This window comes from Cibotium barometz, chromosome 11 (assembly GCF_041138505.1).
Source record: "Cibotium barometz isolate CiBa-2024 chromosome 11, ASM4113850v1, whole genome shotgun sequence".
Lineage (NCBI taxonomy): Eukaryota > Viridiplantae > Streptophyta > Polypodiopsida > Cyatheales > Cibotiaceae > Cibotium > Cibotium barometz.
Window position 1 is genome coordinate 32,219,146 of NC_141056.1, and position 72,089 is coordinate 32,291,234.

General features: G+C 40.6%; 1 protein-coding gene and 1 pseudogene across 1 annotated transcript; one reads left to right on the forward strand and one right to left on the reverse strand.

Annotated features, from left to right (window-relative positions):
* Positions 1-11,253: 11,253 nt before the first annotated feature.
* LOC147634067 (U-box domain-containing protein 1-like) lies at positions 11,254-46,169 on the reverse strand (annotated as a pseudogene).
* Positions 15,460-31,242, forward strand: LOC147634068 (U-box domain-containing protein 1-like). Its single transcript, XM_086804594.1, has 2 exons — positions 15,460-15,763; positions 30,005-31,242. The coding sequence occupies exons 1-2, from the start codon at positions 15,460-15,462 to the stop codon at positions 31,240-31,242; spliced, it is 1,542 nt and encodes a 513-aa protein (XP_086660720.1).
* Positions 46,170-72,089: the final 25,920 nt, after the last annotated feature.

Consider the following 72,089-nt stretch of genomic DNA (forward strand, 5'->3'; position numbering starts at 1 on the left):
CGGATTGTGACCAAACTTTGCAAGCATGTGGGGGTGGGTCCCCCCCATATGCTTGCAAAGTTTGGTCCCCATCGGGGCATGTTTGGGTCTAATGGTTTGGGGAAGGCCCGGATTTTCCATGGCCTCTTAAGCACCAAGAGACTTGAAAAATCTGCACTGTGCGCTATTTACCAATCCAAACATGCCCCGATTGTGACCAAACTTTGCAAGCATGTGGGGGAGGATCCCCTCCACATGCTTGCAAAGTTTGGTCCACATCGCGGCATGTTTGGGTACGATGGTATGGGGAAGGCCCAGATTTTCCATGGCCTCTTAAGCACCTAGAGACTTGAAAAATTTGCCCTGGGCGCTAATTACCAATCCAAACATGCCCCGATTGTGACCAAACCTTGCAAGCATGTGGGGGTGGGTCCCCCCCACATGCTTGCAAAGTTTGGTCCCCATCGGAGCATGTTTGGGTATGATGGTATGGGGAAGGCCCGGATTTTCCATGGCCTCTTAAGCACCAAGAGACTTGAGAAATCCGCACTAGGCGATAATTACCAATCCAAACATGCCTTGATTGTGACCAAACCTTGCAAGGATGTGGGGATGGGTCCCCCCCACATGCTTGCAAAGTTTGGTTCCCATCAGAGCATGTTTGGGTACGATGGTATGGGGAAGGCCCGGATTTTCCATGGCCTCTTAAGCACCAACAGACTTGAAAAATCCGCACTGGGCGCTAATTACCAATCGAAACATGCCTTGATTGTGACCAGACTTTGCAAGGATGTGGGGATGGGTCCCCCCCACATGCTTGCAAAGTTTGGTTCCCATCAGAGCATGTTTGGGTACGATGGTATGGGGAAGGCCCGGATTTTCCATGGCCTCTTAAGCACCAACAGACTTGAAAAATCCGACTGGGCGCTAATTACCAATCGAAACATGCCCCGATTGTGACCAAAATTTGCAAGCATGTGGGGGTGGGTCCCCCCTACATGCTTGCAAAGTTTGGTTCCCATCGAAGCATGTTTGGGTATGATGGTATGGGGAAGGCCCGAATTTTCCATGGCCTGTTAAGCACCAAGAGACTTGAAAAATCCACACTGGGCGCTATTTACCAATCCAAACATGCTCCGATTGCTCGGGGGGGTCACTCGTATGAATATGTAAGTATCACGTGGGTTCAACAGAAGGACATTTTAAATATTTAAAACTTACAGAAATATATTTATAGAGGGGATTTATTTATTGTATTTTTAAAAAAAATTACAGATTTGAATAGGAAAGGATACATTATATTCACTAAAAAATTCACAGATAAGGGACTTTTTAAATAGTCCTTGAACGCACGTGATATAGAGGATTTACATATAGTGACCCCCCCGAGTCCGATTGTGACCAAACTTTGCAAGCATGTGGGGGTGGGTCCCGCCCACATGCTTGCAAAGTTTGGTCCCCATCGGGGCATGTTTGGGTACGATTGTATGGGGAAGGCCCGGATTTTCCATGGCCTCTTAAGCACCAAGAGACTTGAAAAATCTTCACTGGGTGCTAATTACCAATCCAAACATGCCCCGATTGTGACCAAATTTTGCAAGCATATGGGGGTGGGTCCCCCCCACATGCTTGCAAAGTTTAGTTCCCATCGGGGAGCATGTTTGGGTACGATGATATGGGGAAGGCCCGGATTTTCCATGGCCTCTTTTGCACCAAGAGACTTGAAAAATCCACACTGGGCGCTAATTACCAATCCAAACATGCCCCGATTGTGACCAAACTTTGCAAGCATGTGGGGGTGGGTCTCCCCCACATGTTTGCAAAGTTTGGTCCCCATCGGAGCATGTTTGGGTATGATGGTATGGGAAAGAAAAAAAATTTCCATGGCCTCTTAAGCACCAAGAGACTTAATTACCAATCCAAACATGCTCTGATTGTTGTGACCAAACTTTGCAAGCATGTGGGGGTGGGTCCCTCCCACATGCTTGCAAAGTTTGGTTCCCATCGGAGCATGTTTGGGTACGATTAAATGGGGAAGGCCCGGATTTTCCATGGCCTCTTAAGCACCAAGAGACTTGAAAAATCCGTACTGGGCACTAATTACCAATCCAAACATGCTCTGATTGTGACCAAACTTTTCAAGCATGTGGGGGTGGGTCCCCCCCACATGTTTGCAAAGTTTGGTCCCCATCGGTTGGTCCCCATCGGGGCATGTTTGGGTACAATGGTATGGGGAAGGCCCGGATTTTCCATGGCCTCTTAAGCACCAAGAGACTTGAAAAATCCGCATTGGGCACTTGCATGCATGTGGGGGTGGGGTCCCCCCACATGCTTGCAAAGTTTGTTTCCATCGGGACATGGTTAGGTACGACGGCATGGAGATTTTCAACAAACAATATGATAGCCAACGTGTTAAAAAAATTAATAAAATCAAGAACATCAACTAAAATGTAATGATACTCAATAATGAAAAAACTCATAATAATGATATAAACATCAAATAAGTATATCAGAATGAAAATGAGCTACCCTAGCTAGTCTGAGGTTAGTCACTGCCCATAAATCTAAGTACAATGTAAGTGAGCTAACCCAGCTAGTCTGAGTTTAGTTACTATCAACGGCAACCCAATCAAAATTGTCATCTCTAACTGCCGGTCAACGTGCGCTCGAGGCTGCTCTGCACGTCGAGGAGGCTGTGCCGGCTGGCGGGGGTCGTCGAATGTCTACGGAGAGGTCTGCCTCAAAGGCAAGATCGTGAGCTGGTGCCGGTGTACTCGGGAGCTCACGAGTCCCAAAAGCTGCTATAGCCCTCTCTCTCTCTCTCTACGTCATGCTAATTCAAGACGTCTCTCTCTACTGTAAACCCAAAATCTATAATCTGCAATGGTACGTGTCCGCCACTCTGCTCGTGTAAGATCCTCTGCTGTAAGGACACGCTGCTCATGAGAAGCAGCACTGCTACTAGCACCATCACCCGAGGTGCCACTAGGACCAGCACCACCCACACGCTCATATGCTGTGATCTGGCCCTCGTGTAGGACTCTCTGGTATGCATCAAACTCATGTGAGCTCCACTCAATCTCTGGAGGCACCTCAAGCTCCTGATCTCTATCATCAAAGGCATCGAGTCCCAAGTCAATAGCTGATGTAAAATCAATAGGCCTGCCCAGTTCTAGCATCTACTCGAACGAGGCCTGGGTGAAGATCATCAATGCCCAAAACTCTGTATGTCGCTAGGTCGACGCGTGCACGGCAAGAGGGACATGCTGAGAACCGTACTAGCTCCTGGGTGATGCAAGACAAATGGAAAAAATGTCCACATCCCAGGGCATATCCACCAGTAGTGTCAATGTCCTCGATACATAGAGCGCAGCACGCATCATGTAGGAAGGGTGGTGCATCCTGAGGGAGAGGTCGTCGAAAAACCTCTGTAAAAATAGGTCGTGGATATAAAGGTAGGTAAGGCACTGTCACGTCCGAGGATCAGCGAAACTCTCGAACATGCAGCATCAACTACTTTGCCCTATGCTGGGCAATCCGCTCCATAATCTGGTGATGCTCTGCCTCAGCTCTAGAGCTCTCTACCTCGGTCCGAGCCTACGCAAAAAAGTAAAGCATAAAAATAATTGATTAGTCTCTCTCATTAGGTATTACTTAAAGAAATTTATAACTTAGGACCTTAATTATACCTCTTTTACGTGCAAGAGAAACCTACCGCTGGATGTCGGACTCTCTCAGATGTCGTGCCTCTGCAGTTAGCTACCTCTGTTGTCTGTAATGCAGCTCTAAGGCGGTCAATCTCCGCTCTCGCCTCTACTAACTCCTGAGTGAGTCTCTCAGTGGTAGGTGTGGGACCCTACGTGACACAATCAACCATGCCGCTCATGTAAAAATATAGAAAAGTACATATAAACATGTAAATAAATGACTAAAAAAACTTATGAAGTAATAAATATGTAAATACCTCGACATTTGTCATCGGTATCGATCTTTAGAACAAGCGCACCACGTGCTGCATGCTCTCCGTGGTACTCCGTACGTCGATGCCAACCTAGGTGCCAAGAGGCTCTACTGTCGACATAGGCACAAATGAAGGATCTGTAGGAGCTACACGAAGGGCTGGCGGAGGCCGCCTACCCTGGTCCTGGAGACGGCCTCGGCCAGCACCACCACCCGGCCGATGGCTAGTGTAATCCACCTCCTCCCCTAAGACAAACTCCACATATAATTGCTTTGCGAAGTATATGGGAATCTGGCGGTTGTTCGGCATCCTCCCATATGCGGCAACATATCGACTATAGATATGTGCCGCCATACGAGGATGCGAACACTGCGAAATAGTAAGGGGCTTGCCCGCCCCCAGGCCTCATCCCACGACTATCGAGGAAAAGATCTAAGTAGGCTCCATCCCTAATCGGACCAAGATCACAGACCTGACGATATGTCAGGCCATGTGACACAGGAGCAGTGCAATGGTGGGCTATCCACTCATCTACATAAACAATATCGTGAAGGCTACGAAGGGACGAAAGCATCGCCTCCAAGTTTTCCACGATATGTAATGTAGACGGTGTGTCTCTAGCACTCCTACGGATAGCTGCTAACTCGCGGTCTATCTCCGCGATGAGGTCCACAATAGACGAGCGGCCCTCCTCGTGTGACTCCATGCTAAAACCTAAGCCTAACACAAAGGTCCAATGTGAAGGGTCCAATGCTCAGTGCTAAGTAGCACTAATGAAGCTATAAAACAATGCTAATGGGCCCACTAATGCTAATCCAAATCAAGAGAGCAAGGAGAGTGAAAATGACTTCTGACAATAAGGCAAAAAAAAAGTTTTTCGGTTTTATAACCTCGATCGAGGTTCGGTGGCATCATGCAATTTAGGGTTTGCAAGATGTACGCTCTGGATTTTAGGGTTAGTAAAACATACGGCCAAGATACACACTTAATTTAGGATTGGTGAAGGATCGACGACTGAGATTTGATATTAGTATCTCGTTCGAGGTACATGGACGGCTTTGATTTTAAGTCATTACCACACGACCAAGGTATGTCGATGGTCGAGATTCATTATATACCTCGATCGAGATATTTAAACGGCTGAGATCGCATCTTCCAACGTGCCTAAATGGATGGTTAAGATTGCGTCTCTGTAACTCGAACGAGATATTTGGACGGTGGAGATTGCATCTATGTATCTCGAACGAGATATTTGGACGGTGGAGATTGTATCTCTGTATCTCGAATGAGCTATTTGGACGGTGGAGATTTGATCTCAATATCTCGTTCGAGATATATGGACGGTGGTGATTGTATCCCTTTTCCTCGAACAATGAATGGTCAAGATTTGATTTTGATATCTCGTTCGAGATACGTGGACGGTGGAGATGGGCTAGTCAAATATGCCTAAGGGGATACAGCGTGGTCCTTATGTGGATCCGAGTGGCATAGATATCTCGATCGAGATAATGTCATCTTGCAACCTCCCATGATAAGGTGGAAGTCTGTCTACGTGGTCTCGGGCCACAATACAAGGCGTTCAAGACGTCTATACAGACTCGAGAAAATATTCCCAATTTCACAGATTTGGTGTCTATATTGATTATAGAAGAGAAGAGCTTGGGTGAAGAACAACAGTCTTCACACAAAACAAAAATAGTTTAGAGCAATAGGCCTTCTACACAAGTTCAGGAAGAGGACGAGGTAGAGGAGGCCGTGGACGCGGCCAAGGAGGTGGCCGAGCAGGTAATCAGAATTATGGCCAGCACAGCAACAACAACAACAGTCCCAGAATTCACAACAACAACAACACGCAGGTGGAAGAGGCTAATTCAGAGGCAGGGGGAGTCAAAGAGGTCGTGGAAATTGGTAAAGGCAGTATAATGATACATGTGGATGCTTTTATTGTGGTAAGCCTGGGCATGTGCAGGTAGATTGTTATAAGAAGCAAGCTGACATGAAAAATGGAAAATTGCAGTAAAACAACTATGCATCCTCGAGCAGAAACAATGAGGATAATGAAAGGTTGTTTGTTATGTAGCATGTTGTTAATGCCATGTCTGAAAATGTTGAAGCAGCACATAAAAATGATGTATGGTACGTTGATTCAGGTGCTTTGAACCACATGACAAGTCATGGGGAGTGGTTCAAGGAGATGAAAAACCTTGAAAGTCTAGGTTTTGTGAAAACAGGGGATGACACTGCTCATCCAATTGTCCATGTTGGAGATGTGCCATTGTCTATGCAGGATGGCAAAGTGAAGTACTACCTTGCAGATGTACTTCATGTTCCGAACATAACAAAGAATTTGGTTTCAGTTGGCAAGATGATTGAGCAGGGTTTGTAGGTTCGGTTTAACCCTGATGGTTGTTATGTTGAAGATTTTAAACATAAGTTCAGGTTGGTTGCAAAAGGCAACAGAGTGGGCAGAATATTTACATTGAATGTAAACATGCCTGAAGTGAGTGTTGTGATGTTTGCAAATAGTTCAAGAATTGTTGCAGACACAGACATTTGGCATAAAAGAATGGGACATGTGAATGTGCAGAGATGACAAGGCTGCCAAAGTTTAAAGTTGAAGGTATGCAGAAAATATGTGAAGCATGCCAATTTGGAAAGCAAACAAATCATGTATTTCCATGTGACAGGAATGTGAGTAGAAATGCACTAGATGTTGTGCATTCAGATGTATGGGGTCCTACGAAGACCATGTCTATGGGAGGCTGCAAGTATTATGTGACATTTATTGATGACCACACAAGGAAAGTGTCGGTATACTTCATGAAGGAGAAGAATGAGGTGTTCACTCATTTTTCAGAATCTCAGAGTTATGGTTGAAAAGCAAACAAGGAAACATGTAAAGTGCCTAAGATCAGATGGAGGGGGAGAGTACTTCTCCAATGAGTTCTCTGAATTTTTGAAGAAGAATGGTAGTCAGAGACAGTTTACATGCAGATACACTCCACAGCAAAATGGAGTTGTTGAGCGAAAAATAGCAGATTATATCATGAACATGACTCCAACTGCAACCATACATGATGTAACTCGAGAGGAGAGGTTTACTGTGCAGAAAACCTGATTTGTCTCATCTTTGGATGCATTGCATATGTGCATGTGCCAGATGAGCTGAGAACTAAGCTGGATCCAAAAGCTAAAAAATGTGTATTTATTGGGTATTCCCTTGAGCAAAAGGGATACAGGTGTTATAACCCTACTACACGTGAGTTGAGGATAAGCAGGGATGTTTTTGATGAGATGATCAGCTGGTATGCTGCTGAAAAAGAAGCTATTGGGGCTGATGTGAGTGGAAATGTGGTTGCACAGAATGCAAGTCAGCAACAATCACAGTCTTTGAGTGGACCAAGAGAGTCCTCATCTAGTGGTTCAATTGATAAACCATGGAGTGGCAGGCTGCGTCATAATACCAATGCTGCAAATGTGATTATTACATCACATAAAGGCAAAGAGAAAGTGGTTGAGCCCCTTAGTATGCTTGACATTTTTGCAAGGCATTCTCATGTTGATGGAGAGTCTAGTGGCTCAGAGATAAGCCTTGATGAGGATCTTGGGATACCAGCTATGAGAACACCTGGTGTAAAGAAGGCTATGGAAGCCATGAATGCAAAGCTACGAAGATTTGGGAGAGTGAAGAATCCTATGCAGAGGTTTACCTATGATGGTTATGTGGTGCATCACTATGCATACAAGGCAAAAGTTGTACAGGTTGTAGAGCCTAGAGCCCACATGCATTGATGAGGTTGTTGAAAATGTGTGTTGGGAGAAAGCTATGGATGAGGAGATGGATGCACTATATGGAAATGAGACTTGGGATTTAGTGCAATTGCCTGAAGGCAAGAAAGCCATTGGATGCAAGTGGGTGTACAAAGTAAAACATAACAGTGTGATGGAAGCATAAGCAGGTACAAGGCTAGACTGGTAGCCAAAGGATATGCACAGACATATGGCATTGATTATGAGGAAACTTTTAGCCCAGTTGCCAAGATGGCAACAGTGAGAGTTGTGATAGCAGTGGCTGCGTCAAAGCAATGGTCTTTACATCAGATGGATGCAAAGAATAAATTCTTACATGGGGATTTGTAGGAAGAGGTGTATATGTTGCAACCACCTGGTTATGAGGATGTGAGTCACCCCGAGCATGTTTGCAAGTTGAAGAAAGCCTTGTATGGCTTAAAACAAGCACCAAGAGAATGGTCTGACAAGATTTCTGAATATCTTATCACTATTGGCTTTCATGTAGCCAATGCAGATCTCTCGCTGTATGTGAGACACAGTGATAGAGGGGTTGTGCTTGTTGTCATCTATGTAGATAACCTGATCATTACGGGGGACCATGATGCAAAGATCTTTGATGTAAAGATCTTGCTTAGACAGAAGTTTGAGATGAAGGATCTGGGGGAGCTCAGATATTTCTTGGGCATTGAGGTGATTAGGTCACCACATGGTATTGGATTACTACAGAGCAGGGATTTCACTGACGTAAACGAGAACATGTGAACATGTTAATAACATATATTAATAACACAAAAAATCTTGTGATCACATGTTATATTCACAAAGCTTTCACAAGGATCTAAAAAAATTATCTTTGTCGGGCATAAAAAATCTTCTTAGGTGGCCACTGACCTGCTATTATGTGAAGATGGTAACATGAGAACATGTGAATAGCTTATTCCCATGTGTAGCCAAGCATTTAAGGGGTTCCCAAATGGCAAGTGACCTGTTATTTTGTGAACGGTAACATGAGAACATGTGAATAACTTGTTCACATGTGTTATTATCACAAAAATCTTGTGATCACGTGAATATTAAATCCCTGCTATACAGAGACAATATGGCAAGTGACCTGTTATTTTGTGAACGGTAACATGAGAACATGTGAATAACTTGTTCACATGTGTTATTATCACAAAAATCTTGTGATCACGTGAATATTAAATCCCTACTATACAGAGACAATATGGCTTGGACATGTTGTCCAAGTATGGTATGACAGGCTGTAAGCCTATCTCAGTGCTATTGGATCAGAATGGCAAGTTGAGTGCAGATTCAAGAGAGATTTTAGAGGATCCTACTATGTATAGGCGCATAGTCACCAGGCCAGATTTGAGCTATGCTGTTGGGCTGGTGAGTCAGTTTATGCAGGTTCCTCGGAAGCCACATTTGGATGCATTGAGATGCATTATACTGAGGTATGTGAGGTCTACTTTGCATTGTGGACTATTTTATGAAACTGGGACAGAGATATGTGTACATGGATACACAGATTCTGATTGGGCTGGTAGTATCTCAGATAGAAGATCTGCTAGTGGCTTCATGTTTTCTTTGGGGAGTGCTACTGTGACTTGGAGCAGCAAGAAGCAGCCTACGGTCCAGTACACAGAGACCGAGTACAGAGGTGCTGCTATGGCAGCATGTAAGGTATCTTGGTTGAGAAAGCTACTTGCAGATTTGGGTCTATTAGTGGATAGACAAGTTGTCATTTTCTGTGAAAACATTAGCAGTATACAGTTGGCCCGGAACCCAGTTTTTCATGCTCGCATGAAGCATATAGAAGTTCACTACCATTTTGTCAGAGAGAAGGTTTTGGTAGGTGACGTTGACCTTGTTTATGTTAGCAAACAGGATCAGGTCGTTGACATCTTCACCAAAGCATTGGGTACAGAGAAGCTCCGCAGATTCAGGGCTTCGCTTGGTGTACATGAGATGGAGTTGAGCTCGAGGGGGAGTGTTAAGATATCGAGCTCATCTAGTGAGACGGTGGACACTGATGACCCGCTTGGGGGATAGGCCCCACACTTACACCATTGGCATGGTTGGTAAGATCATGGATGATATGCGGCCAGTGGGATGATAAGCTGTGTGACAGCCATTCTTGAGACTGGCATAGTTATATCGCCAGCTCATTTAGTAGGGTTCACACTATAGAGTACTCTAGTATGTATTTGGTTAAGTACCTTTTCATATTGTGTGTACTCTTATCTTTGTATATGGTGTGTTAAGTGTTGTGTGAAGAAGAAGAAGATTTTCAGTCTCTCACCTTGTGGGTTCTCTTTTAGGGTTTTGTGAGTGTGTGTGTGCTTGCAAGAGCTCAAGCTCTCTTCTCCCCTGCATCTTTTCAGGACCCTTATTGACAAGCCTCCTGACTGGCTGATTCAAGCTGGCTGTAAAGTCCTGGAAGAGGGAGTAATTTTCAGATTATTGGGCATTCCCATGGGATTCAAGGTCATCCTTAAGTAGAGATGGATGTGGGTGCTAAACAAGGTGGAAGAGAAACTTACCAGATGGCAGAAAATTTCTCCCTATTCCCCCCAAACAGAGGACTGATCCTATCCATTGCACTCTAAACAAGAGATGGGGAATCCTTCTGGACCGATCACAATGGTATTTTCTGTTTGATAAGCTATGGAATAATTATGTGGAACCAAAAAAAGTGTGCCTTGCTTGGTTGGTCATGTTCAGAGCTATTTGGACCCAGTTTAAAGTCTTCAGACTTAACATAGGGGATGGGAAGTGCTACAGATGCAAGGAGGTGAAGGATGACCTGCATATTTTCATGCACTGCCCTATTGCAAAGAAATGTTTCGAGCCATTGGCCAAGTGCATTCAACTATGGAATGGTTACACCCTTGGCTGGAAAAACTTGTTACTTGGAGAAGGCATCGGTTGCACCTTGGAACTATGGGCTGTCTTGAGAACTGAACTGTTATGGTGCTCGTGATAGACTTGATTCCATTTTTAATACTATCCCTACTAATAGTTTCAGGCCGAAAGAGAACTTGATACATGCAGGTGAAAGATACATACACAGACGGTTGAAAGACCTAGACACCAAGCTTCATCGACTGCAGGAAAAAGCTAAAGGAAAGCAAGTGGACCAGATAACACATCAAATTCAGGAACTGTGGAAGATGAGAGAGGCCGTCATCTCCAAGGATGTGTTGCTCATCAAAGTACTCTATGCTTTTTGAAAGTCACACTCACACAAAGAGGGGAAAGCTGGTTACACAACTAAAGAAACTTCTCAATAAAGTCAAAGGCAAGCTCAGGCCTGCGAAACTGTATGTCATGTGCATGGACATTGGTCTCATTAAAGTTCTCAACATGTTGTAACCTGTCTCTTTCTAACTCTTAATATAAGCAGCCATTTTTTTAAAAATATTTCAGCATTTTGCATGAGAACTTTGCTGTAATCTAGTGTGCACACCCGTCGCACGTGTGAGAGCGGATGCCATGGCCGAGGACGACTTTGTGTTTCCCGGCAATACTTACTCAGAGCGCTGCAGCAATCTGAGGAGGGAGGCGGCTTTGCGCTGAGCGCGGGGCGTTCCACCCGCAAGAAGGCGCCGGAGAGAAGGGAATAGGGCGGACGAACGGCGAAGCTCATAGCGCAGGGCCGCGGCCCTTCCGCTGGCTTCGGAAAGATTGGAGGCTGCTAGCAATAGAGCCACCGCATGCTCCCTGGCTCGGTTCCCACCTTCAGAGAGTAATTGTACAAGCTCTGCTACCACTCGGCCAACAAGCCCGGCGCTGACAGCCGCCAGCCCCTCCGGCCTCCTGGCCAAAACCGCCAGCAAGGCCACCATCTCAGGCGCCACGCTGTCGCTCCCCTCGCTCGCTAGCACGTCAATCGCCGTCAGCAAGGCCCCTTTCATTACCAGCAACTCGGCGTGCTCGGCATGCAAAGGCACGTTGAACAGCGTCGACGCCGCGTCCTTCTTGCCACGTACGCTTCCTTCCCGCAGCACCTGCAGCAGCCCCTCTACAGCCGCCGTCCTGGACCCTACCTCCTCCCTGTACTCCTTCGCCACACTCAGGCTAAACAGTGTCGCCGCCGCATTCTCCCGCGCGGCCAATGACGTACCGTTGCCGCCGCCACCTGCCAGAACCGCCACGATCATGTCCAGCGCCCCCTCTGTCTTCATTATTACATCCTTGTTCTTTTCATTGATAGACAGATTTAGAAGCGCCGTTATAGCGTTTTCCTTGGCCATTTCATCATCGGAATCCAGTAGCGCCGCCAAGAATGGCACAGCACCGGCCGCGGCCACGCAAGCTCTATTGTCCATCCCATCTTTAGCCATCAGCCTGAGCTCGTAGGCAGCTTGTCTTTGAACTTCCAGCGTCCCCTTAGACAGCTTCTCAACGAGAAACTCAGCCGTGAGCTTTGTAGCTTCGGCTGGGGTCCGGGGATATATTTCATGCGCTCCCCCTTGTCGTGTAGCGGGGGAGTGCATGTTTTGAACAATTTCCACCTGGACCGCCGCTCAGCCGGGCTCACCTCTCCTGCCAGTCTTGTGCCAGCTCACGATTGGAAACAATGACTCCCCTCTATCTCCCACCTCAATAATCAATCCAACTAGTTTTGCATTGCCTTGCATTTTAGATTGCATTCTTTTTTTTGCTAGCCAAACATTTGCCATCACTCAATGGTAGCTTCAAAGGCTCTATATCTGCACATATGTGATAGCATGGCAAGCCATTAAGTAGCTGCGTGCACAAAAACAGGCAAAACAAACACAATGGGCCACAATTTTTGATTTTGAAAATGAGCCCAAGGTAAGAGGCAGACTCCTGTACATTCAAGCCATTATTTCAAGTCCCCAACAAATTTTTTTATGATCACAAGGACAGGTTTAACTCTCTTGAGAGCGGGGGCCACATACAACAAAAAATAGTAAATGTCAAAGACTTTTTTTAAAAACCTTTAGTTTTCTTACTTTTCAAAAACCTCCTTTTAGATTGTAAAGTTACACCCACAAAAACATCAGTCCTTGTGTATGTAGATATAAGACAAAATCTAAATCAAGAAGCCTAATTTATGTACTTCCAAATTCTAATCTATCATTCTTGCTTGGATGTTGTTTAGATGTACATCTTAGATGTTAATTGGCTATAGCTCTAACATTATGATGAGACTTTAATGTGCTTCTATCACGTGCTTGGCTCTATTGTCTAAAGTGCATGATGCAAATGATATACATATAACTATATCAAGGCCCAACTTGTGTAAACACATATTACACAAACTTTAAATGAAGTATGCTTGTATCTCCTAATCTTAATCAATAGGTTCTCCTACTTAATGTTGTTTCGATGTCCATTTAAGGTGTTGATCAATAACACCTATCAAATATTAGAAACTCTCTATGTCATTAGGGACCCTTAAGTATCTCTCTCTCTCTCTCTCTCTCTCTCTCTCTCTCTCTCTCTCTCTCTCTCTCTCTTACTGTCACTGGCGAGCTCCACACCAGCACCCACACAGCCCACACATGCATTGCATACAGCTTTCTACTTCACCCATGACTTGCAGACATATATGAGCATCATGTATATGATGGGCTACTCCAGATGGATCCCCTGTCACCTCTAGACACACTCACCACCAAGCTGTCATCTCTACTACATACGGCCGCCACCCGCAGCTTCCCCCATCATACACACATTGCATGCACAGATAGATCTGGGAGCATGCCCAAGAATCGGTGGTATGATGATGAGTGCAGAGAGCTATATAGACACCTCCATGCCCAAAGAGCACTGGGGACCATTACACAGAGACAAGCGAGCCGGCAGATGAGGACCCTCACATGCCGTAAGAGGTGTGCATATGAGGAGGCACAGTGCTGGGATATATACCACCTACTCATGAGTAGAGATGCAGCCCCACTATTCACATCTATCCTGATTCACATCACATCCATTCTCATAAGAGAGAGAGAGAGAGAGAGAGAGAGAGAGAGAGAGAGAGAGAGGTTGGTTGCTTCACTCGTACCTAGTCATCCTCTTCTTGCTAGCATGCTCACCTGTAAGAGAGAATGAGAGGTGAAGAATGGAAGGATTATGAGAAGAAAAGGAGGACTGATGTTTTTGTGGGTGTAACTTTACAATCTAAAAGGAGGTTTTTGAAAAGTAAGAAAACTAAAGGTTTTTTAAAAAAGTCTTTGACATTTACTATTTTTTGTTGTACGTGGCCCCCGCTCTCAAGAGAGTTAAACCCGTCCTTGTGATCATAAAAAAATTTGTTGGGGACTTGAAATAATGGCTTGAATATACAAGAGTCTGCCTCTTACCTTGGGCTCATTTTCAAAATCAAAAATTGTGGCCCATTGTGTTTGTTTTCAAAATCAAAAATTGTGGCCCATTGTGTTTGTTTTGCCTGTTTTTGTGCACACAGCTACTTAATGGCTTGCCATGCTATCACATATGTGCAGATATAGAGCCTTTGAAGCTACCATTGAGTGATGGCAAATGTTTGGCTAGCAAAAAAAAGAATGCAATCTAAAATGCAAGGCAATGCAAAACTAGTTGGATTGATTATTGAGGTGGGAGATAGAGGGGAGTCATTGTTTCCAATCGTGAATTCAGGTCAATTCTTCAACAATTCATATCTTGGAGTCTTTAAGTGCTTTTGATTGCTATGAGCGCATTGTACACATGGTGGAAGAAAAACCAAGCTTACAAGCACATTTTGATGCCTTAATGCAAAGGTTATTGCTTCAAATGCAAGAGGTGCAAGCAAGGGATGAGCATGGAGCATTGCATCATGCTGAGAATTTTGAAATTATACAAGATGGTTTTGGAAATTCTATACAACGAGCAAGACCATTCATTGAGCATCCTCTTGGGAGAAAAGCATGTATAGAAAATAGTGCTCTTCCTTTTCCACGACCCAGAGCTACTAAAAAACGCTCTATGTAAGCAACTTTGGATGCCAAAGCTTTGGATGGGGATGCGGAGTGAACATTGTAGCTAGTGACATGAAACACTTGGGCTTAATTTTGTTCTTCATTATGCTTATGTTAGTGCTTTTTTTGAAGCAGCTTCCTTTTAATGGATATGAACTTTTTTGAACCATGTATAACATTGATGCATGTTGATCGGAAAGTCTTTCTTATAAAAAGCACCTTGGCGATTGTGTATTATGCCGATTGTGAATGATGTGGGCATGTGAACGAGGCTCAATTGATTGTGTATTATGCCGATTGTGTATGTGGGCATGTGAACGAGACTTAATTGGGTATTATTAAATATTTTGTTAATCGCAATAACCTTGGCGAGCATTCATTAATTTGCGGGGACTATGTGGGCATGTGAAAGCACGCTTTTGAGTTTTCTCTGTTTGGAGTGTATATGATAGAGCATTGATACATTTTTGGTCTCTGCTTGAGAGAGCAGGGGAGGCAAGAGAGTTTTGAATTTTTTATTCTTTAGTTTTAGGCTGTTTTTTGGGCGGATAAAAAAGCATTTTTTTAATGAGTTGTGGGCTTTTTTTTCCTCTTTAAAATAAAAGAGGTGTACAGGTAGGCGTGGCAGGTCTGGAGCATCAGAGGAGGAACGGATGGTGGGTGCTGAGGTGGCGAGAGGGCTGGTTCTGCTGGGCTAGCTTGCTGAGCTGGCACGAGACTGGCAGGAGAGGTGAGCCCGGCTGAGCGGCGGTCCAGGTGGAAATTGTTTTGAACATGCACTCCCCCGCTACACGACAAGGGGGAGCGCATGAAATATATCCCCAGCCTGCGGTGGCTCTATTGCTAGCAGCCTCCAATCTTTCCAAAGCCAACGGAAGGGCTGCGGCCCTGCGCTATGAGCTTCGCCGTTCGTCCGCCCTATTCCCTTCTCTGGGGTGCCTTCTTGCGGGTGGAATGCCCCGCGCTCAGCGCAAAGCCGCCTCCCTCCTCAGATTGCTGCAGTGCTCTCAGTTAGTATTGTCGAGAATTACAGAGTCATGCTCGGCCATGGCGTTTCAAACCCTCACACGTGCGACGGGTGTGCACACTAGATTACAGCAAAGTTCTCATGCAAAATGCTGAAATATTTTCATCTACGGAAAGCAATATTTCATTTATTTTCTCAAATTGAGTGTCGCCAGTACGTAAAAAATGGACGTGCAGCAGTTGTCCAATAAATCCCTGACACCTGTTGCTTCATCTACAAGGTAGAATTTGCATGTGTTTTTCAAAAGCAATCAAGATGGTCTCATTTTGAGCTTGAAAACCCTTGTCACGGGTGGGAAGGTGGGAACTCCACCAACTCTTGCAAAGACTACTCAATTATGCTCTTTTTGGTGGAGTTTCCCTGTGAGTTGGCTAGGGGCTGATTTCTACACTAGAAGAAACCGGCAACTAGTTGTTTCAAAATCTTATATGTCCACTTCACAAAACCACAAATGAACCGAGATACCTTTGACCCCATGTTGTTTGGCGATCAGGGCTTGCGAAAAAAATGTATAGAAACCAATCAAAATACCTGTAGCCTAGTATCTCAACCAGGAATTTTTTTCACCATGCAGTTTCGCAAAGGCATTGTACACTCTTAACCTTTGTTTCAAGGGACTCCAAAATTTTCCTCATTTCCTTAAAGACAGATCAATTTGCAAAGCCTCACTATAAAAAATATCCTAAAATCAATGCCCACATCTAATATACGAAATACAAACAATAGTTTGAATTTTTTCAAAGAAAGTACCTCTTTTGAGTGTATGCATAAGAGGTATGCTCAAGATTTAGCAACATGAGTTTGAAATTCCCTACCTTGCTCTAGCTCCCATTGATGTATTCCAAAAATGTAACATGCCATAGCAGAGACAAACACTTGAGCATTAACTCCAATCTTTTAAAAGAATAAAGAATTTATGACATGATAATAAAACCTCATGGAGTAAGGTATTCTCCTGAAAAAACAAATCAACCTTGGCAATCCAGCCAACTCTGGTAATCAAGACATTTTGAGCGGGAATCAAAGTTGAGTCTAACCTGCAAATGCCTCTGAAGGCCTTCTGCTAAAACGCCTGTTAAAAAATTGAGCTGCGAAACCAGTGAAAGGGAGTTAAAGCTGAATCTTATTACTTGAAGTGTGTAATACATCATGTACACATAATCCATTGTAGCTTGCTTTCTTGGTTCGGTAGTCTCAAAGTCTTATGAGTAAATCCACTTCCTTGGATGATTCAAAGAGACACTAAAAGAGGCGGGGCCATTATCGATGCCTTTTTCGACGCTTTAGAACAAATTTAAAAATCCCAAAACGTTGAAATACTCGTGGAAATAAGCATCGAAATAGAAACGCCGAAATATGCGTCGATATATGCATCAAAATACGGGTCAAAATAATCATTTTTTTCACTCTTATTTTGACGGCATTTTCGATGCATATTTCGACGCATATTTTGACGATTATTTCAACGAATACAGGAAATTTTTGACGCTTATTTCGATGGATGTAGGAAACTTTCGACGCTTATTTCGACGGATGTAGGAAACTTTCGACGCTTATTTCGATGCGTGCAGGTATAAAGTTTTTTTTTAGCATAATGGTGCATCTAACTACAATCTTGTAGATGCACCATTATGCCAAACTTATAGAGTACCAAAGTCAACTGTACTCTGATATGAAGAACAAAGCGAATTTGTTGAAAAAGTTGGAGTGCCAGAATGTTTTTGATATTACAAAGTATGTAGGTGCAAACAATGGCCAAATTATATTGCAAGATGTGAAATTTACATATCAAAGACCATATTACAAGCTCTGACGAGATGAGCCGACAAAAGACCATAGTATGGTATGGAAAGCCAAAATGGTTTTTATACTCGATGACCAAAATTGCGTAAAGTAGTTGCATACAAGCTATACAAGCTCAAACAAAGATGTGAGCTGACCAAAATATGTATGTACATGAGGAAAGACATGGGCAAGGCCACTCTATGCGGAACCACGGCATCCACCATGAGTATACCATTCCATATTCTCCCCAACAGAATGGAGTTGCAGAGCGAAAGAATCGTACAATTTTGAATGCAATCAGATGCATGCTTATTCATTCTGGATTATCTCGCTCTTTTTGGGCAGAAGCAGTATTGACAGCCATTTTTGTTCAAAATCATCTTCCAACTACTGCACCTTCTAGTAAGGTTCCAATCATAGCTTAGACAGGCCAAACTCCTTCTGTTGCACATTTCAAAGTCTTTGGGTGTATTACTTATATTCATGTCCCGAAAGTGACACGACACATGCTAGAACCTTCAGGTTTGAAGGTTATTTTTATTGGTTATTCTGACAACTCAAAGGGTTACAAGTTTTATGATCCAAGTTATCAAAAGGCAATTGTTAGTCGAGATGCTATATTCAATGAGCAATTGACGGGAGGTTCGTGGTCCATAGATGATGCTAATGATACAAAAACATTACTCACTTCTTTTCCTTTTCTACTTTTGGACAATGATTTGCATGATGACAACACTCTTTTGATGGATATTGGAGACAAGTCTATTGATGTTCATCCTACGGTTTCAAAGGAGACTGCTACAGATCTTGACATCTATGTTGATCTTCTATTGAACTTGAGCACGGTGCAAATCATGTATATGATGATCTTGAAATCTTTAATCACGTATTGGCTATTTGTGAAGATCCTTCAACTTATGCAGAAGCCATGTCCTCTCCACAAAAGGAACAATGGAAGGAAGCCATGGAAACTGAATATGAGTCTTTGATCTCGAAAGGTACATGGGTTCTTACCAATCTACCTTCTGATTGTACTCCTATCAAATGTAAGTGGGTTTACAAGACTAAAACAAAGGCAAATGGATCCTTTGATAAATTCAAAGCTCGTTTAGTTGCAAAGGGATACTCACAAATTGCAAGGATTGACTATCACATGACACTTTTCCACCTGTAGTTTGTAGTACAAGCATTCGAGTACTACTACCTTTTGCAACTCAGTTTGATTTGAAAATACATCAAATGGATGTTAAGACGGCTTTTCTTAATGGAGACTTATAGGAGGAAATATATATGGAGCAACCTGAAGGATTTACAATTCCCGGAAAGGAACATCTTGTATGCCAACTCCACCATGCTTTGTATGGACTAAAACAAGCTTCATGATCATGGTACATCAAGATTCATCAATTTCTCACATCTCAGGGTTTTGTTTCTTGCTTCTCTGATCCAAATCTTTATATCAAGCCCAATGTGGATAACCATTTTGTGATATTGGCCCTTTATGTTGATGACACTATACTTGTGTCTAATAATCTATCTTTCATGCAACAAATAAAAAAGGTCCTTTGATATGGTGGATCTTGGCGACATCCATTCATGCCTTGGTATTCAAGTTCAGAGGTATCGTCTCACAATGGTATTTTGCTTCTTCGTGTCAAACAAAGTTTATCCAAGATATTGTTCAAAAGTTTGGATTGGCTACTGCACATTTGGCAAACACTCCTTGTCTTGCAAGCTATACTAGCAGTACTTCTGCAAATATTGAGGCTAAATCATTAGCTTTAAATCAACCCTATGCTAATCTTGTTGGTTGTCTTCAATTTTTGGGCATGAGCACTCGTCGTGATATTCTGTTTGCAGGCAAATCTGTTAGGACAATACTTGTCCTCTCCATCTACAAGACATTGGTCTCAAGCTAAACGTGTTTTGAAGTACTTGAAAGGCATTGCACATTTGAGACTTGTATATCGCCGTCAAGAAGACATATCATCAACTTCTCTTAATCTTTTGGGTTATTCAAATGCTGATTGGGCAAGCTCTAACTTATCCATGCGATCCACCAGTGGTAATTGCTTTTTTATCAATGGCTGTTTGGTATCTTGGGCTAGCAAGAAACAACGCTGTATTGCAGTTTCTACTACAGAGTCTGAATATGTAGATGCATCTTTAGCAGCTCGTGAATTGATTTGGCTTCGATAATTTCTTGCTGATATTGGTCATTCTCCTTTCATTATCACTATGTTCGACATGAAGTAAGGAAAGGAGCAATAAATGGTAGAACATTATCCAACTGATCAAATGATTTGCAGACATTCTCACCAAAGGACTCCATGAAGCTCGGTTTACACTTTTGCGATCAGAACTTGGAGTTGTGAGACGGCCTCTCTTTTTGGAGATTAGCAAATCTCACATCATGGCAATTTCGTCTAGACTTGTACATAGCCTATAGACTTTAGGACACTTCACACATTACTTCACATCATGCACATTTATTCTTTGTACTTTGTATATAGAAGCACATTGCACATGGACTTTAAGTTGGCATTGTACATTTATATGTAGGAGCTCGGGTTTTTCCCTTGAGCTCCCAAGGGTTTTTTTACTCGCAACAACTGGAGACCTTTATTTGAGAACAACTGGAGACCTTTATTTGAGTGGGGATGTTGGAGCTATATATAGCTAGCCCTAACTCACTCTAGGTCTTGCCTATATATATATGACTTGTGACTAATATGATTCATTCTTGTGGAGCGTATGTGTTGTCTCTTGTCTCGTCTCTCTCCCTCTCTCAACACATTGAACTAAGGTTCAATTTTGTAAAAACCCAATTTTGGAAAAAGCTATGCTATTTTTGGCTCCAAGGGCTAAATTTATTGATATGATTTAAATACCGCATGTGGGAGTAGAGCCACAGACGTGGGGGGGGGAGATTGCACCCAATCTTGTATTGATGGTGATGTTATTCTTTCTCTTGCCTTATGTTATGCTATGTAATTTGATTTTCAATTTAACTCAAAGTATTTGTTTTAATTTTTGATTTATTTTGTGAATTTTTAATTTTTTTCTTCAACAAGATTAAAGGGTCCCATGACACCAACATATGTAAAGTTGATTGTTGCATCTCTGTGTGTGGTGGTGCTACCTTTTTCTCTACTCTAACACATGTAAAGTTGGTACAATACATTTTCTTTCAAATTCCAACAAGACGTTTCTATATGAATATGATTTAAAATGTACTAAAAACTAAAAATATATACTATTTTGGTAGATTTAAAAAGTGCCATTGAATGGACTATTGAGGGTAAGAACTTGATTCACCATAATAAACAACAATATTATAGTTTCAAAGAAGATTTCACATGGGAATGAGTCATATAATGAAAGTATCTTGTGACATGCTAAAGCTTGATCACTTAAAACTCTTTTTGTGTAGTGGAGCTTAATATAAAAAAGTGATATCGTCAATTGCAATAGTTGAAGTTTTGCTAATTTTTTTAAAATATTCAACTAGTGTTAAATCATTTTTAGGGGTTTATTTTTATAGATTGTTGTGATTTACTTTGTTTAAAACAAATATATATACCAAAATATTGCTACATTTAACTATAATTAGGGTCATGTATTACATTAGGACTAACTTTTAAAATAAGGAGCCTCAAAGAACAAAATTTATCGATAAAAAAGTACATTCTTACAATTTTCAAGAAGAGCATAGAGAAAAAAGTATTTTGTGAAGCACCCTTGATATTATTTATAACTTAGAGAACAAATCATAATGAACAACCCATAACACATTATTATGTAAAAGTTTAGTATTACAAATCATAATGAATAACCCATAACACATTATTATGTAAAAGTTTAGTATTACAAATCATAATGAATAACCCATAACCCATGATCTCAAATGTTATATTAAATTATGTACAAAACATAATGAACAAAACATAACACATTATCTCAAAAAGTATATTAAATTATGTGCTTTTTTTCAAGTGCCTCATCAAACATCATTCAAGTTATGTTTAAGAAATAATTTTGTTTAAATGAATAAAGCTGAGAAATGTTATTTTCTAAATGATTTTTTGTGGTAGGTGTACAAATTAAGCAAGTTCACTATAAAAGTTATCACAGTTAAAAGCAAAAGTAGAGGCATAGGTACATGACTATTACTTGTGCTTAGCAAGGTTGACTTAATATGCTTTCTTATGTTCCATAAATATAGTAAGTATCATCGAGAAATTTTTTCACTATCACCATTAGTATTCAAATAAAATTATTATTCCCTCTCCCATTCATGTGTGATAGACTAGGATGTGACAAGATAAAAAGAAGTAGAGCAATATTGATGCCATTTGCATTAACTTTGTTTTAGAAGGCTTGCATTAACTTTGTTTTAGAAGGCTTGCATGTTCAAATTGTTGTATACCGTTTCGATTTCCGCCATTTGAATTTTAATCGATCCTAGTAGTGCTAAATTATGAAGGCTTTAGTGGGCTTGAAAGCTTAGTTTATAAATTGGGTTTTAGTAGAAGGCCACCCAAAGTTAATTTTCTTAAGTAACGAGTTTCACTTAGAGAGAAAGGCACTTTATAGGCCTTCAATTTTGAAGTTCAAGAAAATTTTGGCCTTGGAGCTCATTTGAGTTGCTCAAAGATGATTATGCTATATAAACAGGGCCTTAGAAACATAAGCTAGTTGTTACCTATGCAGCATATTTAGAGCATAGAGAATTAATTTCCAAGTGCCACATAGCTTATCTACCTTATATTTATTTCCTTATAAGTAGTAAAAGAATCACATGTTTTTCCTTCTTTGTACAAATATAAATAACCCTTAATCTAATTAAAATGTCAAGTGTAAAATATAAATAAGGTGAGGGGGCATCAAAAGAAAATGGCAGTGGGGGTTGTGTAACCTATAGTACAACCCACAAATTTGAAGGTTGTAAACCCAAACCTTGTGTGAATTAGTAAATACTAAAAGCACACTCCTCCTCTCCCTTCCTTTTAGGTCTCTATGATTAAGAGGAAGTCCTCTGTGCGTGTGTGTGTGTGTATGTGTGTGTGTGTGTGTGTGTATCTGTGTGTGTGTGTGTGTGTGTAACTTCTTAATATTGGTATTTATTAAAATAAAAACCATATGTAAAAATCAAATGATATTTATTAACAATGTGTTTATTATTCCATGGATTCTAGCTCATGTAGTGTAAAATAAGTTCAATTAATACAAAGGTTTAGTGTGTAGCTCAACTTGCTTATTCATGATAAAATGGTGCTATAGTGACATTGAGCCCTAACCAACCTACATGCATGTATATATAAAAATACTTATATATGGGGTGTATTATAGAATTCTTTGATTTTGTACATTGATTCTTATAGTTTACTTATAAGGATTTGGATTCTTGAATTCTTAATTTGTATGCATTGGTTTAGTAATTACATTCAATTACATTACAATGGATCCAAATAAAATCAAGAAATAACATCTAGTAGTCTATGCGAAGAAATATAATGCCACTCCATTTTTTAACATAGAATTGAGGCCAATTACGACAAAATTCAAATACACATCAATCACTTAATATGTGATTCGCAAGGTTATTTTGATGTGTTCAAAGTAGTAATGCTAGATGATCCTTATTTCTAAAAACTAAGGGAAGACTAAGTCCTAAAAGCACAATTTTGTTTTTATCGACCTTGTAAAATGTAAATGAAGGGTCACCCTCTTTGAATAAAGAGGAGTCCCAGTTCAAATTTAGCTACATTTCCTAACAAGGTCAAAGTGTTGGTGCCTTTTTACAAAATCTTTAATCCTTCTTATTTACAAGGACAAAGTGGTGGTGAATTTTTTCAAAGTCTTTAATCCTTCTTATTTACTGAACCTTTAATCTTTCTTTTGCTATGGTTTTTTTATAACTAACTATTGAAACAGAGTCCTAAAACTTGTGAAAGTGGTTAACCCACCAACATCTTGAACCAAGAGTGTAGTTTAAATTTAACTACATCTCCTAACATAATTTACAAAGTTAAAGGAATATTGCTTTGTGACTTTTCAAGAACCTCTTTTTTAGTTACTCTCACTTTTGCAACCATTTATGAATGTGTAGGAAATCATTATCATCCACTCCCATGTTTTTTGCATGTTAATTAATCAAGCTTGGCAAGGCCACATGATTAATGTAAGTTGATTTAGGCTTAAGGTCCCTACTAAGCCTTAGGGTAACCTTTGAAGGTAAACTTGTCAAAAGTGAGTATTTTATACATTTTTATAGCTAAAGGTTACAAGTTACCAAAGGTAACCTGTGAAGGAGGTAAACTTGTCAAAAGTGAGTATTTTATATATTTTTAAAGCTAAACACCTAACTATTCTGTTAAAAATTATAGTTATGTTGGTGCTAAGTGTTTTTGTCCTCAACCTATTGAATGCCCAAACCAAAAGGAAAAAAGAAAATTTCTTAGATGCTAAAAAAGGTCATGTTCATGGTTAAAGAAAATTTCTTAGATGGCGTAAGGGCTTAGATTTGATGCACCCACATCAGCTTGAGCTGAAAATTTCTTAGATGGCGTAAGGGCTTAGATTTGATGCACCCACATCAGCTTGAGCTGAAAATTTTGAAAAATAAGGCCCCTTGATTGAACGGCCCTGATCCCCCCCACTAACGACCCCCGTCCGTGACAATTAAAGAATCCCATTTTGACCTTCATAATGTATGCCTTGAATAGAACAAGCAAGTAGGTGCTTGTGATAATTTGAACTTGGAATGTGTCTTCATTTGCCTTTCTTGGCTTCATCGAAGCGTAAAATAATATATTTGAATATTTTTTTGAAATTATGTGCTCATGCAAGTTGGAATGTGTCTCCATATTCTTTCTTTGTTAGATTATAACAAAAACTAGGGTTCAAGAAAATATAGGTTTACGTTAGCCGAAAACTTGCTCAATCTTTTCAAAAGTGTTGTCAAATTGATGCGAAAATACCTCCTCAAAGTTTTTAAGATGTAGTTATACTGGATTAAAGTGAGAAAAAAAAGGTTGTTCAAAATTCCAATTGCCTCTTAATCCATGGTAAAAAGGATTGTTATAAGGATAACTCCCCCAACAATCAGTGGTGGTGAACTTTAAAGCCTTCAAAGGGAATCAAAGCCATTCAAACCTTCTAGATCAGGCCTCTTAGAAATTAGGGTTGCAAAAGAAGGCCACGAAATGCCACTATTTTGATTTTTTTTTCTAAATTTTACACAAACGTATATATTTTGAAGGTCCACCTAGTTCATGGCCTTCAAATTGAACATATAAACACAAAAACATACATATTTTGAAGGTCCACCTAATTCATGGCCTTCAAATTGAAGGTAGATCCAGTGAAGAGTCATTTTTTATGCCTCCACGCTCTAGGGATTCTAATAATAATTTTTTTGTCTAAAATTCTGAATGAAGTTGATTTTAAAAAAAAGTCGCTTTTTATGACATGAACGGTGGCCACCATTAACCTCGGGTGGTTACTAGGCCACTTTCTTTTCTTTTTTTTTTTAAATAGTTAAAACGATGGAATATATTAGAAAAAGATATGGATACAAGGTCCCATGTGGAAGGTCCATGGGCAGACACTAAGACCTGATGAAAACTGGTCTACAGTTGCCATTGGGTGTATGTATGCACATTGAAGTCACTGGTTGTGACATTTGAGAGTACTACAGTACCGCTGTGCAGAAAATACAGCAGTTTGTGCAGAAAAACCAGAGTGCAGGTTCTGGTAAAATTGTGTGTTTGGCAAGATGTCAAATGATGGGATAACACAGATGGGATAACACAGATTGTGGCTGAGAAGCTGGATAAGAATAACTTCCATGCTTGGAGGTTCAGGTTGACAAATTTCCTGATGGGAAAAGGCTATTGGGACTACATAGAAGGTGAGCATGAAGAGGCACCGGAGATACCGGAAATCCGACTGCCTGCAGATGTGAAAGAGTTTAAGGACTGGAACCAAGGAGCCAGGAAGGTTATGTATTGGCTCTCCATTAGTATACAGGACACCGTGATTAGGCACATTCAGGATGCCAAGTCCCCCAAGGAGGCGTGGGACACCTTGGTAAAGCTTTATGAAACAAATACCAAGGCACGTAAGATACAGTTGAAGAATGAACTTCATACTGGAGAAAAAGAGCATGTCTGTGAATGACTATGCATTGAAGATAAAGGGTATTGTGGAATCCCTCGCATCTATTGCTGCGTCAGTAGATGATGATGATAAGGTGGAGGTCTGTCTACGTGGTCTCGGGCCACAATACAAGGCGTTCAAGACGTCTATTCAGACTCGAAAAAACATTCCCAACTTTACAGATTTGGTGTCTATGCTGATTATCGAAGAGAAGAGCTTGGGTGAAGACCAACAATCTTCACAAAGCAAAAATAGTTCAGAGCAATAGGCCTTCTACACGAGTTCAGGAAGAGGACGAGGTAGAGGAGGCCGTGGACGCGGTCAAGGAGGTGGCCGAATAGGTAATCAGAATTATGGTCAACAGCAGCAACAACAACAACGGTCCTAGAATCAACAACAACAACAACAACACGCAGGTGGAAGAGGTAAATTTAGAGGCAGGGGGAGTCAAAGAGGCCGTGGAAACTGGCAAAGGTAATATAATGATGCACGTGAATGCTATTATTATGGTAAGCCTGGACATGTGCAGGCAGAATGTTATAAGAAGCAAGCTGACATGCAAAATGAAAAAGTGCAGCAAAACAACTATGCATCCTCAAGTAGAAATAATGAGGATAATGAAAGGTTGTTTGTTATGCAGCATGTCGTGAATGCCATGTCTGAAAATGTTGATGCAGCACAAAAAGATAATGTATGGTATGTGGATTCAAGCGCTTCGAACCACATGACGAGTCATGGGGAGTGGTTCAAGGAGATGAAAAACCCGGAAAGACCAGGTTTTGTGGAAACAAGGAATGACACTGCTCATCCAATTGCCCACATTGGAGATGTGCCATTGTCTATGCAGGATGGCAAAGTGAAGTACCTTGCAGATGTGCTTCATGTACCGAACATAACAAAGAATCTGGTTTCAGTTGGCCAGATGATTGAGCAGGGTTTGCAGGTTCGGTTTAACCCTGATGGTTGTTATGTTGAAGACTTTAAAGACAAGTGCAGGTTGGTTGCAAAAGGCAACAGAGTGGGCAGAATGTTTACATTGAATGTAGACATGCCTGAAATGAGTGCTACGATGTTTGCAAATGGTTCAGGAATCGTTGTAGACATAGACATTTGGCATAAAAGGATTGGACATGTAAATGTGCAGAGATTGAAGTCTATGCAGACAAAAGGAATTGTGACAGGGCTGCCAAAATTTAAAGTGGAAGGTATGCAGAAAATATGTGAAGCATGCCAATTTGGGAAGCAAACAAAGCATGTGTTTCCATGTAATAGATATGTGAGCAGAAATGCACTAGATGTTGTGCATTCAGATGTATGGGGTCCTACGAAGACCATATCTATGGGAGGCTGCAGGTATTATGTGACTTTCATTGATGACCACACAAGGAAAGTGTGGGTATATTTCATGAAGGAGAAGAGTGAGGTGTTCACTCACTTTCAGAATTTCAGAGTTTTGGTTGAAACGCAAACAGAGAAATATGTAAAGTGCCTAAGGTCAGATGGAGGGGGAGAGTACTTCTCCAATGAGTTCTCTGAATTTCTGAAGAAGAATGGTATTCGGAGACAGTTTACATGCAGATACACTCCGCAGCAAAATGGAGTTGCTGAGCGGAAAAACAGGCACATTGCTGAGATTGCGTGAGCATTGATGGAAGAGAAGAATATGCCGCATTGCTATTGGGCTGAGGCTGTTTCTACAGCAGTATACATCATGAACAGGACTCCAACTGCAGCCATACATGATGTAACTCCAGAGGAGAGGTTTACTGGCAGAAAACCAGATTTGTCTCATCTGAAAGTCTTTGGATGCATTGCATATGTGCATGTGCCAGATGAGCTGAGAACTAAGCTGGATCCAAAAGCTGAAAAATGTTGTTTATTGGATACTCCCTTGAGCAAAAGGGATACAGGTGTTATAACCCTGCTATACGTGAGTTGAGGGTAAGCAGGGATGTTGTCTTTGATGAGATGAGCAGCTGGTATGCTGCTGAAAAAGAAGCTGTCGGGGCTGATGTGAGTGGAAGTGTGGTTGCACAGAATGCAGGTCAGCAATCACAGTCTTTGAGTGGACCAGGAGAGTCCTCATCTAGTGGGTCTGTTGATAGACCATGGAGTGGCAGGCTGCGTCATAATACCAGTCCTGCAAATGTGATTAGTACATCACGTAAAGGAAAAGAGAAAGTGGTTGAGCCCCTTGGTATGCCTGACATTTCTACAGGGCATTCTCATGTTGATGGAGAGTCTAGTGGCTCAGATATGAGCCTTGATGAGGAGCTTGGGATCCCAGCTATGAGAACACCTGGTGTAAAGAAGGCTATGGAAGCCATGAATGAAAAGCTGCGAAGATCAGGTAGAGTGAAGAACCCTGTGCAGAGGTTTACTTATGATGGTTATGTGGCACATCACTATGCATATATGGCAAAGGTTGTGCAGGTTGTTGAGCCCACATGCATTGATGAGGCTATTGGAAATGTGTGTTGGGAGAAAGCTATGGACGAGGAGATGGATGCACTATATGGAAATGAGACTTGGGATTTAGTGCAATTGCCTGAAGGCAAGAAAGCCATTGGATGCAAGTGGGTGTACAAAGTTAAACATAACAGTGATGGAAGCATAAATAGGTATAAGGCTAGATTGGTAGCCAAAGGATATGCGCAGACATATGGGATTGATTATGAGAAAACTTTCAGCCCAGTTGCCAAGATGGCAACGGTGAGAGTTGTGATAGCAGTGGCTGCGTCAAAGCAATGGTCTTTATATCAGATGGATGTAAAGAATGCATTCTTGCATGGGGATTTGCAAGAAGAGGTGTATATGTTGCAGCCACCTGGATATGAGGATGTGGGTCACCCCGAGCATGTTTACAGGTTGAAGAAAGCCTTGTATGGCTTAAAACAAGCACCAAGAGCATGGTCTGACAAGATTTTTGAATATCTTGTCACTATTGGCTTTCATGTAGCCAATGCAGATTTCTCGCTGTATGTGAGACATGGTGATAGAGGGGTTGTGCTTGTTGTCATCTATGTAGATGACTTGATCATTACGGGGGATCATGATGCAGAGATCTTTGATGTAAAGATCTTGCTTAGACAGAAGTTCGAGATGAAGGATCTGGGGGAGCTCAGATATTTCTTGGGCATTGAGGTGATTAGGTCACCACATGGTATTGGATTACTGCAGAGACAGTATGGCTTGGACATGTTGTGTCCAAGTATGGTATGACAGGCTGTAAGCCTGTTTCCGTGCCATTAGATCAAAATGGCAAGTTGAGTACAGATTCAGGAGAGATCTTGGAGGATCCTACTATGTATAGGCGCATAGTAGGAAGTTTGATTTACATGACGATCACCAGACCAGATTTGAACTATGCTGTTGGGTTAGTGAGTCAGTTTATGCAGGTTCCACGGAAACCGCATTTGGATGCAGTGAGATGCATACTGAGGTATGTGAGGTCTACTTTGCATTGTGGACTATTCTATGAGACTGGGACAGAGATATGTGTACATGGGTACACTGCTGATTGGACTGGTAGTATCTCAGATAGAAGATCTACCAGTGGATTCATGTTTTCTTTGGGGAGTGCTCCTGTGACTTGGAGCAGCAAGAAGCAGCCTACGGTTGCTCTATCGAGTACAGAGGCCGAGTACAGAGGAGCTGCTATGGCAGCATGTGAGGTAGCTTGGTTGAGAAAGCTACTTGCAGATTTGGGTCTATCAGTGGATAGACAAGTTGTCATTTTCTGTGACAACATTAGTAGTATACAGTTGGCCAGGAACCCAGTCTTTCATGCTCGCACAAAGCATATAGAGGTCCACTACCACTTCGTCAGAGAGAAGGTCTTGGCAGGAGATCTTGACCTTGTTTATGTCAGCACCACAGAGGATCAGGTAGCTGACATCTTCACCAAAGCATTGGGTACAGAGAAGCTCCGCAGATTCAGGGCTTCGCTTGGTGTACATGAGATGGAGTTGAGCTCGAGGGGGAGTGTTGAGATATCGAGCTCGTCTAGTGAGGCGGTGGCCACTGATGACCCGCCTGGGGGATAGGCCCCACACTTACACCACTGGCATGGTTGGTGAGATCTTGGGTGATATGCGGCCAGTGGGATGACAGGCTGTGTATGACAGCCATTCTAGAGACTGGCATAGTTATAGCGTCAGCTCATTTAGTCGTGTTCACACTATAGAGAACCCGTGTATGTATTTGATTGAGTACCTTTTATATGGTCTGTACTCTTATCTTGTATATGGAGTGTTGAGTGTTGAGTAGAGAAGAAGAAGATTTTCAGCCTCTCACCTTGTGTGTTCTCTATTAGGGTTTTGTGAGTGTGTGTGTGCTTGCAAGAGCTCAACCTCACTTCCCCCCTGCATCTTTTCAAGGGTAGTGCTGTGATTATTCCCGATGATTTCCGCTGTCCGATTTCGCTTGAATTGATGGTGGATCCAGTCACAGTGGCGAGTGGGCAAACCTACGAGAGAGCTGCCATTGCCAGATGGGTAGAGGAGGGCCACACGACATGTCCCAAGACTGGTGCGAAGCTGCTCCACAACACACTCATACCCAACTGCAGCCTGCGTCGCCTCATCATGCAGTGGTGTATAGAGAACGAGTATGTTCTGGAGAGCAATGAGAGGAAAGGCAATAGGGTTGATGAGCTGCCGAGCACTAAGGCTGCTCTGGAAGCTACAAAACTCACTGCTGAGTTTCTCGTTGAGAAGCTGTCCAAGGGGACGCTGGAAGTTCAAAGACGAGCAGCCTACGAGCTCAGGCTGATGGCTAAAGATGGGATGGACAATAGAGCTTGCGTGGCCGCGGCCGGTGCTGTGCCATTCTTGGCGGCGCTACTGGATTCCGAAGACGAAATGGCCAAGGAGAACGCTATAACGGCGCTTCTAAATCTATCTATCAATGAAAAGAACAAGGATGTAATAATGAAGACAGAGGGGGCTCTGGACATGATAGTGGCGGTTTTGGCAGGTGGCGGCGGCAACGGTACATTGGCCGCGCGGGAGAATGCGGCGGCGACACTGTTTAGCCTGAGTGTGGCGAAGGAGTCCAGGGAGGAGGTAGGGTCCAGGACGGCGGCTGTAGAGGGGCTGCTGCAGGTGCTGCGGGAAGGAAGCGTACGTGGCAAGAAGGACGCGGCGTCGACGCTGTTCAACGTGGCTTTGCATGCCGAGCACGCCGAGTTGCTGGTAATGAAAGGGGCGGTGCTGACGGCGATTGACGTGCTAGCGAGCGAGGGGAGCGACAGCGTGGCGCCTGAGATGGTGGCCTTGCTGGCTGTTTTGGCCAGGAGGCCGGAGGGGCTGGCGGCTGTCAGCGCCGGGCTTTGCCGAGTGGTAGCAGACCTTGTACAATTACTCTCTGAAGGTGGGAACCGAGCCAGGGAGCATGCGGTGGCTCTATTGCTAGCAGCCTCAAATCTTTCCGAAGCCAGCGGAAGGGCCGCGGCCATGCGCTATGAGCTTCGCCGTTCGTCCGCCCTATTCCCTTCTCTCCGGCGCCTGCTTGCGGGTGGGACGCCCCGCGCTCAGCGCAAAGCCGCCTCCCTCCTCAGATTGCTGCAGCGCTCTGAGTAAGTATTGCCGGGAAACACAAAGTCGTCCTCGGCCATCGCATCCGCTCTCACACGTGCGACGGGTGTGCACACTAGATTACAGCAAAGTTCTCATGCAAAATGCTGAAATATTTTTTAAAAAATGGCTGCCGGGAAACACAGAGTCATGCTCGGCCATGGCGTTTCAACCCCATCCTTGAAGAATATCATGGGTGGCACACATTCAATCTATAAGAACTCTTTGTGCCCCCGTGCATCTAGTAGTAACTACCGCGCTTACTTAGCTGCCATCATCAACGCTCTCACACATGCGACGGGTGTGCACACTAGATTGGTGTGCACACCAATCTAGTGTATATTCATGCGAAGTATATTACAGCAAAGTTCTCATGCGAAGTATATTCAAAGTTCTCATGCAAAATGCTGAAATATTTCATTTATTTTCTCAAATTGAGTGTCGCCAGTACAGAAAAAATGGACGTAGAATCTGCAGCAGTTGCCCTGACAAGGTAGAATTTGCATGTATTTTTCAAAAGCAGTCAAGATGGTCTCATTTTGAGCTTGAAAACCCTGGTCACTAGTGGGAAGGTGGGAACTCCACTTACTTTTGCCAAAGACTACTCAATTATGGTGTAGTTTCCTTGTTACGGGTGGGAAGGTGGGAACTCCACTTACTTTTTGCCAAAGACTACTCAATTAAGCTCTTTTTGGTGTTGGCTAGGGGCTGATTTCTCTGTGAGTTGGCTAGGGGCCTGATTTCTACACTAGAAGAAACTGGTAACTAGTTGTTTCAAAATCTTATATGTCCACTTCACAAAACCACAAATGACCTGAGATACCTTTGACCCTATCTTGTTTGGCGATCAGGGCTTGCGAAAAACTCGTATAGAAACCAATCAAAATACCTATAGCCTAGTATCTCAACTAGGATTTTTTTTTCACCATGCAGTTTCGCAAAGGCATTGTACACTCTTAACCTTTTTTTTTCAAGGGACTCCAAAATTTTCCTCGTTTCCTTAAAGACAAATCAATTTCAAAGCCTCACTACAAAAAATATCCTGAAATCATTGCCCACATCTAATATACGAAAAATAAACAATAGTTTGAATTTTTTCAAAGAAAGTACCTCTATTGAGTGCATGCATAAGAGGTATGCTCAAGATTTAGCAACATGAGTTTGAAATTCACTACCTTACTTTAGCTCCCATTGATGTATTCCAAAAAAGTAACATGCCGTAACAGAGACAAACACTTGAGCATTAACTCCAATCTATTAAAAGAATAAAGAATTTATGACATGATAATGCATCATAAAAGGTTCTTGAATCTTATTACTTTATTACTTGAAGTGTGTAATACATCATGTACACATAATAGCTTGCTTTCTTGGTTCGGTAGTCTAAAAGTCTTATGAGTAAATCCGCTTCCTTGGATGATTCAAAGAGAGTTGGGGAATCGAACCCCATCATCATGGCTATGGACGCACATGGTTATGCCTAGGTCTCTACAACAAAGGGATATTTGGTTCACTAAGACTACACAAAGTGCAATCACTAATACAAGTGAACCAACTATTCTCTTTCCCTACAATAAGAGAATATCAGTAAGAATACAAAACATAACTGATAAACATTAAGAGCAAATCTAGACCAATAGAACATATTAAGACCAAAACGCATTAATTAAAAAATGAGAAGATTGCACCTTCTTGTTTCCAAGACACTAAAGCTTCAACCCGTTAAGATGTTTTACATAAGAGCAAAGAGAAATCATGATTGAGAGCTCTAAACCAATTAGTGTGAAAAGCCACAAGAGAAGCTTCAAAAGCATATGCATTTTCACTCTAAAAAATTACTTGCAAACATGAATCCATCCCACATACATGCTCTAGCTATGTAACCTCTCAATAACCATCACCAATCTAACAAGATTCACACATGCATACTACAACGAAGTTACCATCGTCAATCAAACAAAAAAATCTCTAGAATGCAACTTGCAAGTTCCAGTTGCCATCTGCAACCATCAAAAGTTGAAAAACCTAATGATGGCCTTACTGGTAGCACAAGGCACCAGACTCGTCAAGATTTCCCCCTTGCTTGGTCTGAAATCTCCCTTTTTGTAAAATTTTTCATACTTAGGGTTGTTGCAAGATCAGGGTGTCCAGTTTTATCCAGTTTCTGCTGGACTGGGACAATGCTTGGAGAGCAAATTTTAGGGGGAGCAAGGTACTTAAAATGAGATCAAGCAAATAATAGAAAATATGCTTGCCCTTAAATTAACCCAATATAACTTAAATTAATATAAATTAGTCTAATTAAATAAAATTAATTAAAAATATGATGAAATGATAAACAAATGATCTTTTCATACTTAGAGTGATCCAATTTATTTTTCCATAGATGCACCATTACAAGTACACTAGTCCCTATAGGTTTTAAATGATTCACATCAAAAATGAAATTTTACTAATTAGATTATTAATATTTGCAGGCCTTCTGATAGTCTGGAAGAATTTTGAAAAAGAGATCATTAAAAATCCAACCATTGGATTTGAAATTTTCACTAACCACGACATTCTACTAATGTCTCAGTATCTACCCACTCTTTTAATCTACAAGATTGAGGGTTTCAAGTGGTAGCTATTGTGGGTACAAAAAGTGGCACATATTATAACACTTTAAAGACCTTGAAATATTTAAAGAAAATAGACAAATATCTTAAAATTTTCTCAAAAAATCAAGTTAAGCTCCATATTATGTGAAGATGTAAGGTACAAAGTGGGAATCTCATATGAGTTTATATGTAAAAGATATTAGCATTTTATGGAATCAGCTCAAATTTGGGACAGGGTGATACATTGACTTTGTACCTAAGAAAATGAGGACTTTTGACTATCTAATGCTTAATCAAATTATGCAACTATATTTCCAACTTTGAATATGATGTTCCAACAAAAGAACTTAAAACAAAATTCCTTCATTTACTAGGAGAGATTAGCCACTAAAGGTAAACAAATGCCTGTTTTTTTACTGTTTACAGGGTGCCTGAGTGGACAAAACTAGGCACCCTGATCTTGCAACCACCCCTTAATAGAAGTCTCTTTTTTAGAAAAAAAAACCTAATCAGCGACCAAAAATTGTAAAACTTAATCAATCTGCAATAAATTTCCTTTATGTTACCTGATGAAACTATTTCACAAACTAGAAGTTGTAAAATACAATAAATATTTACCATTGAAAACTCAAGCATCTATATGAATCTTGCATCAAGACTCTATTCACCCTATCACAGGAGCCACATAAAATTTAGACTATGAAAATGGTTAGCATCAGAAAAAATAAGGATTTAGGATTTCTAGATTTCTTACCTTCTTGACTCACTAAAAATATGGTGGCTTGTTCCGGCACCATTCTTCCATATCCCAATTACATCATCAAATGCATAATCCTTAAGTATAATCCTTAAGTAGTGGACTCTCAATGGAAACACACATCAAGGCATCCAAGTTTTTAGTTCTCAAACAACTGTGAAGCCTAGTCTTGATGATATTTTGAACACTAAAACCTCTCTCACATGCGACTATGCACTAGCACATTGTAGCATTGCAAGGTGAGCCAACTTCAACAAGATAGGATAGTTATTAGTAGTGGTGGTTGGATATTCAATGATTTCGATTAGGCTAAATGTTACGATAAGCGCTAGTGGCTTTTTTCTTTTATTTGGTGATTTATGCATATCATGGCTCAATAAGAAGTAGCTGACAATGGCCACTTTGAGCTATGAAGCTGAGTATAGAGGGTAACTTTTACAATGACTATGGAGTGTGTATGGCTTAGACACCTTTTGGTAGCCCTTGGTGTTGTACAACAGTCCCACACCTCCATCTTCTCACTGATAGCCATAATGCAATAGAGATGAACCTAATGTTTCATGCTCGTATAAAGCCCATTGAGGTGCATAATCATAATGTCAGGGAGAGGCTCATTGCAGGAGAGATTAGCTTGGCTTATATCTCTACATACAATGGCCATGATATGCACAAATCACTAAAATAAAAGTGACCTTGTCATGCCACTTCACTCTTGTACTTCACTAATTCTCATCAATCTACTTTGAATATTGTGCTTCCATCTATCTATCCTTGCGTACTGCATCTGTGTGTGTGTTGATACCTTTGTCTCGACTCCAACTGTTACATGTATATTTTTATTCCTATTTTTTTATGAATTAATAATCTTACAAAAATATGTTTAATTTAATTTATGCAGGATTCAGTTTAATGGAATATGCAAGTGGGCATGAGATTAATGTATAGGTGTAAATGTGCACATAGTCATTTTATGTAACAAGGCCCACCACTAGCAATTTTAATTGGGCAAGGTTTATTTTTGATGAGATTCTTTAAAAGCATTGAACTAAGGTTCAATTTTGTAAAAGCCCAATTTTGGAAAAAGCTATGCTATTTATGGCTCCAAGGACTAAATTTATTAATATGATTTAAATACCGCATGTGGGAGTAGAGCCACACACGTCGGGGAGGGAGATTGCACCCAATCTTGTGTTGATGATGATGTTATTCTTTCTCTTGCCTTATGTTATGCTATGTGATTTGATTTTCAATTTAATTCAAAGTCTTTGTTTTAATTTTTGATGTATTTTGTGAGTTTTTAATTATTTTCTTCAAGAAGATTAAAGGGTCCTGTGATAGTGGTATCAGAGCTTTGGTTTAATTTAATCTTCTTGAAGGCGGTCAAAAACTTGTGGACAAAGAGGTGAAAGAGACAAAAACAGAGGTGATTTTGGAAAATTTTCTGAATTTAAATTGAAGAAGAACACATTTATGGATTTATGTTTATGCATGGTTGAAAGAAAGCTTGTTTTTAACCATTGGATAACCTATTGCCCAAAGGGTAAAACTAGGTGGAAAACCATTAGTGGGTTTCTCAAAACCACAAAACCACCTTCCTCAACACTAAGCCTCTTCATAATCTGTCCATACGAAATGAATCAACAATTGAGAGCCATAATCAGATTGTTAAACTACTGCAACCTCAAGAATTCCGGATGAGGATTGTTCAGAGAAATTATTTTTCAAAAATTGGTTTTTATTTTTTTTCATTCCTCCTCAGTTGAGCGTTGGGCGCTAAATTCTTTTACCCAAGCTTGTGGGAAACCTTGAATATATATATATATATATATTTATAATCTCCTCTCCTTTGACGGCTAACGGGGAGCAGTGCACGATCTCTCTCTCCATCCGACGACGGCAATATATATATATATATATATATATATATATATATATATATATATAATCTCCTCTCCTTTGACGGCTAACGGGGGGCAGCGCACAATTAATTTCTTCTCTCTCTCTCCATCCGACGATAGCGACGCTGCGAATCCAAGGAGGCACGACCTAATTGCAACAATTACTTCGCCTAAACTCTAATTAATCTTGTGATTAAGACTGTGATGGGTTAAATTCATAGAAATCATAAGCTTTATTTAGTAAGCTTAAATTAAAAGCTTTAATTCATAAAGCTTACTAGTGTTTTATTAGAAAAAAAGGGGTAGAAAACTTATTTGAAAAGCTTATTAAGCTCTTATTAAAGCTACATTTTTTTTAAAAGCTTTACTAAAGCATTATAAGCTTTCATAAAAGAGCTTTATTAAGCTTTGATAAATCCCCTTTTTCAACAAACTTTATATATATATATATACATATATATATACAATTTATTCTATGACCATTTACCTCTCTTTCTCGCTTTTGGGTGCAATTTTTTGTGACCAAAAATTTGAAGAGAGAAAAACCCACAAAAACCCAGAGCGTAATTTTTGCAAAAAGGGTTAAAAATTCCTATCCTAATCCCTTCAAGAAAATTTTTCGAGAAAACTCATCTCTCCCCACAAAAGGCAACAATTCAATAAGAAATTCAAAAATCTCAAATATTTTAGAGACAGAAGTGAATCCATCATTTCGTGTGGCTGATTTATAAGCTAAAACTCTCTGTCTTAGTTGCAATGGCTTCTTTACCCATTCTGCCCACAGTCCAAGAACAAATCTCAACACTTCAAGAACAAATTGCTAATGAACAAGAACTTTGATGCAAATTAGAGCGTCAAGTCAAGCATAACAAATGCAAATGCCTTGCTTCTGATCCTTCCGCCTCAAATGAGGAGGAAAGTGATCAAGTTAGACGCACTGTTAAAACTATGTTGCGTGCTCAAAGTTCTAAGAAAGACTCACAAATTAGCCGAAAGGTATTCAGTTTCCAAAATTATGATGGCAAGAAGGATGCACTAGTTCTCATTACTTGGATTAGTCAACTAGATGATTATTTCTTTGGGGAAATGTTCTCAGAAAAGGATAAAATTAAATCTGCTTGTAATCACTTGATCGAAAGTGCTGCCTTATGGTGGGATGTGATCAAACAAGATGAACATAGACCTACAACATGGAAAAAGTTCTAACAACTCTTAAAGAAACATTTCCTACCTTCACAATATAAAGCTACGACTCGACAATGATGGTCTACCTTCAGACAGCTTATTAACACAGAAAATGTATCAACTTACGTGGACAGGTTTTGGCAAACCGTATTACAAATGCAGCTAATCGAGGATGTTCGCACGAAGGATAAAAGAAGAAAGTTCGTAGTAGGTTTGAAACCTATAATTCGATTTGAGGTAAATATGTTTCAACCACGTTCTCTTAGTTGAGCTATTTCTCTAGTTTTGAATTGTGAAAAGAAAAATGATTTTTCTAAGAAAACAATGACTCCTCAAACTTCGACATCAACATCTTTGAGCCCTAAAACGTCTCCAAAATCATTTGACACATCTCTTAATGACCATAAGTACACAGGTATTAACAATAATAAGATAGATGATTCTCAAAAAGCTAATAAACATGATTCCAAGAAGTGTTACAGGTATAACGAGATTGGACACATCACATTAAATTGTCCACGGAAGTCAAAGTTTATTTCATTAGGACTCAATATGATCGATGAAGATGAAGAAGAAGAATACCCCGATGACTACTCAGACTCTTGAGGTAACATATTTATTGCATTTGATTATTTAACACTTTGTGGTAAACTTAAACAGAGTTTTTATGCATCAAAAGTAGAACCTCTTGAAGGAACTGGCCCTTCCATCTTGAATTGTAATTTATGAATTTTCCACTATGTATTAATCTTGTGATATGGAACACGAGATTAATCCTGTGTGAAGGATTCCGATGCATACTTATCTCTACATCTGTGTGGGATAATTTCTGGTGGTATGGGACACTAGAATTTATTACACATAGAAGTTCTTGATATAATGTCTTTTGTTAGGGAACATACTTAAATTTATATATTATATGACAATTGATCTCCTTTGCTCGCATAAATAAGCAAACAAGCATTTGAGGTCAGTTGCTTATCTAAGCAGGGGGGATGTTACATAATGTCCATCCTTTAGTTGTACGAGGACTCTTGGACACTAGTGTGCCATGCTAGTGAATTGGTATCGTGTGTGACTCCACATTAAATACTGATTACCTAGTGGTATTGGCATAGCTTGAGACCATGCTTGATGGGTGTATGTAGTGCCATGCTTGAAAACTGTATTGTGGTCAAGTGAAATAAGTGGACTATGCTTTACAACTGCACACGGTCGAAGTGAAACAAGTGGTTTATGCAACTGATGTGCCATGCTCATTGGAGTGTAACAAGTGGAAACTCACACCATGCTAGATGATGTGTACATATCGATACTCTCATCATAGTGAAACAAGTCATGGATATATGCTAAGTTTGTGCCTATCAATGTATCATACTGAGATATGTCTACATAAATAGGTGAAGAGCAATGTGTGTGTGTCACACATAAGAGATCTTGTCTATATCATATTATTTTTATTTATTATTTGTGATTTGATGATGGTGCAAGCATCACCAATTTTGGTGTTGCACGAGATTTGTTTTTGTTGTTGTAGCATTTTCTTTACGCAATTGAGGACAATTGCTTCCCCAAACGGGAGGACTATTACCAGGTATATGTTTATTCATATTTTTTATGATGAAATAATAATCTTAAAAAATATGTTTAATTTAATTTGTGCAGGATTCAGTTTAATGGAATATGCAAGTGGGCACGAGATTAATGAATAGGTGTGAATGTGCACATAGTCATTTTATGTAACAAGGCCCACTAGCAATTTTAATTGGGCAAGGCTTTTTTTTTATGAGATGATTTAAAAGCACTGAACTAAGGTTCAATTTTGTAAAAGTTAAATTTTGGAAAAAGCTATGCTATTTATGGCTCTAAGGGCTAAATTAATTAATATGATTTAAATACCACGTGTGGGAGTAGAGCCACACACGTGGGGAGGGGGGGAGGGGGGAGGGAGGAGATTGCACCCAATCTTGTATTGATGGTGATGTTATTCTTTCTCTTGCCTTATGTTATGCTATGTGATTTGATTTTCAATTTAATTCAAAGTCTTTGTTTTAATTTTTGATGTATTTTGTGAGTTTTAAATTATTTTCTTCAAGAAGATTAAAGGGTCCCGTGACACCAACATATGTAACGTTGATTGTTGCATCTCTGTGTGTGGTGTTGCTACCTTTGTCTCTACTCTAACACATGTAAAGTTGGTATAATACATTTTATTTCAAATTCCAACAAGACGTTTCTATATGAATATGATTTAAAATGTACTAAAAACTAAAAATATATACTATTTTGGTAGATTTAAAAGGTGCCATTGAATGGACTATTGAGGGCAAAAACTTGATTCACCATAATAAACAACAATATTATAGTTTCAAAGAAGATTTCACATGGGAATGAGTCATATAATGAAAGTATGTTGTGACATGCTAAAGCCTGATCACTTAAAACTGTTTTTGTGTAGTGGAGCTCAATATCAAAAAGTGATATCTTCAATTGCAATAGTTGAAGTATTGCTATTTTTTAAAAAATACTCAACTAGTGTTAAATGGTTTTCAGGGGTTTGTTTGTCTAGAATGTTGTGATTTGCTTTGTTTAAAAAAAAAATACCAAAAATTGCTACATTTAACTATCATTAGGGTCATGTATTATTGTAGGGCTAACTTTTAAAATAAGGAGCCTCAAAGAACAAAATTTATCCATAAAAAAGTACATTCTTACAATTTTCAAGAAGAGGGTAGAGAAAAAAGTATTTTGTGAAGCACCCTTGATATTATTTATAACTTAGAGAACAAATCATAATGAACAACCCATAACACATTATTATGTAAAAGTTTAGTATTACAAATCATAATGAATAACCCATAACACATTATTATGTAAAAGTTTAGTATTACAAATCATAATGAATAACCCATAACCCATGATCTCAAATGTTATATTAAATTATGTACAAATTATAATGAACAAAACATAACACATTATCTCAAAAAGTATATTAAATTATGTGCTTTTTTTTCAAGTGCCTCATCAAACATCATTCAAGGTGTGTTTAAGAAATAATTTTGTTTGAATGAATAAAGCTAAGAAATGTTATTTTTAAACGATTTTTTGTGGTAGGTGTACAAATTAAGCAAGTTCACTATAAAAGTTATCAGTTAAAAGTAAAAGTAGAGGAATAGGTACATGACTATTACTTGTGCTTAGCAAGGTTGACTTAATATGCTTTCTTATGTTCAATAAATACAGTAAGTATCACCGAGAAATGTTTTCACTATCACCATTAGTATTCAAATAAAATTATTATTCCCTCTCCCATTCATGTGTGCTAGACTAGGATGTGGCAAGATAAAAAGAAGTAGAGCAATATTGATGCCATTTGCATCACCTTTGTTTTAGAAGGCTCGCATGTTCAAATTGTTGTATACCCTATCGTTTTCCACCATTTGACTTTGAATCGATCCTAGTAGTGCTAAATTATGAAGCCTTTAGTTGGCTTGAAAGCTCACACACTCAAGCAACTTATTATTGCTAATGGAGCAGGATTTGCTGGCTAACCAGTTCCATGAACTCACACACCATTGCCACTGCCCTCTCATCTCTACCATGTGATCTGTTGGAAGTCTCTGAAGAAGAGCAGGTAATCTTGGTCCAAAAACAAGCTACCAGAGCGAAGTCTTTTATCGACCCAGATGAGAAAAATTTACAAACGGAGATCCTATCTGTCATGGCAGAGTTTGAAATCCAGATAAGCCCTAATCCGGGTAAGCTTAAGCACATCTTTGAAAGCTTACACTTCTGAGAGATTGTGAGAGAGAGCTATTTCTGCTTGAAAAGGAGAAGGAGAGGCTGAAGAATGATCAACAGTCTGCAGATATACCGAATATCAGTAGCTTGATTAGCTTTGTGAGGTATGCAAGGTTTGTTCTGTATGGATTAGCGCCTGATCAGCAGGTGGCTGCGGCTTGCAGGAAGTATGATCTCGCATGTCCGAGCATGAGGAAGGTTGTGCTGGCACGTGCGGAGGATGCAGAGGGTGGTGCTGTGATTATTCCTGATGATTTCCGCTGTCCGATTTCGCTTGAATTGATGGTGGATCCAGTCACAGTGGCGAGTGGGCAAACCTACGAAGCGGCTGGGGATATATTTCATGCGCTCCCCCTTGTCGTGTAGCGGGGGAGTGCATGTTCAAAACAATTTCCACCTGGACCGCCGCTCAGCCGGGCTCACCTCTCCTGCCAGTCTCGTGCCAGCTCAGCAAGCTAGCCCAGCAGAACCAGCCCTCTCGCCACCTCAGCACCCACCATCCGTTCCTCCTCTGATGCTCCAGACCTGCCACGCCTACCTGTACACCTCTTTTATTTCAAAATTCTCAGCATGATGCAATGCTCCATGCTCATCCCTTGCTTGCACCTCTTGCATTTGAAGCAATAACCTTTGCATTAAGGCATCAAAATGTGCTTGTAAGCTTGGTTTTTCTTCCACCATGTGTACAATGCGCTCATAGCAATCAAAAGCACTTAAAGACTCCAAGATATGAATTGTTGAAGAATTGACCTGAATTCACGATTGGAAACAATGACTCCCCTCTATCTCCCACCTCAATAATCAATCCAACTAGTTTTGCATTGCCTTGCATTTTAGATTGCATTCTTTTTTTTGCTAGCCAAACATTTGCCATCACTCAATGGTAGCTTCAAAGGCTCTATATCTGCACATATGTGATAGCATGGCAAGCCATTAAGTAGCTGTGTGCACAAAAACAGGCAAAACAAACACAATGGGCCACAATTTTTGATTTTGAAAACAAACACAATGGGCCACAATTTTTGATTTTGAAAATGAGCCCAAGGTAAGAGGCAGACTCTTGTATATTCAAGCCATTATTTCAAGTCCCCAACAAATTTTTTTATGATCACAAGGACGGGTTTAACTCTCTTGAGAGCGGGGGCCACGTACAACAAAAAATAGTAAATGTCAAAGACTTTTTTAAAAAACCTTTAGTTTTCTTACTTTTCAAAAACCTCCTTTTAGATTGTAAAGTTACACCCACAAAAACATCAGTCCTCCTTTTCTTCTCATAATCCTTCCATTCTTCACCTCTCATTCTCTCTTACAGGTGAGCATGCTAGCAAGAAGAGGATGACTAGGTACGAGTGAAGCAACCAACCTCTCTCTCTCTCTCTCTCTCTCTCTCTCTCTCTCTTATGAGAATGGATGTGATGTGAATCAGGATAGATGTGAATAGTGGGGCTGCATCTCTACTCATGAGTAGGTGGTATATATCCCAGCACTGTGCCTCCTCATATGCACACCTCTTACGGCATGTGAGGGTCCTCATCTGCCGGCTCGCTTGTCTCTGTGTAATGGTCCCCAGTGCTCTTTGGGCATGGAGGTGTCTATATAGCTCTCTGCACTCATCATCATACCACCGATTCTTGGGCATGCTCCCAGATCTATCTGTGCATGCAATGTGTGTATAATGGGGGAAGCTGCGGGTGGCGGCCGTATGTAGTAGAGATGACAGCTTGGTGGTGAGTGTGTCTAGAGGTGACAGGGGATCCATCTGGAGTAGCCCATCATATACATGATGCTCATATATGTCTGCAAGTCATGGGTGAAGTAGAAAGCTGTATGCAATGCATGTGTGGGCTGTGTGGGTGCTGGTGTGGAGCTCGCCAGTGACAGTAAGAGAGAGAGAGAGAGAGAGAGAAGAGAGAGAGAGAGAGATACTTAAGGGTCCCTAATGACATAGAGAGTTTCTAATATTTGATAGGTGTTATTGATCAACACCTTAAATGGACATCGAAACAACATTAAGTAGGAGAACCTATTGATTAAGATTAGGAGATACAAGCATACTTCATTTAAAGTTTGTGTAATATGTGTTTACACAAGTTGGGCCTTGATATAGTTATATGTATATCATTTGCATCATGCACTTTAGACAATAGAGCCAAGCACGTGATAGAAGCACATTAAAGTCTCATCATAATGTTAGAGCTATAGCCAATTAACATCTAAGATGTACATCTAAACAACATCCAAGCAAGAATGATAGATTAGAATTTGGAAGTACATAAATTAGGCTTCTTGATTTAGATTTTGTCTTATAGCTACATACACAAGGACTGATGTTTTTGTGGGTGTAACTTTACAATCTAAAAGGAGGTTTTTGAAAAGTAAGAAAACTAAAGGTTTTTAAAAAAAGTCTTTGACATTTACTATTTTTTGTTGTATGTGGCCCCCGCTCTCAAGAGAGTTAAACCTGTCCTTGTGATCATAAAAAAATTTGTTGGGGACTTGAAATAATGGCTTGAATGTACAGGAGTCTGCCTCTTACCTTGGGCTCATTTTCAAAATCAAAAATTGTGGCCCATTGTGTTTGTTTTGCCTGTTTTTGTGCACGCATCTACTTAATGGCTTGCCATGCTATCACATATGTGCAGATATAGAGCCTTTGAAGCTACCATTGAGTGATGGCAAATGTTTGGCTAGCAAAAAAAAGAATGCAATCTAAAATGCAAGGCAATGCAAAACTAGTTGGATTGATTATTGAGGTGGGAAGTCATTGTTTCCAATCGTGAGCTGGCACAAGACTGGCAGGAGAGGTGAGCCCGGCTGAGCGGCGGTCCAGGTGGAAATTGTTCAAAACATGCACTCCCCCGCTACACGACAAGGGGGAGCGCATGAAATATATCCCCAGCCGCCACCGCATGCTCCCTGGCTGGGTTCCCACCTTCAGAGAGTAATTGTACAAGCTCTGCTACCACGCGGCCGAGCCCAGCACTGACAGCCGCCAGCCCGTCCGACCTCCTGGCCAAAACCGCCAGCAAGGCCACCATCTCAGGGGCCACACTGTCGCTCCCCTCGCCGCTCGCTAGCACGTCAATCGCCGTCAGCACGGCCCCTTTCATTACCAGCAACTCGGCGTGCTCGGCATGCAAAGCCATGTTGAACAGCGTCGACGCCGCGTCCTTCTTGCCACATACGCTTCCTTCCCGTAGCACCTGCAGCAGCCCCTCTACAGCCGCCGTCCTGGACCCTACCTCCTCCATGTGCTCCTTCGCCACACTAAGGCTAAACAGTGTCGTCGCCGCATTCTCCGCGCGGCCAATGTACCGTTGCTGCCGCCACCCCCGCCACTATCATATCCAACGTCCCCTCTGTCTTCATTATTACATCCTTGTTCTTTTCATTGATAGATAGATTTAGAAGTGCCGTTATAGCATTCTCCTTGGCCATTTCGTCAAATCAGAATCCAGTAGTGCCGCCAAGAATGGCACAGCACCGGCCGCGGCCATGCAAGCTCTATTGTCCATCCCATCTTTAGCCATCAGCCTGAGCTCGTAGGAAGCTTGTCTTTGAACTTCCAGCGTCCCCTTGGACAGCTTAGCCATGAGCTTTGTAGCTTCCAGAGCAGCCTTAGTGCTTGTTGCCAGCTCATCAACCCTATTGCCTTTCCTCTTATTGCTCTCCAGAACATACTCGTTCTCTACACACCACTGCATGATGAGGCGATGCAGGCTGCAGCTGGGTATGAGTGTGTTGTGGAGCAGCTTCGCGCCAGTCTTGGAACATGTCGTGTGGCCCTCCTCTACCCATCTGGTAATGGCAGCTCTCTCGTAGGTTTGCCCACTCGCCACTATGACTAGATCCACGATGAATTCAAGCAAAATTGGACATCGAAAATCATCAGGAATAATCACAGCACCACCCTCCGCATCCTCCGCACGCCGTGCCAGCACAAACTTCCTCATGCTCGGACATGCGAGATCATGCTTCCTACAAGCCACAGCCACCTACTGCTCCGGTGTCCATTCAGAACACACCTTGCATACCTCACAAAGCTAATTAATCAAGCTACCGATATTCGATATATCTGCAAACTGTTGATCATTCTTTAGCCTCTCCTTCTCCTTTTCAAGTAGAAATAGCTCTCTCTCACAATCTGTTGCATCATTGAAGGTGTAAGCTTTCAAAGATGTGCTTAAGCTTACTTGGATTAGGGCTTATCTGGATTTCAAACTCTGCCATGACAGATAGGATCTCCATTTGTAAATTTTTCTCATCTGGGTCGATGAAAGGCTTCGCTCTGGTAGCTTGTTTTTGGACCAAGATTACCTGCTCTCTTACTTCTTCCAAGAGATCACATGGTAGAGATGAGAGGGCAGTGGCAATGGTGTGAGTGATTTTATGGAACTGGTTAGCCAGCAAATCCTGCTCCATTAGCAATAATAAGTTGCTTGAGTGCCTGCAATCATGGATAAGGGCCTTGATACTCCGAATTGCAGTCGGAGGCCAAAGCAGAGGGGGTACCCAGACTCCTGAGTCTCTCACCTCTTCAAACAATGAAGAGAGGGTGCCAACTCTTCTGTAAATGATCTTGGCATTAGATCTTTGGCAAACCTTAGGCTTTTGACATAGGCTAAACTCTTTAGAAGCTGTGAGGAGAGCATTGACCAAGGCCAATATTGCAGTAGTATTGCTACGTGGCATATTTGGAGAGCTCCGTGTAGTGAGGCCATTGAGGGCATCCCCACCCCGCTAGTGGAGTCCATCCAGAGCATCTGGCTCAATATCATTTATACCGTTGTGGACATTGGGGGAAGCTTCAGGGTGGCTCGGATTGCATGCAGAAGTGCTGTGAGGCCTTTTTACAAAACTGGCATCACGGTCTTTCTCTCATTGATGGGGATGGTGAGCCCACTTGGCTCTATAGACCACCTGTGTGGTTGCCCCCACCCCCCCCCCCTCAATATTGTATGAGTTCTCCTCACAGTGCTGCCAGCCGAGGGAGAAGAGAACCTTCCCCCTTTTTTCAATTTTCATGATTACTGCTTCAGATTACTGCTACCCTCCATGGAGCTGAGTTTGTACTTAGCTTGCATGGCTGTTTTGATTGGTAACTAATAGGAGGAGCTCTTTCCTAGAAAAAAGGGGGGAAAAAAACGAAAAAGAAAAAGGGCGGCGATGGGCGGAGGGGGAAAGCAGCAGAAGGGGGTGGAGATAATCTAGGGGGTGCAGATGGGTCTCTGGGTGTTTACGCCAAGATAATCTTGATGACAAACAGCGTGCCATGTGATTAAACCCCTCCTCCTTCGACCTGGGGGGGAGGATGAAGCTGAATGTGATTAAACTACTAATCATCAGAACTAAATCTCCACCGGGGATGGGCTAATTAATCAAGGATTGAGAGATGAAGAAGAGGCAAAAGGAGGACTACAAGCTAATGGATTGGGTCTGAAAGCTGGAGGGGGCGATATATATGCAGTAGATTATAATAGAAGAAAGTCTTGAAAAACGAGAAGGGTATTCATGGGGTTGAAGTCAAACTCAGAGAGAGAGAGAGAGAGAGAGAGAGAGAGAGATGCAATCGTGCAATAGTAGAGAGAGAGAGAGAGACGATGAGAGAGAGACTCTGCTATATATATATATATATATATATATATATATATATATATATATAGAGAGAGAGAGAGAGAGAGAGAGAGAGAGAGAGAGAGAGAGAGAGAGAGAGATGCAATAGTTGACTTTGGTCTGAAGTCTGACAGTGGTCTGAAGTCTGACAGTGGTCTGAATTTCAGGCCCACATATTTATTTTTGTATTTAAGTCGCTGAACACGCCGTCAGCCTTGTAATGCCGCCGATGATGACGTCCTGCCAGCCCTAACTGTGTCAATATTTAATTGCCTTTTTTTTTCAAAAAACTGGCTGTTTATATTAAGAAGAAGGGAGGAGACAGGTTACAACATGATGAAAAGTATCTATTTTGAACATCCACGTGTTAACTGGTCATGCACATGCAATCTAGCAGTGTGGGCGGTTCCTTGAAGAAAGTCGGCGAGGCTGGCTTACGGCCTCCATCTTCTTGGCAGAGTGCAGAAATGTGTGATCCCACCAGCGGCAGTCAGATGATGAAGGGAGGAAGCAGGAAGGACCTGAGCTTTTCAGAAGATGGTAGCCTTGGAAGCTGGTTCCTCTCGTGGTCCTTTATCAGGTGCTACACAGGTCAAATTGCCTTATCTTTCTCTTCAGATTGCCTGGTTTGGTCCCTAATTCTTGTCTGTATGTTGTTCCTCTTCTGGAACTCTTGGGCTATGGAAGAGAGATATGATTACTGTTGCTTGTTGATTGCTTCTATAAGAGCTCTATTGTTGAAATGTAGAGAGAAAGAGACGAGACAAGAGACACATCATGTATGCTCCCAACAAAGACTGATTCATATTGAGGACAAGATACATATATATAGGTGAGACCAAGTTAGGTAGAGTGAGCCATATATAGAGCTCCAACACCTCCACTCAAACAAGGGTCTCTAGCTATGGAACCCTTGGGGAGTACAAGGGAAATACCCAAGCCCCTATACAAATGTGAAAATATGAACCAGAAGTAATGATGTGAAAGTGCATTGTGCATCTATGTATAAATATACAAAAGGACCAAGAGGTCATAGTGTGCAATTGTGAAATGTGCAAAGTGCATGGTGTCTAGAAGATTACAACGATACATGTACAAAGCTACCATAAGAGTAAAGAGCCTAATCTAGAAAGAGTGAGCCATATATATGTATCTTGTCCTCAATATGAATCAGTCTTTGGGAGCGTACATGATGTGTCTCTTGTCTCATCTCTTTCTCTCTACATTTCAACATGGTATCAGAGCATCTATAAGGGAAGCATCTATGTCTTCTTGTTAAATTCATGATTATAATTTCATGTCTTACAAGATTGTTCTTTGATTATGTGTTGTCTACATGATTTTATAGCTTAACTTGTTGTAATTAGAGTTGTTTCTTAATCGGTGCAGGTGCGTAGATTGTATTGTGCTGGTGAATCCTATCAAAAAAGTTTATCAAACGGAGTTGTGAGTCAAAAGTCATGAGAGTTCACGCATGTATGCATGGAGACGTAGATGTATGGATGTAGACGTAGATGTATGGATGTATGCATGTAGACGTAGATGTATGGATGTGAATGTGAATGTGGATGTGGATGTATGCATGGAGATGTGGATGTATGCATGTAGATGTAGATGTATGGATGTGAGTGTGAATGTGGAGGTGGATGTATGCATGGAGATGTGGATGTATGCATGTAGAAGTAGATGTATAGATGTGGATGTAAATAGAGATGTGGATGGATACATGTAGATGTAGATGTATAGATGTGGATGTAAATGGAGATGTGGATGTATGAGCAAAGAGACAGATATAGAGAGAGAGGAGCAACAAAAGGACTTAGATGTTGGTTGGACAGAGGAGAGGAGAGGAGAGCTTCAAAGAAGTTTGCTGCAAATCCATACACACACACACAATACACACACACACACACACACACATGCACACACACACACACAGAAAGCTAAACCTTCAAAAGAAAGCAAATGAGAGATTGCATTAGGTGCCTGCATGCAGAGAGAGAGAGAGAGAGAGAGAGAGAGAGAGAGAGAGAGAGAGAGAGTCTGATAACAGAGCTTCCTCTAGAGAGAGAGAGGAGGACTGATAACAGAGCTTCCTCTGAGTAGCTGGTAGCAAAGAGCTTTCCTCAAAAGAAATCCAATGAGAGATTGCATTAGGTGCCTGCTTGCACACACAGAGAGAGAGAGAGAGACAGAGTCTGATAACAAAGCTTCCTCTAGAGAGAGAAAGAGGCTGATAACAGAGCTTTCTCTGAGTAGGTGGTAGCAAAGAGCTTTCCTCAAGTTAGAGATGAAGATAGGGCTGGAAGTGAGGGGGTAGTGAGTGGTACAATGCGCTCCCAATTGAGGTTGGCGCCTTCTCGCTCATGCTTCTCCAAAAGAAAGTACGTGTTATGGCGGCGGCGAGAAATGTCCACACACACACACACACACATGCACACACACACACAGAGAAAGCTAAACCTTCAAAAGAAAGCAAATGAGAGATTGCATTAGGTGCCTGCATGCACAGAGAGAGAGAGAGAGAGAGAGAGAGAGAGAGAGAGAGAGAGAGAGAGTCTGATAACAGAGCTTCCTCTAGAGAGAGAGAGGAGGACTGATAACAGAGCTTCCTCTGAGTAGCTGGTAGCAAAGAGCTTTCCTCAAAAGAAATCTAATGAGAGATTGCATTAGGTGCCTGCTTGCACACACACAGAGAGAGAGAGAGAGACAGAGTCTGATAACAAAGCTTCCTCTAGAGAGAGAAAGAGGCTGATAACAGAGCTTTCTCTGAGTAGGTGGTAGCAAAGAGCTTTCCTCAAGTTGGAGATGAAGATAGGGCTGCAAGTGAGGGGGTAGTGAGTGGTACAATGCGCTCCCAATTGAGGTTGGCGCCTTCTCGCTCATGCTTCTCCAAAAGAAAGTACATGTTATGGCGGCGGCGAGAAATGTCCTCTTCTCCATTGCCGGCCGACCAACCACTTGATTCTAAAAGTACCAAAACAACAAGATAAGCATTGATACTTACAAAGTAGACATAATATCAAATGAAACATACAAGATAAATGTTGATACTTACAAAGTAGACATGGAATGCGTCCCAATCGCCGCTTCCAAGCTGAGAGCTTCCTATGCTCTCCATTCGGGCTTTGGCCACATCCTCTTGTTGCTTGTAGCGTTGGGGATTTTGAGCATGCTTTTGCTTCTCCTCATTCCAATCCTTGGTGCTCATGTACCAAGGCTTCTCACCCCCCTGCCTTCACTCTCCTAGTCACATCTCCCTGCGCCAATGTTTCATGACGTCCACCATGTGGTCCTTTATCCACCTTATGGGGGGACGACATCACTACTATGCCGACGAGCTTGTACTCATCCTTGATTTGATTTATGACTCTATCTTTCTTGTCTTTATCCAACTTTATCAAGTCATAAAGTCATTTGCAAAGATAATGTGGCAAAGCTCGGAGATGTGGCTCTTCATCTCTTGCCCGACATTATCCAAAACCACATTGCCATTGACAATTATTTAAAATTTTTCTCCATCAGTGGGTGTGGGCTGTGTGCCGAAACGTCCTGCGATGATCGCGAGCGTGCAGTGCTTCTGGCACTAGATGGGGAAGGACGCTCACGTCGGGGCATAGACCAATCCGTGCCCCCACATGGACAACAACTGCCTTCACTTCCACTACTTGAGTGTTGTCCTCCGTGAGTGGACGAGCGACCTAAGGGAGAGGTTCTAGCGGCTCTTTGTGGGGTTTGTACAGGTGAACTAGGGTTAGAGGTGGTGGTGCCCGCCGATGGTGCGACCGAAGTGCCCGTCCCTCTCCCAAAATATTGTTGTGCCATCGCTCTTTGCTCAGGTGTGGCTTGTGGTAAAAAACCCATAAACTGGTCAGGCAACATGGCATATGGACAGAAGGATGGAGAGTAAGCTGGTGTCTCATCTGGAGTACGAGACATCATGTTTCTACACACATATAACAAAGCCCACATGGACACTTTAATAAGAGCATACACATGAATTATCCCTCAACATTCATTCATTTATGCATGAGGCCTTATGCATAAAACTATGCATTAGGCCTTATGCATAAAGCTTATGTATAAAGCATGCACGAGGTCTTGTGCATAATGCTATCCATAAGGCTTATGCATAAAGCATGAATTAATGAGCATTATGCATAATGCTTATGCGCAAATCTACAAAACAAATCCCCAGCACCGAAGGGTGCAATAATAATAGAGGAAAGAGAAGAAATATAGAAAAGCACTTACCTCTTTTTCGTGATGTTGAAAGAGAGGATTAGAGGACCTACAAAACCAACAAAAGGGTGAGGAAAGGATTACTAATGCATACATACAAAAGCTTATGCAAGCCTTATGCAAACTATGCCGGTATGCAAACCTTATGCAAGCTATGCTAAAGCTTATACATAAAGCATGCATGAGACCTTATGCATAAAGCTTTAAGCATAAAGCTAGGCATGAGGCCTTATACACAAAGCTTATGCATGAGACTTATGCACAAATGTTATATATATATATTATGTGTGCTATGTTATATACACATTATGTGTGCATATACTAGGAGGCTAACCCACATTAGGCTTGTGAGCATGGGAGCATGGGAACAAGCTCTAGTGGAGCATGGGTTAGGACTAACCTTAAGGGTTAAGGTTGTTGAAAGAGATGAGACAAGAGACATATCATGTACGCTCCCAAAGACTGATTCATATTGAGGACAAGATACGTATATATAGGTGAGACCAAGTTAGGTAGAGTGAGCCGTATATAGAGCTCCAACACCCCCAGTCAAACAAGGGTCTCTAGCTATGGATGAAAAAAAACCCTTGGGGAGTACAAGGGAAAAACCCAGCCCCTATACAAATGTGAAAATATGAACCAGAAGTAATGATGTGAAAGTGCATTGTGCATCTATGTACAAATATACAAAAGGACCAAGAGGTCATAGTGTGCAATTGTGAAATGTGCAAAGTGCATGGTGTCTAGAAGATTACAACGATATATGTACAAAGCTACCATAAGAGTAAAGAGCCTAATCTAGAAAGAGTGAGCCCAAGGCAACTCCAAGCTCTGAGCACAAGAGAATGAAGCGTGACTCATTGAGACCTTTGGTAAGAATATATGCAATCATCTGGTCACTTGGACAATGTTCAATCATGATAGTGCCTTTGCGTACTTCGTATCGAACATAATGGTAATGCACAGCAATATGTTTTGACTTGTTATGTTGGACATAGTCTTTTGCAAGACTAATAGCACTCTGATTATCACACCGCAAGGGTGTACTAGAAAGAGGAGAACGGCCAATATCTGTCAACACTTGTCGAAGCCAAATGAGTTCACGAGCTGCAAGTGATGCCGCAATATATTTAGATTCGGTTGTAGAAACTGCAACACAACGTTGTTTCCTGCTGGTCCAAGAAATAAGACAACCATTAATGAAGAAACAATTGCCACTAGTAGATCGCATAGATAAATGTGAGCTGGCCCAATCTGCGTTTGTGTAACCCAAAAGAGAAAGAGATGAAATGTAGTCGGATGTGAATTGTCGTTGATAAACCAAACCATAATCTGCAGTGCCTTTCAAGTATTTCAACACGTGCTTTGCTGAAGACCAATGCTTAAGAGAAGGACATGCAAGGTGTTGCCCGAGATAGTTAGCAATAAACAAAATGTCAGGACGAGTGTTCAAACCAACAACTTGAAGACATCCAACCAAATTAGCATATGGTTGATTTGTAACAAGCTGGCCACCACCATCAGAAGTGTTTTTCATGGAACTCGCAAGATAAGGAGTAGTTGCTGAATGTACAGATTCCAAACCAAACTTCTTAATAGTATCTTCAATAAACTTTGACTGTCGAAGTAATAAAATACCTTTGCTACGATCCCTTTGAATCTGAATGCCAAGACACGAGTGAAGCTCTCCAAGATCCACCATATCAAATGCCGAAGATAACAACTGCTTACTTTGGTGTAGAAATCCCAAATCATTGGAAACAAGGATTGTATCATCCACATAAAGGGCAAGGATTACAAAACTACCATTTTGGTGTTTGGTAAATAAGTTGGGATCCGAAGAGCAAGAGAGAAAGCCATGGGAGGTAAGAAAAAGATCAAACTTGATGTACCAAGCCCGTGAAGCTTGTTTAAGACCACATAAAGCCCTATGAAGATGAGCAACAAGATCTTCCTTACCTGCAATAACAAATCCTTCTGGCTGTTCCATGTAAATTTCTTCATTCAAATCTCCATTCAAGAAAGCTGTGCGCACGTCCATCTGATGAATTTCTAAGTCAAATTGAACAGCAAATGCCAATAAAACCTGAATACTAGTAATGCGAACAACTGGTGAAAAGGTTTCATGATAATCAACGCCAGCAACTTGAGAATAACCTTTGGCAACTAAACGTGCCTTGAATTTGTCAAAGGATCCATCTGCTTTAAATTTTGTCTTATATACCCACTTACACTTAATGGCAGTACGGCCAGGAGGCAGCTCAGTGAGTATCCATGTACCTTTAGAGATAAGAGAATCGTACTCTGCTTCCATAGCCTCTTGCCATTGATCCTTTTGTGGAAAACATATAGCATCACTGTACGTGGTAGGATCTTCAGAAGTAGAGAAAACATTAGCCTCAAAATCTTCATCGGAATCAATGGTTGTGAAGAGGAAAGCTGCTCTATAGAAGAAGATTCATCATCACACAAGAATGGAAAAGCTTGAAGCAAAGATTTAGTATCATCAGAATCATCCATGGGCCATGTACCGCCCATAAGCTGTTCATTGAAAATAGCATCACGATTCACAAGCACTTTCTTGGAGGACGGGTCATAGAATTTGTAGCCTTTGGAAGTGTCAGAATACCCAATAAAAATAACTTTCAGCCCAGGAGCATCAAGCTTTGCTCGTGTTTCTTTAGGAACATGAATATAAGCAATACATCCAAAGGTTCGAAAATGAGATACAGAAGGAATTTCACCTGTCCATGCTGTGATGGGTATCTTACCAGAAGGAGCAGTAGTAGGAAGATAATTCTGAACAAAGACTACTGTCAAGAGAGCTTCACTCCAGAAAACACGAGACCCAAAATGAATCAACATACATTGTATAGCATTGATAATAGTGCGATTCTTACATTCAGCAACACCGTTCTGTTGAGGTGAATATGGAATAATATGTTCATGATGAATACCATGGTCCGTACAATAACTCTCAAACTCACGAGAGACATATTCTCCACCATTATCGCTCCGAAGTTTTCTTGAAGCAAGAAAACAACTGTATACGTAATGAAATAACGATGTTGTGTTCTCGATGGAGGCAAAGGTCCACAAATGTCGGTATGAACAAGATCCAACAAATCATGAGAATGAACTGAATTCGAGAGAGGAAAGGGTTTACAATTGTGTTTGCCAAGAGCACAAAACTCACAGATTCCCATATGAGGATGAGCTTTAAGATCCATGCCGCGTACAAGACCTTGACGATGAAGATCAAGAAGCTTTGAGAAATCAGCATGAACAAAGCGATGATGCCATATCTTGCAATCATGATCACCTTGAGCAGTGACAACATTTGCTACAGCATCATTAAGAGAGAGCTCAAACACATTGCCATTACGAGAAGCAGTTGCAGTGATCTGTCCATCTTTCTCAATGCGGCATTTGGTGTGGTCAAATCCAACAAACAAACCAAGATCAACAAGTCTTGCAACTGAAAGAAGATTACGTTGAAGTTCTGGGACATGTAAAACCCCTCGTAAAACTCGAGTTGAAGAAGATAAGGTGCCAAGATATAAATCTCCAATGCCCTTGACTTGACAAGTTGTATCATCAGCAAGATAAACAACACGCTTAACAGGTAAAGAATGATAGTTATGTAGCCACTTAGATTCATATGTCATATTTCCTGTAGCACCAGAATCAATAATGAAAAGTGAACCATCACGTACGTGAAGTATTCTGTCTGGGGGAACTGAACATAAAACACAACTTATTTCAGGCGCAACATTATCATGATGCTCGGCTGCATATGTTCGATTTTGATCTACATCAAATCGACGCTTAAAGCACATGGAAGAGGGATGATCAGATTTTCCACAATAATCACAAGAAGAATCTCTAGATAAACGTGGTTGTTTTGTGGTAATGTTGTGTTCTTCATCATATTGACGTGCCCAACAGTCATCTTCAGTATGACCATTCCTATTGCAGTAAGAACAATGCTTGTTAGGAAATTTGAGACGAGAGAAACTACCACCACAACGACCACCTCAATGGTTGCCTCGTTGAAAAGGACGCCTTCGCACATAAAAGGCCCGTTCCAACTGTTGTGACTCAGGCTCCTCTTGTTGTGAAAACATAGCTGCATCATGACCAACGCTACGTCATTATTGACGTTGAGAATACTCAATCAAAGATATGCACGTTTGGTCAAAATCAAGACCGTTCTTGTTAGAAAGAATGGTAACAATGTTGTCATAAGACGGATCCTTTATCGTATCAAGAAGAATTGTAATAAGTTGCTTTCGTGGAACAGGATCACCGGAGCAGCAGCAAGTTGATTAATAATAGATTTGAAAGAATCAATATGCCCCGTCATAGCAGACCAACTTCATACTGTAACTTTGAAAGCAAACCTCTCAAATAAAGTGTTTCTGTAATAGACTTTTTCTGAAAATTTGCTATAAGATTCTCCCATACACCATGGGAAGTAGGAAAGTCATACACATCAAGCATAAGAGAATCAATAAGAGCAGAAAGAATGTATCGATGACCTGCTTTATCACGCCTCTGCCAATCCATATAAGCAAGATGCCATGCATCAAAAACAGGGCCTTCCGTGATAAGAACAGTGTCAGAATCCGGAATAGTAGGTTGAGACGGACATAGAGAATCGCCAATAACAACATCTGAGAGCTCATCGCCTTCAAGAATTAACAACATCTTTGCTTTCCAACCGGGAAACCCTTGGCCTTGAAAAGAAGGAATAGAACATTGGCCTGAAGGAAAATCATTGACGAGAACAGTCATAGCCATATCTATCTGCGAGAAGACGTATAAGATAAAATCACAAAATCTGCACATCATAGACAAGGACGACCGCAAGAGATAAGAGACGTCAATAAGAAAAGAGTCCTCAAAATAGAGAGACGTGGGATGCAAGATTCATTGATAGACACTTGATGAAAAAGCTAGATTGGTCGTTTTGCTAAAAATAGCAAAATAATAAGACGCTTGACGAAAAAGCTAGATTTGGCAGTTTGCTAAAGACGCTTGACGAAAAAGCTAGATTTGGGCGGCTTGCTAAAGACGCTTGACGAAGACGAAACCTATGTGCTCACAAAGACGCTTGACGAAGACAAAACCTGTGTGCTCACACAAAGAACCTGTTTGCTTATTCAAGGAACCTGTTTTGCTGTTACAGATGCAGTTTGCCTGAACTTCAACTTCAACTTTATATGCAAAAGATCAACTTTATACGCAAAAGATTATCTTTATTTTTAAAAATTGATGTTTTGCATTAACTTTATGCAAAACATTAAGTTTTGTGGAAAAGTTGATGTTTTGCATCATCTGATGCAAAACATCAACTTTTCCACAAAACTTGATGTTTTGCATTAACTTTGATACAAAGCATCAAGTTTTGTGGAAAAGTTGATGTTTTACATCATCTCGATGCAAAACATCAACTTTTAGATACAAAGCATAAAGTTTTGTGGAAAAGTTGATGTTTTACATCATCTCGATGCAAAACATCAACTTTTAGTCTAAAAGTTGATGTTTTGCATCGAGATGATGTAAAACATCAACTTTTAGTCTAAAAGTTGATGTTTTGTATCAAAGTTGATGCATAACATCAACTTTACCACAAAACATCAACTTTACCATAAAACTTGATGTTTTGCATCAAGTTTTAGATGCTCCGAAGAAAAAAGTCAGAGGATCGGAGGTTGATTTTTACAAATGGTCTCTTTTAGTGAATCCATCCATGACTGCATGCTCAAATAACCTATTCCATAAATTTTGAGTATCAACACAATTATGTTTCAATGCGATATGTAGACGTCAGAGAGTGATTTGCTACATCACCAATACTACAAGAGACGGAGCCATTATCCACGCGTTTTTCAACACTTTAGAACTAAGCTTAAAATCCCCTAAAAATCGAAATACCCATTGAAAAAAGCGTTGAAATAGAAACGTCAAAATAGATGCCGAAATAAGCGTCTAAACAAGAGTTGAAGAAAGTAATTTTACCACGCATTTTTTGATGCCCTTTTCGACGCTTATTTTGACTATCATTCCGACTACTATTTCGACGGTTATTTCGACTGCTATTTCGACACGTGCAAGTATTAATTTTTTTTTGGCATAATGGTGTATAGAGTTGCAGTCTTGTAAACTGGATGCACCATTATGCCAAATTTATAGAGTACCAAAGGTAATTATACTCTGATGTGAAGAACGAAGCGAATTTGTTGAAAAAGTTAGAGAGAGTGCCATAACGTTTTTGACATTACAAAGTAGGTACACAATTCACAGGAGTGCAAACAATGGCCAAATTATATTGCAAGATGTGAAATTTACATATCAACCTCTAACGAGATAAGCCCAAATTTAAATTTACATATCAAGCTCTGACGAGATAAGCCAAAATTTGCATACAATCTATACAAGCTCAAACAAAGATGTGAGCTGACCAAAATGTGTGTGTACAAGGGAAAAGACATGGGCAAGGCCACTCTATGCGGAGCCCTCACTTAGGATCAGGCATTGGTCCCTACAAAAATCATACAAGACGCTTTTTTTGGTATACCAAAACAACAATCTAACATGACAAGGCAAAGCAATTATACAAATCTTAAGGTTAAGGCTTGCCACACTTACCATATCTACAATGCGCTCCCAATTGAGGTTGGCACCTTCTCGCTCATGCTTCTCCAAAAGAAAGTACGTGTTATGGCGGCGGCAAGAAATGTCCTCTTCTCCAGTTGTCGGCCGACCAACCACTTGATTCTAAAAGTACCAAAACAACAAGATAACCGTTGATACTTACAAAGTAGACATAACATCAAATGAAACATACAAGATAAATGTTGATACTTACAAAGTAGACATGGAATGCGTCCCAATTGCCGCTTCCAAGGTGAGAGCTTCCTATGCTCTCCATTCGGGCTTTGGCCACATCCTCTTGTTGCTTGTAGCGTTGGGGATTTTGAGCATGCTTTTGCTTCTCCTCATTCCAATCCTTGGTGCTCATGTACCAAGGCTTCTCACCCCCCCTGCCTTCACTCTCCTAGTCACATCTCCCCGTGCCAATGTTTCATGACGTCCACCATGTGGTCCTTTATCCACCTTATGGGGGGACGACATCACTACTATGCCGACAGGCTTGTACTCATCCTTGATTTGATTTATGACTCTATCTTTCTTGTCTTTATCCAACTTTGGCCATCAAGTCATAAAGTCATTTGCAAAGATAATGTAGCAAAGCTCGCAGATGTGGCTCTTCATCTCTTGCCCGACATTATCCAAAACCACATTGCCATTGACAATTATTTTAAATTTTTCTCCATCAGTGGGTGTGGGCTGTGTGCCGAAACGTCCCGCGATGATCGCGAGCGTGGAGTGCTTCTGGCACTAGATGGGGAAGGACGCTCACGTGGGGGCATAGACCAATTCGTGCCCCCACATGGACAACAACTGCCTTCACTTCCACTACTTGAGTGTTGTCCTCCGTGAGTGGACGAGCGACCTAAGGGAGAGGTTCTAGCGGCTCTTTGTGGGGTTTGTACCCGGGGGGTTCACCTAAAAGTATGTAAGTGTAGCACGTCAGTTCATCTAAGAGGGGTATTTAAATTCCAAAAAGTTACAGGTTTACATATACAGGAGGGGCGTTTTTATCCAATTTTGAAAAAAAGTTGTAAGTTTCTTAAGAAAGAGGGGTCATTTTATTAGCGTGTGACATGTAAGTAGAGGGGGTTTTTTATTACCTCTTGAACGCACGTGATATGCAACATTTTTTAAAGGTGAACCCCCCGAGGGTTTGTACAGGTGAACTAGGGTTAGAGGTGGTGGTGCCCGCCGATGGTGCGACTGAAGTGCCCGTCCCTCTCCCAAAATATTGTTGTGCCATCGCTCTTTGCTCAGGTGTGGCTTGTGGTAAAAAACCCATAAACTGGTCAGGCAACATGGCATATGGACAGAAGGATGGAGAGTAAGCTGGTGTCTCATCTGGAGTACGAGACATCATGTTTCTACACACATATAACAAAGCCCACATGGACACTTTAATAAGAGCATACACATGAATTATCCCTCAACATTCATTCATTTATGCATGAGGCCTTATGCATAAAACTATGCATTAGGCCTTATGCATAAAGCTTATGTATAAAGCATGCACGAGGTCTTGTGCATAATGCTATCCATAAGGCTTATGCATAAAGCATGAATTAATGAGCATTATGCATAATGCTTATGCGCAAATCTACAAAACAAATCCCCAGCACCGAAGGGTGCAATAATAATAGAGGAAAGAGAAGAAATATAGAAAAGCACTTACCTCTTTTTCGTGATGTTGAAAGAGAGGATTAGAGGACCTACAAAACCAACAAAAGGGTGAGGAAAGGATTACTAATGCATACATACAAAAGCTTATGCAAGCCTTATGCAAACTATGCCGGTATGCAAACCTTATGCAAGCTATGCTAAAGCTTATACATAAAGCATGCATGAGACCTTATGCATAAAGCTTTAAGCATAAAGCTAGGCATGAGGCCTTATACATAAAGCTAGGCATGAGGCCTTATACATAAAGCTTATGCATGAGGCTTATGCATAAATGTTATATATACATTATGTGTGCTATGTTATATACACATTATGTGTGCATATACTAGGAGGCTAACCCACATTAGGCTTGTGAGCATGGGAGCATGGGAACAAGCTCTAGTGGAGCATGGGTTAGGACTAACCTTAAGGGTTAAGGTTGTTGAAAGAGACGAGACAAGAGACATATCATATACGCTCCCAAAGACTGATTCATATTGAGGACAAGATACGTATATATAGGTGAGACCAAGTTAGGTAGAGTGAGCTATATATAGAGCTCCAACACCCCCACTCAAACAAGGGTCTCTAGCTATGGATGAAAAAAAACCCTTGGGGAGTACAAGGGAAAAACCCAAGCCCCTATACAAATGTGAAAATATGAACCAGAAGTAATGATGTGAAAGTGCATTGTGCATCTATGTACAAATATACAAAAGGACCAAGAGGTCATAGTGTGCAATTGTGAAATGTGCAAAGTGCATGGTGTCTAGAAGATTACAACAATATATGTACAAAGCTACCATAAGAGTAAAGAGCCTAATCTAGAAAGAGTGAGCCCAAGGCAACTCCAAGCTCTGAGCGCAAAAGAATGAAGCGTGACTCATTGAGACCTTTGGTAAGAATATCTGCAATCATCTGGTCACTTGGACAATGTTCAATCATGATAGTGCCTTTGCGTACTTCGTATCGAACATAATGGTAATGCATAGCAATATGTTTTGACTTGTTATGTTGGACATAGTCTTTTGCAAGACTAATAGCACTCTGATTATCACACCGCAAGGGTGTACTAGAAAGAGGAGAATGGCCAATATCTGTCAACACTTGTCGAAGCCAAATGAGTTCACGAGCTGCAAGTGATGCTGCAACATATTCAGATTCGGTTGTAGAAACTGCAACACAACGTTGTTTCTTGCTGGTCCAAGAAATAAGACAACCATTAATGAAGAAACAATTGCCACTAGTAGATCGCATAGATAAATGTGAGCTGGCCCAATCTGCATTTGTGTAACCCAAAAGAGAAAGAGATGAAATGGAGTCGGATGTGAATTGTCGTTGATAAACCAAACCATAATCTGCAGTGCCTTTCAAGTATTTCAACACGTGCTTTGCTGAAGACCAATGCTTAATTGAAGGACATGCAAGGTGTTGCCCGAGGTAGTTAGCAATAAACAAAATGTCAGGACAAGTGTTCAAACCAACAACTTGAAGACATCCAACCAAATTAGCATATGGTTGATTTGTAACAAGCTGGCCACCACCATCAGAAGTGTTTTTCATGGAACTCGCAAGACAAGGAGTAGTTGCTGAATGTGCAGATTTCAAACCAAACTTCTTAATAGTATCTTCAATAAACTTTGACTATCGAGGTAATAACATACCTTTGCTACGATCCCTTTGAATCTGAATGCCAAGACACGAGTGAAGCTCTCCAAGATCCACCATATCAAATGCCGAAGATAACAACTGCTTACTTTGGTGTAGAAATCCCAAATCATTGGAAACAAGGATTGTATCATCCACATAAAGGGCAAGGATTACAAAACTACCATTTTGGTGTTTGGTAAATAAGTTGGGATCAGAAGAGCAAGAGAGAAAGCCATGGTGTTATTTGTACATTATGTGTGCTATGTTATATACACATTATGTGTGCATATACTAGGAGGCTAACCCACATTAGGCTTGTGAGCATGGGAGCATGGGAACAAGCTCTAGTGGAGCATGGGTTAGGACTAACCTTAAGGTTTAAGGTTAGGGTCAGGCATCCAAGGGTCACACATGAGGAATGGAAAGTCAAGAGTCACTTGAGGGCCCTCCTATATAATAGGGACATGGGGCACACTCAAGTGAGCTTGGGGCTTGGGGGCTTGGAGGCTAGGAAGCTTGAGGCTTATGCTATGGTCTCTTGTGTAGAGATCCATATCTACTCATCTACCGTTTCACACTTTAGCTACATGCTATTGGATTGTGTTATACCTCTTGATGGTATGGGACATCAAGGTAGAGGTATGATGTATTTCATTTATGATTCATGTGTGCATCCCTTGGGCTCGGGGGTGGTTGGGTGATTGAGTTATGCCTGATTTATGCATGTTTATGCATAACAATTATCTAGAGAGATCTTAGGGTTTTAACAATGGTATCAGAGCAATCTCTATTTTTTGTTGATTTTTTTAAGTAAATTTTAATATTTACTAATAAAATGTTATTTTTTGTTGATTTGTGTTGATGAATTGCACGTGGATCATCGATATGGTTATTGGAACGTGTGTAACTACAATTCAATGGACGAATCGACGTTGCGGGGAAATTTCGTGAGTTAATGCTATTTTTCTCTATTTTTTATGGTTAAAATCGAGCATTAATGGAGGTTTTTACAAAAATACCATAAAGTTTATGGTGGATATTTTTGTAGAATGGATTCCCTGAATTTCTAGAATTTTTAGAAATTGTATCCTAATTTTTTAGGAATTGTTTGAGCATTTTTTTGATTTAAAATGTATTTTTATACATTTTTTGCGGGTTTTTCCGCGAGAATGTGATCAAATTTCTATCAATTTCTACTGAAATTCAGTAGGGGACAGCGTGTTGATGCATGAATTGCTCTCCCGTGTGCGTGGGGTTCTCTTCGCCTCTCAAATCTGATTTTTCTTTCTCTTTTCCGGGAGAAAATCTCTTTAAAATGATTTTTTAACATTAATCATAATTAATGATAATTATGATTAAGATATGTTAATTAAAAAGTTAATCAAAAGATTAAGTTAATCTTTGATTAACAGAGAAGGGAGGAGGAAAGAGATTGGAAGGAAGAAGAGGGAGAGGAAAGTAGGGAGAAGGAGGAGAGGAGGGAGTTTCTCTCCCTCCCTCCACGATTCGCGCACAGGCGGGGGGCGGGGGCTGCGCTGCAGCCGGGCGAAAAAAATCGCCCCCCCTCCTAAAAAATCAAAAGCTTATTAAAGCTTTTACTTATTTTTTTTATTATTTTTTTAAAAAATAAGTTTTTAATTAAAGAGCTTTTGAATTTATTTCAAAAAAGCTTAGAAAATGCCTGAAAAATTCAGAAAAATTGGAATTTGAGATAAAAAATCTCTGAAAAATTCTTGGAAATTTCTTAATAAAATTTTTTGGCTTTTCATCTTCCGGAAAACCTTTGGCTTTCCGTTTTCCCGAAACCTTTTGGCTTTCCGAATTCCGGAAAAACTTTTGACCTTCCGTATTCCGGAAACCTTTGACCTTTCACATTCCGAATTTTTTTTGTCTTTTCATTTTCCCAAAACTTTTGGCTTTCCGTATTCCGGGAAAACCGTTGGAATTCTGAAATTTTTGACCGTTCGTATTCTAAATGCGTTCGGGGTTGATTAAAAATTTCAAAAAATTCCTGAAAATTAGTGGAAAATTAGACAAAGGTTATTTTAAATTTTGGAAAAATGTGGGGTTGGTGTTTGGCACGTGGTGTGTCCATTCGGGCGTCCGTGACCATTCAAATTCCTTTAAAATTATATTTTTTGATCCAAAAAATTAGAAAAATCCATTAAAATTGAAAATTTTCATTGGATTTGAGAATTGTCGGGCGAAATTGGAAATTTCGTGAACGATGGGATTCTCAAGGAAAATTAGGAAATTTCTAGAAATAATTTTTAGAAATCCTAAAAATTGATATTTTTTAAATATCAATGGTATTTTGGCAAATTTAATTGCTAAAAATTTTCTGGAAAAATATAGGTTTGGAATGCCATAGGATAGGTTTGGTGGAATTCAAAATTATTATATTTTGAGGCCCTGTAAAATTTAGAAAAATTAGAAAAAAATCATGATAAATTCTTTTTCTCGAGAATTTAATATTTTCGAGGGTTATTTAATGTTGAAGTACGTTTTCTCGTACTGACATTAGATAGATGCGGATTATTCGCATATTATTAATACGATTATATCTCGTATTAATGGATATTTATGTTTGGATTAATTCTAAACGATGTATTCATGATTTTTTACCATGATTTAGCCATTCTTTTTGGACATGTTCCTTAATTTCTTTTGATGGCTATAATTTACGTTCAAAGTGTGTTTCACCTTTGACACTTTTCCATGATAATTTATTTTGGCACTTATTAAAGTGTGGATTGTGCTTAATTTCTTAAGCCTAAGACAAATTATATCATGGGTTAGTTGATTGGTTTGTTTTGGTGGATTTTTTTTGATATTTTCCAAGTTTTATATGGACTCATCAGGTTCTACCTAGATCACTTATGTCTAGGGTTTTCTTATTGAGTGCTACACACATGTGTTTCACTTTCTTAGTTTGGAGTTTTATTTGAACAACACAATGTTCATATACTCTGGATTGATGAGTTGGCCACCAATTTTAATGCTTCTTTTGGCATGATTAAATGTCCATTAGATGGTAGGCATTGTTTTTTATGATCAACTATGTTATTTATGGATTGAAGGAGCTTCTATGCTTTTATCCATGGTTTTATAAGGATCTTTTGATCTTTTGAATAATTACATGTGCTTTGAAGGTAGCACTTGCCTTTGTTTTTTGCACATAATTTTGGAGTATATTTCTTATACTCTTGTATATATTCCAACTCGGATACCTAGTTATTTATATATCTAGGTGAGTTATTTTTCTACCCTAACTTTATTGTGTTTTGGGTGGTTATCATTAGAAAGGCGCCAATTATTCAATTTCTTTTCTAATGATATACTCAGAAGGAGTTATTCCTTGATGTAGTCTCAAGTATATAGAGACAGGTTTAGTATGTGAAAGTCTGGATAAGGCCATCTTATTCCTTTTACACAGGATTTTATTCATATTTTCCTAGACGGCATACTAGGGAGTTTCAAATTGTTAAGGTATGTATGGGTGGTATCATGGTGGAATGGGACGCTAGGGATCCCTCACATATATTATCTTATGGGATAATTTGGGCTCAAGATTGTTGCTTTGCTTACATTACTTAGCATGTTGACCTTAACATTCAAAGACAATCTTATTTTCTAAATTCACTAGAAGTTATAGTGTGGGCATTCTCTAGATAAACTTCTTTTATCTATAGCCTGCATGTTTTGATGAGGGTAATCTCGTCAACATTTTCACTTGTTGAAATCTCTTTCTTTAGAGTTCAAACAAGTTTATCTTGTTGTGTTTGGATAAGGAAATTTGGATTTTTCCTTTGTTGGCATTTCTTTCTCTAGTTCCGTACTTTAGGTGATTTATATAGTCAACTTGATTGTTTACGGACGGACATATGTGACTCATCGAGACGTTGATGACTCTCTATGTTGATATGGGTAACTCGAGACGTCGATTATTCCATATGCAGATGTGGGTATGTCGGGGCGCCGATGAATCCCTGGTTTCTGCTGTTATAATGCCATGCTTTCCTAGTTTATTCCGAATGGTTTACAACGAGGAAGTTACTTTGAATGTGAATTGTTCTGATCATCCGTAGTCTGATAGGCAAACAGAGTGTATGAATCAGATTGTAGAGGATATGCTTCGTGCATATGTCTCTAGAAAATCATCATATTGGGAAAAATATCTTCCAATGATGGAATTTGCCTATAACAGTTTTAAATTTACGGCTATTATTTTAGTCCTTACATACTTATGTATGGGTTTCAACTCAGGGCACCTATTGATGTCAATCTTAAGGACATCGAGCTTGATGCATCGAGGGATTTCTTGCGAGTATGCAGGAAATGCTGACCGAAGCTCGGGATTCTATCAGGAGTGCTCATGATAGGGCACGGTTTTATGCTGATAGGGGACGCTCATCTCGGTCTTTTGAACCAGGAGCATTGGTTTATTTTAATGTTCCTAAAGATTTTCAGACTTTGTCAATGGAAAAATGCTCGAATTTATCTCCTAGATATTGTGGTCCATTTCGAGTTATATATCGGATTGGCATGGTTGCGTATGAACTAAAACTATCTCCAATTGTTAGAGTTCATCCAGTCTTTCATATCGATAGATTGAAAGGGAAACTGGGAGGTGAGGATGACACAGTCACTCCTCAAGAACTCGTTGAAGTCGATGAATTATCCTATGTTCCACATGAACCTGATAAGGTACTTGAATTCAAGGAAAGGAAACTTTGTAGTTGACTAATCCCTGAGGTTAAAATAAGGTGGAAAGATAGGGAAATTGAGAATTCGACTTGGGAGTCAGTTGAGAATGTTCAGCGCAATTCTCCTTCTTTTCATTGCAAGAGTGCAATGTTTTGAGAGAGGGGAAGTATGTTATATGTACATTATGTGTGCTATGTTATATACACATTATGTGTGCATATACTAGGAGGCTAACCCACATTAGGCTTGTGAGCATGGGAGCATGGGAACAAGCTCTAGTGGAGCATGGGTTAGGACTAACCTTAAGGTTTAAGGTTAGGGTCAGGCATCCAAGGGTCACACATGAGGAATGGAAAGTCAAGAGTCACTTGGAGGGCCCTCCTATATAATAGAGACATGGGGCACACTCAAGGGAGCTTGGGGCTTGGGGGCTAGGAAGCTTGAGGCTTATGCTATGGTCTCTTGTGTAGAGATCCATATCTACTCATCTACCATTTCACACTTTAGCTACATGCTATTGGATTGTGTTATACCTCTTGATGGTATGGGACATCAAGGTAGAGGTATGATGTATTTCATTTATGATTCATGTGTGCATCCCTTGGGCTCGGGGGTGGTTGGGTGGTTGAGTTATGCCTGATTTATGCATGTTTATGCATAACAATTATCTAGAGAGATCTTAGGGTTTTAACACATGGGAGGTAAGAAAAAGATCAAACTTGATGTACGAGGCCCGTGAAGCTTGTTTAAGACCATATAAAGCCCTATGAAGACGAGCAACAAGATCTTCCTTACCTGCAATAACAAAGCCTTCTGGCTGTTCCATGTAAATTTCTTCATTCAAATCTCCATTCAAGAAAGCTGTGCGCACATCCATCTGATGAATTTCTAAGTCAAATTGAACAGCAAATGCCAGTAAAATTCGAATACTAGTAATGCAAACAACTGGTGAAAAGGTTTCATGATAATCAACGCCAGCAACTTGAGAATAACCTTTAGCAACTAAACGTGCCTTGAATTTGTCAAAGGATCCATCTGCTTTAAATTTTGTCTTATATACCCACTTACACTTAACGGCAGTACGGCCAGGAGGCAGCTCAGTGAGTATCCATGTACCTTTAGAGATAAGAGAATCGGACTCTGCTTCCATAGTCTCTAGCCATTGATCCTTTTGTGAACATATAGCATCACTGTACGTGGCAGGATCTTCAGAAGTAGAGAAAACATTAGCCTCAAAATCTTCATCGGAATCAATGGTTGTGAAGAGGAAAGTTACTCTTTAGATGGTTGTGAAGAGAAAAGTTGCTCTATAGAAGAAGATTCATCATCAAACAAGAATGGAAAAGCTTGAAGCAAAGATTTAGTATCATCAGAATCATCCATGGACCATGTACTGCCCATAAGCTGTTCATTGAAAATAGCATCACGATTCACAAGCACTTTCTTGGAGGACGGGTTATAGAATTTGTAGCCTTTGGAAGTGTCAGAATACCCAATAAAAATAACTTTTAGCCCAGGAGCATCAAGCTTTGCTCGTGTTTCTTTAGGAACATGAATATAAGCAATACATCCAAAGGTTCGAAAATGAGATACAGAAGGAATTTCACCTGTCCATGCTGTGATGGGTATCTTACCAGAAGGAGCAGTATTAGGAAGATAATTCTGAACAAAGACTACTGTCAAGAGAGCTTCACTCCAGAAAACACGAGATAACCCAAAATGAATCAACATACATCGTATAGCATTGATAATAGTGCAATTCTTACGTTCGACAACACCGTTCTGTTGAGGTGAATATGAAATAGTATGTTCATGACGAATACCATGGTCCATACAATAACTCTCAAACTCACGAGACACATATTCTCCACCATTATCGCTGCTGCGAAGTTTTCTTGAAGCAAGAAAACAACTGTATACCGTGAGTAATCATCAATAAACGTAATGAAATAACGATGTTGTGTTCTCGATGGAGGCAAAGGTCCACAAATGTCGGTATGAACAAGATCCAACAAATCATGAGAATGAACTGAATTCGAGAGAGGAAAGGGTTTACAATTGTGTTTGCCAAGAGCACAAAACTCACAGATTCCCATATGAGGATGAGCTTTAAGATCCATGCCGCGTACAAGACCTTGACGATGAAGATCAAGAAGCTTTGAGAAATCAGCATGAACAAAGCGATGATGCCATATCTTGCAATCATGATCACCTTGAGTAGTGACAACATTTGCTACAGCATCATTAAGAGAGAGCTCAAACACATTGCCATTACGAGAAGCAGTTGCAGTGATCTGTCCATCTTTCTCAATGCGGCATTTGGTGTGGTCAAATCCAACAAACAAACCAAGATCAACAAGTCTTGCAACTGAAAGAAGATTACGTTGAAGTTCTGGGACATGTAAAACCCCTCGTAAAACTCGAGTTGAAGAAGATAAGGTGCCAAGATATAAATCTCCAATGCCCTTGACTTGACAAGTTGTATCATCAGCAAGATAAACAACACGCTTAACAGGTAAAGAATGATAGTTATGTAGCCACTTAGATTCATATGTCATATTTCCTGTAACACCAGAATCAATAATGAAAAGTGAACCATCACGTACGTGAAGTATTCTGTCTGGGGGAACTGAACATAAAACACAACTTATTTCAGGCGCAACATTATCATGATGCTCGGCTGCATATGCTCGATTTCGATCTACATCAAATCGACGCTTAAAGCACATGGAAGAGGGATGATCAGATTTTCCACAATAATCACAAGAAGAATCTCTAGATAAACGTGGTTGTTTTGTGGTAATGTTGTGTTCTTCATCATATTGACGTGCCCAACAGTCATCTTCAGTATGACCATTCCTATTGCAGTAAGAACAATGCTTGTTAGGAAATTTGAGATGAGAGAAACTACCACCACAACGACCACCTCTGTGGTTGCCTCGTTGAAAAGGACGCCTTCGCACATAAAAGGCCCGTTCCAACTGTTGTGACTCAGGCTCCTCTTGTTGTGAAAACATAGCTGCATCATGACCAACGCTACGTCATTGTTGACGTTGAGAATACTCAATCAAAGATATGCAAGTTTGGTCAAAATCAAGACCGTCCTTGTTAGAAAGAATGGTTACAATGTTGTCATAAGACGGATCCTTTATCGTATCAAGAAGAATTGTAATAAGTTGCTTTCGTGGAACAGGATCACCGGAGCAGCAGCAGCAAGTTGATTAATAATAGATTTGAAAGAATCAATATGCCCCGTCATAGCAATACCAACTTCATACTGTAACTTTGAAAGCAAACCTCTCAAATAAAGTGTTTCTGTAAACAGACTTTTTCTGAAAATTTGCTATAAGATACTCCCATACATCATGGGAAGTAGGAAAGTCATACACATCAAGCATGAGAGAATCACTAAGAGCAGAAAGAATGTACCGACGAGCTGCTTTATCACGCCTCTGCCAATCCATAGAAGCAAGACGCCATGCATCAAAAACAGGGCCTTCCGTGATAAGAACGTTGTCAGAATCCGGAATAGTAGGCTGAGACGGACATAGAGAATCACCAATAACAACATCTAAGAGCTCATCGCCTTCAAGAATTAACATCTTTGCTTTCCAACCGGGAAACCCTTGGCCTTGAAAAGAAGGAATAGAACATTGGCCTGAAGGAAAATCATTGACGAGAACAGTCATAGCCATATCTATCTGCGAGAAGACGTATAAGATAAAATCACAAAATCTGCACACCATAGACAAGGACGACCGCAAGAGATAAGAGACGTCAATAAGAAAAGAGTCCTCAAAATAGAGAGACGTGGGATGCAAGATTCATTGATAGATGCTTGACGAAAAAGCTAGATTGGTCGTTTTGTTAAAAATAGCAAAATAATAAGAGACGCTTGACGAAAAAGCTAGATTTGGGCGGTTTGCTAAAGACGCTTGACGAAGACGAAACCTGTGTGCTCACAAAGACGCTTGACGAAGACAAAACCTATGTGCTCACACAAAGAACCTGTTTGCTTATTCAAGGAACCTGTTTTGCTGTTACAGATGCAGTTTGCCTGAACTTCAACTTCAACTTTATATGCAAAAGATCAACTTTATACGCAAAAGATTATCTTTATTTTTAAAAATTGATGTTTTGCATTAACTTTATGCAAAACATCATTGATGCAAAACATTAAGTTTTGTGGAAAAGTTGATGTTTTGCATCATCTGATGCAAAACATCAACTTTTCCACAAAACTTGATGTTTTGCATCAACTTTGATACAAAGCATCAAGTTTACCACAAAACTTGATGTTTTGCATCAAGTTTTAGATGCTCTGAAGAAAAAAGTCAGAGGATCGGAGGTCGATTTTTACAAATGGTCTCTTTTAGTGATTTCATCCATGACTGCATGCTCAAATAACCTATTCCATAAATTTTGAGTATCAACACATTTATGTTTCAATGCGATATGTAGACGTCAGAGAGTGATTTGCTACATCACCAATACTACAAGAGACGGGGCCATTATCCACGCGTTTTTCAACACTTTAGAACTAAGCTTAAAATCCCCTAAAAATCAAAATCCCCATTGAAAAAAGCGTTGAAATAGAAACGTCAAAATAGATGCCGAAATAAGCGTCTAAACAAGAGTTGAAGAAAGTAATTTTACCACGCATTTTTTGATGCCCTTTTCGACGCTTATTTTGACTATCATTCCGACTACTATTTCGACGGTTATTTCGACTGCTATTTCGACACATGCAAGTAATAAATTTTTTTTGGCATAATGGTGTATCCAGGTGCAGTCTTGTAAACTGGATGCACCATTATGCCAAATTTATAGAGTGTTAAAGGTAATTGTACTTTGATGTGAAGAACGAAGCGAATTTGTTGAAAAAGTTAGAGAGAGTGCCATAACGTTTTTGACATTACAAAGTAGGTACACAATTCACACGAGTGCAAACAATGGCCAAATTATATTGCAAGATGTGAAATTTACATATCAATCTCTAGCGAGATAAGCCCAAATTGAAATTTACATATTAAGCTCTGACGAGATAAGCCAAAATTTGCATACAATCTATACAAGCTCAAACAAAGATGTAAGCTGACCAAAATGTGTGTGTACAAGGGAAAAGACATGGGCAAGGCCACTCTATGCGGAGCCCTCACTTAGGATCAGGCATTGGTCCCTACAAAAATCATACAAGACGCTTTTTTTGGTATACCAAAACAACAATCTAACATGACAAGGCAAAGCAATTATACAAATCATAAGGTTAAGGCTTGCCACACTTAACATATCTACAATGCGCTCCCAATTCAGGTTGGCGCCTTCTCGCTCATGCTTCTCCAAAAGAAAGTACGTATTATGGCGGCGGCAAGAAATGTCCTCTTCTCCAGTTGCCGGCTGACCAACCACTTGATTCTAAAAGTACCAAAACAACAAGATAAGCGTTGATACTTACAAAGTAGACATAACATCAATGAAACATACAAGATAAATGTTGATACTTACAAAGTAGACATGGAATGCATCCCAATCGCCGCTTCCAAGGTGAGAGCTTCCTATGCTCTCCATTCGGGCTTTGGCCACATCCTCTTGTTGCTTGTAGCGTTGGGGATTTTGAGCATGCTTTTGCTTCTCCTCATTCCAATCCTTGGTGCTCATGTACCAAGGCTTCTCACCCCCCCTGCCTTCACTCTCTTAGTCACATCTCCCCGCCAATGTTTCATGACGTCCACCATGTGGTCCTTTATCCTCCTTATGGGGGGATGACATCACTACTATGCTGACGGGCTTGTACTCATCCTTGATTTGATTTATGACTCTATCTTTCTTGTCTTTATCCAACTTTGGCCATCAAGTCATAAAGTCATTTGCAAAGATAATGTGGCAAAGCTCGCAGATGTGGCTCTTCATCTCTTGCCCAACATTATCCAAAACCACATTGCCATTGACAATTATTTAAAATTTTTCCCCATCAGTGGGTGTGGGTCGTGTGCCGAAACGTCCCGCAATGATCGTGAGCGTGGAGTGCTTCTGGCACTAGATGGGGAAGGACACTCACGTGGGGGCATAGACCAATCCGTG

Coding starts and splice junctions, on each gene's coding strand:
- LOC147634068 (XM_086804594.1), top strand. CDS start 15,460: ATGCACTCCCCCGCTACACGACAAGGGGGAGCGCATGAAATATATCCC. Junction 15,764..30,004: donor AACCCTCACACGTGCGACGG/GTGTGCACACTA, acceptor TGTGCTTGCAAG/AGCTCAACCTCACTTCCCCC.